Here is a 72089-nt window from a genome sequence, read left to right as displayed (position 1 = left end):
GATCCTGAGAAATCCTGAAAAAAATGAATTCATATTTGGATGAGACACATTTCAGTAAGGGAAGAAATAATATATTAAGCTCAGTGTGAGGCCATCATGAGATTATACATATCATTTTATAATATTTGCAAATCATTAACATAATACTGAAAGTCATTTTCTAATCCTAAACAAACACATGCAAATGTTTAACCCATGAGATTACCCAAGAATATGGGTGATTACCCGCCCATACAAGTAGCACCCTTCTGCTCTGATACATTTAGCAACCTGAAGGTCACAATTTAAGCATACCAGAGCACTCACCTTACTCAGTATGCCCTCAAGTGTTAAATTGATCTTGTACTCACGCATTCAACAATAGTTTACCGGCAAAGGCACTAAGGATATGGAATTCTACCCACTCATACAAGTAGGTTCCCTCTGCCCTAGTACGTTATGCGGCTACTCCAACATCTGTAACTACTAGTACACTCGCCTTACTCAGCAAGCCCTCAGGCGGAAGGTACGTCTCGCTTAATCGTAACATGTTCTATGTACATACATACTTCTAATATCATAATACATCATTATTTTCTGTCATTATACATTCATGCACATTCATTCCTGTTCATAACTTAACTTTGCATTTCGTTTCACTTTAAGTGACTCTTTCCCATTTACATCATTTACCTTTGTCATTTCATTTCATTGTCATTTCATCGTCATTTTATTGCATAACATTTCATTTCACTACTTCGTACGACAGCTGGTCTTTAGTCATCATCAGTTAGTCTACGTAGAAATGTGCTAGATCTGCTAACACAGTTCCTTTTAGCTGTCATCAGTTAGTCTACACAGAAGTGTACTAGATCTGCTAATATGGCTGTCTTTCAGCTGTCTTACATTTACATGGTTGCATTTAACATACACAAGCAACATTGTCCATATCATATTTTATTTTCATTGCTTTACTTACTTAGTTTGCATCTCATACTTTAACATATATTTGCACAAAATCTCATGCCAGACAATTTAGCAATAAAATTCACACACTGCCTGTAAAATAAGTCAACCAACATTTAATATTTATATACTAAAAATACCTTTCATGTCTTAGATAAATATTTTGAAAATATTTTTCCACTTTCATCAGTTCATTTTCATACATACATATCTAATAAACAGCCCTAAACTCGAAAAAAAATATAACTTAGACAGTTGGCATTTTACCCATACTGAAACATATACACGTACATATAACACAATTTATTTTTCATTTAATTCATAAAAATTCTGATTTAATATATATTTTTCCCCTTACCTGGTTTCTTGAACTACGCCAACAGGGACTCCGAAAAATATCTGCAGCGCTCACCTGGACCCTGAATCAAAAATTCCTAACTCCAATAAATTATTCCTGAATAAAATATTATTTAAATATTTTCTAGGGCTATAATTTCTAAATAAATAAATACACCCTTAAATTTAGCCAAATTGTCAAATTTCCTAAATCTCATTCTCGCTTTGGAGTAGGGTCTAGAAAACCCCAATTGAAAAATTACCTACGTCAAAATGACTACAACGACGATTAGGACCTCGTGGTGGTGCCTAATCGTCGATTCAACAGCAGATTTAAAGCAAAATTGAGAAATTAGGGAAAATATACCTTTCCCCAAGAATAGGGTCTAAGTCGTTCCCACGACAAATCTGTCCCAATAGAAATGTCGGTAGCGGAGTTACGAATGCAACGGCACGTTCGGTTTTCTGATCTGCCATAAACTCGTCAAGAAATAAAGGAAGAAAGAGAGGCGGAGACGGAGGAGTGGCGACAGAGAGTGAAGGAGATTAAGAGAGAGCTTTCTGATGAGACGCGCACTGAATTCAGGTTCAAGAAGCTTTCTCAGCTTCTTTATCTTCTTCTTCTTCTTTTTTTTTACTTTACTTACTTTAAGATAACTTTTATATATATAAATATATATATATTATACTTTAACTTTTATATATACATATATTAAACTTACATATATATATATATATATATATATATCTTTATTCGGTTTTTTTTTAGTCTTTTTGTTTATTTATTTATTTAATTTAATAAGGTTTAATTAATTCATTAATTAATTAATAAATACTTTTTTTTTCATACTATTTCTTTTTTCTTGTTTATTTAATACATTAATTGAATAATATTTAATTAATTGATTGATTAATAATTTTAATTAATTAATTTTTTTTTAATAATTTTTTTTTTCGGGTCATTACATCTCTACAGGCTTAACTCCTCTACAGTGGCTTTATCCACTAGTTTTGAGAAGTCTTGTATGTGCAAAACTGCCACATAATCATGGATCCTCTGATTAAAACCTTCTCGCATTTTGATATTCATGTGGAACCATGAAAGGAGCGAAGCGAGAAAGCTCCATGAACCTAATAGCGTACTACTGAACGGTGAAGTGCCCCTAAGTCAGGTTGAAAAAATCCTCTGCCTTCGCATTCCTAGTGGTGGTGGGGAAATACCGGTCCTAGAAAACCTCCTTTAAATGTCCCCAGGTCATCATCGCGGGTACTGCTCGCTGCTCTTCCAACAGCTTCACCGTTTTCCACATTGCTCGGTCTCTCCTGTCAGCTTGAAGGTGGCGAAGAGAACCTTCTATTCCTTAGTGCAATTTAGGACTATTAGTATCTTCTCCATATCCTACACCCATGTCTCGACCATGATTGGGTCAGTGCCACATGAAAAAACAGAGGGTTTCAGGCGGGTGAATTGATCGATTGAACAACCCTGGTTCATAGGTGGGTAGCTCGATCCCTTGAGGTCCTGCCTCATCTCTTCCCTAACCTGTCGAGTTATACCTCGCAGCAGTCTGGCGGTTTCAATCTCATCTCCGCTAGAAGCCCCCAACTCATTCTCTTCCCCAGCATCCGCGCCTTTACCTCTGGGATCCATCCTGAAGATAAGACAGAGGCAAGTTTAAAACTCCACATCTTAACATAACTGTCACAGTTACAAAACAAGAAACCGGATTAATATTCAAATTCTCAATTAAACATTCAACGCCCAATTAACCACAATTCATCAAATTGCAATACTTAAATTATCAGAATTCCCTTTGAGAGGTTTATCCCCAAAAATCAACCATCCTTACCTTCAGTTTCTACTTCCAAGTTCTTATCTCTCTTCTAGGAAATATCAACTTCAATGGATTTACCGTGGTTTTCTGAAATTGTCAACTGATTCAGAAAATTACAGAAGTTCATCAAGGGATTTTGCCTCCAGGCTACGAAACAAAACTCAAATTCCTATCAATACCTTAACCTATCCATTTATACCCTCATCCTAACTCAAACCTATATTCTGGTATTAATCCACCTTAAAGTCTGCAGAATCTATAACCTAAAGCTCTAATACCACTTTGTCACACCTTGAACCCGCTAGGTGGGGCTCGGGGTGTGATGAGACCATTCACTTGTCTCTGATACCATTCACGCAGCGAAAATAATTAAAAATTCTCTAATAAAATAACAGAGTACTATATATACAAACAACCCAAAATGGAGTATAGCAAATTCTCCATATTACATCACCAGAGAAATATAAAAACATAAATTGTACATACAACTGTTCTTCCCGCCACTCAAAATTACCAAAAACTAACCCTGCCCTCGGAGCCTTCTAAGCTCGATCACAAGAAGGACCTGAAAAGATAATAATCCAATGGGATGAGACACTTCTCAGTAAGGATGAAATAAATTATAACGGTGTGCGGCAAATGAGTTTCAATATATATAAAATATAGTCGTTTCTTAATCCATCAGAATAGAGAATACACATGCATATCCATGCACACATACATAAATATTTACCGGCGAAAGTTCCCAAAGATAGGGATGATTACACGCTCATACATGTAACTTCTCTTTGCTCTGATACCGTTTGTCACGCCCCGAACCTAGAAATGGGACGCAGGGGTGAAAATGCAATCTAACTTGTCCCTGTATCATACAAACAATCCAAAGATACAGTACAAGGATGAGGGTCCGACCCCGTGGGGTTCCCAGGCATCCTATACACATCCAAATACAACAGAATATATGTAGTGGAAGAAAGGTCATTCTATACAAGCATGGTACCATACTAGAGTCTATACAAGAGTAGAAACAAGGTTCCATCAAAAACGTACAAATGGGTACCCAACACATCTCAAAATGGCAACCCACAAAACACAAGTCCTAACATTTACTCAAGCGCTACACGCAGTACACCGACCACTACGCTCCTAACCCAAGGACACTAGTTCCGGTTACTCGAAGGACCTGTAAAAATGTACGTACAGTAGGGGTGAGATACATCTCAGTAAGGCAAATATAGGTTACACTAGTGTGTGGCATTTGAGTGTTATCATGACAGCAAATATGTACACAGTTAAAAGATTAGTGTTTTCACAATGTAGTTCCAGTACAATACACGCACACACACGCATACGCACGCCCATGATCTACCCGGTGTCGTCACACCCCTCAGCCCGAAGCCGGTCCACGATATCCGATGTTAGCCCGTAGCCAACCCACGATACATGGTGCCACCAACACATGGCTAGTCCCAGACTACCATGGTATCGTACCGGCACTAACTAGTGGATCCACACCCTTCGGTGATCAACCGGTATAGGCTCATGCCCTTGGATATAGAGTCAAACACTCTTGTCTACATGGCAGGTGATAAACACATGCCCTCAGATATAGAGTCAAACACTCTTTTGTACCTGGAACAAATTGGAACCCAGTTCCTACTGCATTTCAACCAAAATACAAACATGCATGCTCATATAACCAAACAAACTACACCCATTCGGTAATCTAAAATCACGGTTTTCCAAACACATATAGTTTAAAACAAGTCAAGGCACGACCATCCTTATATCACAGTATAAATCATCATATACACACAATTTTCAAAAAAACCAAGGATGCAGCCCGTCGCCCCCTTTTCCCAAAATTGTAATCATGAAAAATTCATAGTTTTATCCATTAGATCCCCCTAAATGAGTAACCAAAATGCACACAAGCCCGTGGACCACAGTTCCACCGAGTCCGATTTCGAAAATAACTAATATAAACTGTATTCCCTTACCTTTCCCCCAAACGACAGATCCCGAACTCTAAGGCTCCTAAACAGCGAACTGAGTTCTCAAAACCTACAAATCACAGTACAAAATATACTCACAACTTCGTCCTCTACCAAACCACCGATCAAAAAAGAAAACCGAGCCTTACTTCGATTTTAGGCCGAAACCCAAAAATCTCCGAAACGGGATTCTGATCCATAGGTTTTGTAGAGAATCCTTCCACGATCCTCGTGGTAACTTCGGATTTACGATCCTTGAGACGATCGGTGAAGAAATCTAGAAAAAGGAAGTGTAGGATGAGTTGTAGAGAGAGAGAGAGAGAGAGAGAGAGAGAGAATTTAGTTTTCTTAGCTTGGAAGTAAAGAGAAAGGAAATTTATAGCCCTTTGGCTCGGTCATCCTCGTCGACGAAATTGTGTCCTCGTCGACGAGGTCATATAGACAGCTTGTCAATGAAACGGTGATGTGACAACCCAAATAAAGGAGAATTATCAGAGGCCTCATCGACGAACACCGGGGATTCGTCGACGAGGGCATAAGAGGGCCTCGTCGATAAAGCCCAGATTCATCGACGAGGAAATACCGAGAGAGGTTTTTTAGCCGAGTGAATTTCATCGACGAGGAGTGGGTTTCCTCGATGAAATTATTGAAGGACTCGTTGACGAGATGACGTGGCTCGTCAACAAACCCAGTCCTATAAATACTAAAAATCCAGATTTTAACTTCCAAACTAAGAAACCTCTCATCCTCTCTTTCCTCCCTTCGGTTCTCTCTCTCTTCGATTTTGGGCCGAATTTACGCTGGTTTGACAATTTAAAGTCACTACAATGCTCCTAGAGAAGTTCTCTCCATATCTGCTGGAGCGGATCGTCAGTAGAGCTGAGTTGAAAATCATCCCTGAGTTGAGGTAAGGCTTTTTATGCCGAATTTGGTCTTGCGGTAGTTATAGAAAATGATATACACGTGAAAATATTGAAGTTTAATACTGAGAGTTTTCATTTTTAGGGTATTGATTAGGAAATCCTATGGGTGTGAGACCAGAGTTTATAGGGGCTTTTCTCAGAAGCCAGGTAAGGAAATAAATTAAAGCAGTTATTTTCATGTAAATTATTATTATTTATGAGAAAAGTTATTTTCTGGAAAGCATGTATTATATCTGTAGATTACAAAGGAAATGTACGTTTGAGAAAAATACTGCTACTATGTTAAAATGTATATATATGTATGAGATGCCAGAAATTATAATTTTTAGAATGCAATGTATGGTTTTATACAGTAAATGTGTGGCATGAATATTATTTTACATGGAAGAATATCATGATATAACAATGATACAAATGAAATATGTTTTGAGAAACTATGAAAGAATACAGTACCTTATGATGTTGAAAATACAAGATAAATTGATTATTTTCAAAATGATATACATATATGAAATTATTTCGGCGCGAGGCCGTATTTATGAAACAATCGGCACGAGGCCGTATTTATGAAATGTTCGACACGATGTCATATTTATGAAATTATGAAAGATGCTATATTATCATGTATTATATGTTATCAAAACCCAGATATTAGTTTAGTTCAATTCAGGAGCACAGTACCGTAGCTTATAGATCAGATGTTTATAATCAGATTAGTGCTAACCACCCCACAAGGGGGTGGGAGATGGATAGTCAAAGTGGCTTTCAATAGAGTGTGGACGTCAACCTGACAGTCCGGACCAAGGTGTGGCGAGCTCATCGTACTTACAGACATTTTTGACTCGACAGTGGTCGACCAGCCATTATCAGGTCCCACCTTCGAGCTGCACAACCCATCATGGGGGGTAATACATGACATTAGTTACTTATCATCCTGGGTATGTTTTTAGTATTATCAGTTATAACATATGTTTTATGTACGATATGACTTATTAGCAAATATGAAAGCATGTGATTATTCAGTACAATATGATGAACGTTTACAGAAATATGAAATGTACTGTATATGTATAATTGCCTTAAATGCTCATGTTGCCACACAACTGTATTTAGTTTATTTTTCCTTACTGAGAAGTGTCTCACCCCCAAACATTAAATGATTTTCAGGAAACCCAGAGAGACCGGCGGGTCAAGGCTGTCGTTGAGTGAGTTGAGCTTCCCTACTAGAAGGGTAAGCATTGATCTAGGATCAGGAGATTTTTGTTGTATGATCCTAGGATTATTTTGATATTTTGCAGGTTGTATATGAATACAGTATTTTGGTGATGTAGTAAACTCTGGTATTATGTATATTACGGTTTTGAGAATGTGATTTATATTTACTGCTGCGTAGGTTTCCGTTGTGAATGACAGGTGTCCCCGTCACCCACGGGTTCGGGTTGACTTTTCTATTTGTTATGTTTCATTTTATATTAAGTTAAGTAGGTCATTACAGTTTGGTATCCGAGCCTAAGATGCTAGGTTCTGTAGGCTCTAGAATGCAGCAGTAATAATACCAGAGTATAAGATAAGGGAATTTAAGGTCTGGTTTTGTAGTCTAGATGCAAGACTTCCGTGGTGGTTTGTGTGATTTTCCTGGGGTGACGATTTCATGAAATTCATGGTAAACTATCGTCGGGTTGGATATCTAGGTTGCAGAATTGAACCTTGAATTGAGATCAGGAAAGATGAATTAATTAGGAGAAAATATTATATGAGTTGGATGATATGTATAGAGAAGAGGGTTTTGAGTTAAGTTACTTGTTTTTCAGGATGGACCTTGGTAGCAATAGTGCCCACGCTAGTGGGAGTGGGGTTGTTGGACCCTCGGGCGCTATGGGTAGTGATTTAGATGCTGTCTTACGCAGCGTGGCACAGCAGGTTATGGCAGAAATTGCCAGGAGTTCGAAGGAACAGGGTGGTCCATCGGCAGGCCACTGTAGCTCGATCGAGAAGTTTATTAAGATGAGTCCTCCGGCTTTCTCAAGAGGAACAGATCCTGCAATCGCTGAAAACTAGGTGCAGGAGATAGAGAAAGTATTTGCAGTGCTGTAGTATTCGAAAGAGTAGAGGGTACTATTTGCCACATATAAAATGACTAGAGAGGCCGAGAGATGGTGGTCGGAGGTGAGATTATTATAGCAGCAGAGGACAGTACCTGTGGAGATGACATGGGAGCGGTTTAAAGAAATATTCTTTGATAGGTATTTTCCAGCCTCGTCCAAGGAGGCTAAGATTGAGGAGTTCCTGAATCTGAAGCAGGGACAGCTGTCAGTGCAGCAATACGCGGTGAGGTTTATTGAGTTATCCCGCTTTGCCCCATACATCATTCTAGATAAGGTGAAGAAAGTACGACAGTTTGAAAGAGGCCTAAGGAGAGAGATATACAAGCAGGTGTCGATTTTGAAGTTGCAGGATTTTGCCGAGCTGGTTGATAGGGCCACTATAGCAAAGATTGGTGAGCAATTGGAGGCCGAGGAGCAGAGACAGAAGAAGAGGTTCATCCCTTCTGGTTCTCAGCAGGGGGTTGGATGTGGTTCATGGAAGAGAGGTGGCTACTATAGAGATCGGAGGCAAGAGACCGGGAATCGCAATTTTCAGGGTGTACAGCCACCTCCAGTTTGCCCAACCTGTGGGAAGAGGCACCTCGGGGAGTGTCGTGTCGGGCGAGGTGTTTGCTATCCATGTGGGGAGCCAGGGCATGTGATGAGGGATTGTCAGGCTCAGATTGGTGCTGCTCCTGCTCCTAGACCTGCTCGAAGAGGCTACCAGGCACTACGTGGAGGCCAACAGAGGAATATGGCCCCAACCAGGGTTTTCGCTTTGACGTCGGGCGATGCTGAGGCGGCCAGCAACGTGGTGACAGGTACGGTTAATATGTTTTATTTAAAGTTACTTCACTTTTTGATTCTGGTGCCACATACTCGTTTGTGTCCTTGGGGTGTGTTAAATTATGTGGGGCAGAAATGCAATCATTAGATGTTGAACTGTTAGTTACACCAATTGGGTCAGCAATGAGATGTAGTAGGATACTCCGTGGTTGTCCAGTTGATGTTCAGGGGAAGATTTTATTTGCTGATTTGGTGGTGCTAGATATGCACGGGTTTGACATCATCTTCGGCATGGATTGGCTAGCAGCTAATTCTGCTATTATAGATTGTCGTGCAAGGGAAGTGATATTCAGACCTCCACGGAAACTAGAATTCATATTTACAGGGTCACGAGTGCAATCTTTACCTCAGATGATCTCAGCTATCTAGGCGAGGAAACTGCTCTAAAGTGGCTGTCTGGGATTCGTGGATTTTGTGAAGGAAATGTCCGAAAATGAATTGAAGCTGATCAATACACCTGTGGTGAAGGAATTTATAGATGTGTTCCCAGATGAATTACCAAGTTTGCCGCCTGATTATGAGGTAGATTTCCCTATTGATCTACTTCCAGTTACAACACCGATTTCTAAAGCACCGTACCGAATGACTTTAGCAGAGTTGGGAGAATTGAAAGATCAGTTGCAAGATTTACTTGATAAAGGCTTCATACGACCTAGTGTATCTCCGTGGGGAGCTCCAGTACTATTCGTGAAGAAGAAGGACGGGTCTATGAGGATGTGTATAGATTACAGAGAGATTAATAAAGTGACTATCAAGAACAAGTATCCTCTACCCCGTATCAATGATTTATTTGACCAGCTCTAGGGTACACGAGTATACTCTAAGATCGATCTCAGATCAGGTTACCATCAGGTAAAGGTGAGAGCAGAAGATGTATCGAAAACGTCTTTCAGGACCAGGTATGGGCATTACGAGTTTCTTGTTATGTCGTTTGGATTGACGAATGCTCCTACGATATTTATGGACTTAATGAATCTGATCTTCCATCCATTTTTAGATCAGTTTGTGGTTGTCTTTATTGATGATGTATTGGTCTATTTGAGGAGCTTTGAGGAGCATGAGATACATTTAAGGCAAGTTTTGCAGATGCTTAAGGAGAAGAAGTTGTATGCAAAATTCAGTAAATGTGACTTTTGGCTCGAGAAAGTTGTGTTTTTGGGGCATGTTATCTCAGGAGACGGAATTTCTGTAGATCCCAGTAAAATTGAGGCGGTAGTGAATTGGGCTAGACTGAGAAACATCTAGGAAATCAGGAGTTTCTTGGGGTTAGCTGGTTATTACCATCATTTCATTGAGGGATTTTCAGCTTTATCAGGGCCTCTGACACGACTGACTAGGAAGAATTCCAGATTTGAATGGAATGACAGCTATGAGCAGAGTTTTCAGGAAATGAAGCAGAGGTTAGTCATAGCGCCAATATTAGTCATCCCGTCAGAGGGTGAGGGCTATACTATCTACAGTGATGCGTCCTTGAAAGGACTTGGCTGTGTATTGATGCAGTATGGCAGGGTGGTGGCGTATGCGTCCAGACAGTTGAAAGAATATGAAAAGAACTACTCTACCCATGATCTTCAATTGGCTGCAGTGGTACACGCATTAAAAATTTGGAGGCATTACCTATATAGCGAGCAGTGCGAGATTTTCTCTGACCACAAGAGCTTAAAGTCTTTCTTCACCCAGAAGGAGTTAAACATGAGACAGAGAAGGTGGTTAGAGTTAATTAAATATTTTGATTGTACTATCAGTTACCACCTAGGGAAAGCAAATGTGGCAGCTGATGCACTGAGCAGGAAATCTGGGTAATTAGCATTGAGGGCTATGGAGATCTAGCATTCGATCATGATGGATCTAGAGAGACTCGGCATTGAATTGATAGAGAGTAATGCTCCAGTATATATCGCCAGCCTTATGGTACAGCCTACTCTGCAAGAAAGAATTAAAGCCACCCAGAAAGAAGACCTAGAATTAGTAAAGGGATGGATAAAGTGCAGAGTGGTCGGGCGGAGGAATTTTGCATTTCAGATGACGGAGCTTTACGGTTCCGTTCTAGATTAAGTGTTCCTACTGATGCTGACATTAGAAGGACTATTTTAGAGAAGGCTCACAGATCCTTGTATTCGGTTCATCCCTGTAGTATGAAAATGTACAAGGATCTGCGAGAGTTCTACTGGTGGAGTGGCATGAAGAAGGAAATTTCTGAGTATGTAGCTCGGTGTTTGATGTGCCAGTAGGTAAAAGTTGAGCACCAAAGGCCAGTGGGTCAGTTGCAGCTGCTATTTATTCCAGAGTGGAAGTGGGATCATATATCTATGGATTTTGTCTCAGGGCTGCCGTCGACATCCCATGGCCAGAATGCAATTTGGGTGATAGTAGAATGGTTGACTAAGTCTGCCCATTTTCTCCCTATCAAGATCAAATATTCCCTCAACCGTTTAGCGAAGATTTAAATTCAGGAGATAATTCGTTCCCATGGAGTGTCAGATTGAGACCCACGTTTCACGTCACGATTCTGGAAGAGCTTATAGGAGGCTCTGGGGTCTCAGTTATCGTTTAACATGGCATTCCATCCTCAGTCAGATGGGCAAACTGAGACGACAATACTGATACTAGAAGATATGCCCCGAGTATGTGTTTTAGACTTTGGGGGTAGCTGGACTCAGTTCATCTCACTGGTGGAGTTCGCGTATAGTAATAGTTACCAGTCCAGTATTGGCATAGCACCATTTGAGGCCTTGTACGATAGGAGATGTCGATATCCTTTGTATTTGGACGAGATAGATGAGCGGCGAGTTGTGGGACCAGAGCTGGTACAGCAGGCGTACAATAAGGTTCGGCTTATCAGGGAAAGAATCAGTGCAGCTCAGAACTGACAGAAGAGTTATGCAGACAATCGTCGTAGGAATTTGGAGTTTGATGTGGGTGATCACGTATTTTTGAAGATAGCTCCGTTAAAAAGAGTTATGAGATTTGGTAGGAAAGGTAAACTTAGCCCTAGGTTTATCGGTCCATTTGAGATTTTAGAGAAAGTGGGGCCAATGGCCCACAAGCTAGCTTTGCCACCTACACTATCCAGAATACACGATGTATTTCTTGTATCTATGTTGAGGAAATACATCCCAGATCCTTCTCATATTATTAGTTATGGTGAGTTAGAATTCGGTGATTCGCTAGTTTATGAGGAGGTACCAGTGCAGATTCTAGACAGAAAGGAATAGGAATTACGTAGTAAGAAGATTCCTCTGGTAAAAGTCTTATTGAGGAATCATGCGATAGAAGAGGCTTCTTGGGAGCTCGAGGAACAGATCAGACAGAAATATCCACAACTATTCCAAGAAGTTTAAATGTAATTAGAAATGTGAGTAAATATGTAATATTTCTTTTGCAGGTACATGTAATTTTCTAGTAGAAAGTGGTATTTTAGTTTTGGGGGATATTTTTCTTTTGTATATGTATTCTCCTAGGACGTGAAATGTAACCACGGTATTCCTCTGTCATAAGTAAAGGTAAGTAATAAAATAAGTAGACCATTTTGCTTAATAAGGGATGATGAATTATATGAATAGTAAATTTCAATGACGAAATTTTATAAGGAGGGAAGAATGTGACAACCCGAATAAAAATGATATTTAAAATAATAAAGAGAAAGGAGAATTATCAGAGGCCTCGTCGACGAACACAGGGGATACGTCGACGAGGGCATAAGAGGGCCTCATCGACGAAGCCCAAATTCGTCGACAAGGAAATACTGAGAGAGGTTTTTGAGCCGACTGAATTTCGTCGATGAGGAGTGGGTTTTGTCGATGAAATTATTGAAGGACTCGTCGACGAGATGACGTGGCTCTTCAACGAACCCAGTCCTATAAATACTAAAAATCTAGATTTTAACTTCCAAACTAAGAAACCTCTCATCCTCTCTCTCCTCCCTTCGGTTCTCCCTCTCTCTCTCTCTTCAATTTCGGGCTAGATTTACACTGGTTCGACAATCTGAAGTCACTACAACGCTCCTGGAGAAGTTCTCTTCATATCTGCCGGAGCGGATCGTTAGTAGAGCTGAGTTGAAAATCTTCCCTGAGTTGAAGTAAGGCTTTTTATGACGAATTTGGTCTTGCGGTAGTTATAGGAAATGATATACATGTGAAAATACTAAAATTTAAAACTGTGAGTTTTCATTTTCAGAGTATTGATTAGGAAATCCTACGGGTATGAGACCAGAGTTTATAGGGGCTTTTCTCTGTAGCCAGGTAAGGGAATAAACTAAAGCAGTTATTTTCATGTAAATTATTATTATTTATGAGAAAAGTTATTTTCTGGAAAGCATGTATTATATCTGTAGATTATGAAGGAAATGTATGTTTGAGAAAAATACTGCTACTATGTTGAAATGTATATATATGTATGAGATGCCAGAAATTATGATTTTTAGAATGCAATGTATGGTTTTATACAACAAATGTGTGGTATGAATATTATTTTACATGGAAGAATATCATGATATAACAATGATACGAATGGAATATGTTTTGAGAAACTATGAAAGAATACAGTACCTTATAATGTTGAAAATACATGATAAATTGATTATTTTCATAATGATATACATATATGAAATGATTTCGGCGTGAGGTCATATTTATGTATGATTTCGGCAGCGAGACCGTATTTATGAAACAATCGGCACGAGGCCGTATTTATGAAATTATGAAAGATGTTATAGTATCATGTATTATATGTTATCAGAACCCGGATGTTAGTTTAATTCAGTTCAGGAGCACGATACCGTAGCTTATAGATCAGATGTTTATGATTAGATTAGTGCTAACCACCCCACGAGGGGGTGGGAGATGAATAGTCGATGTGGCTTTCAATAGAGTGTGGACGTCCACCTGGAAGTCCAGACCAGGGTGTGGTGGGCCCATCGTACTTACAGACATTTTTGACTCGGCAGTGGTCGGCCAGCCATTGTCGGGTCCCGCCTTTGGGCTGCACAACCCTTCATAGGGGGTAATATATGACATTAGTTAGCTATTCATCTTGGGTATGTTTTCAATATTATCAGTTATAAAATATTTTTTATGTACGATATGATTTTTTAGCAAATATGAAAGCATGTGATGATTTAGTACGATATGATAAACGTTTACAGAAATATGAAATGTACTGTATATGTATAATTGCCTTAAATGTTCATGTTGCCGCATAGTTGTACTTAGTTTATTTTCCCTTACTGAGAAGCGTCTCACCCCCGAACATTAAATGATTTTCAAGAAACCCAGAGAGATCGGCGGGTCAACGCCGCCGTTGAGTGAGTTGAACTTCCCTACTAGAAGGGTAAGCGTTGATCTAGGATCAGGAGATTTTGTTGTATAATCCAAGGGTTATTTTGATATTTTGGAGGTTGTATATGAATACAGTATTTTGGTGATGTAGTAAACTCTGGTATTATGTATATTACGATTTTGAGAATGTGTTTTATATTTACTGCTGCGTAGGTTTCCATTGTGAATGACAGGTGTCCCCGTCACCCACAAGTTCGGGTTGACTTTTCTATTTGTTATGTTTCATTTTATATTAAGTTAAGCAGTTCGTTATAGGTGACCTCATCGACGAGTCTGAGATTCCCGGGTTTTTGAAATCTCTCGGTTTTTCCTCGTCGACGAGCCTCTGAACTTTGTCAACAAGAAATACAAGGCTTTCGTCGACGAACTCTGGCTTCGTCGATGAGGCTGATTCAAATTCCAATTTTACCCCTCTCTTAATTATTTAAACCCATATATCACAGTTTGGGTTCTTACACCGTTTGTAACCTTACCCGATTAAATTCGGGTGCAGCCACAACTGATACTTATGAGGGCACTCACCTTATTCAGTAAGCTCTCGGGCGGAGAGTTTCATTTTGTCCTAATTATTTAAGCATTTACATAAGCTCACATACATTCAACACTAACATATCCCAGAATCTGCATATACAATGCCACAATGCATCCACACAGGATACCACACATCCACATAGGATACTACACACTTCATTCACACCCACACAAGGTCCATATCCACATATGATTCACAACCACTCAGGTTACCATTCCACACACACAATCCTGTTCATATTAAATAGGTAAAACGAATTCCTCATTCCATTGCCAACATTTTACCCCATTTATATAAATGACCATATAACGACCTCCTCATGCCACTGCCAACGTTATATGGTAATTTGTATCAGGTACGATATAACGACCTCCTCATACCACTGTCAATGCTATATCGTAATTTGCATGAACCACATTACACATCCAATGCATTTACAACATTATTAACCACCAGACAGTATTTACAATCAAATAAAATCCACAACCAGACAGTATTGTCAATTAAGTAGTATCCACAAACAAGCAGTATTCACAAATAAACTGTTTCCATAAGTAAACAGTATTCTCAACTGAACAGTATTCATAACCATTTAATTGTAAAGGGTTATTCTTATGCCACACAGTTTTTCCCCAATTATAAATTATATTCAAAACCATCATTTTTCAAATGCCTAAATCATTCATAAAATCATACTATAAATATACGACTTTTATACTCGAGATTAATCGGTTCAAAATTAATAAAAATTGGTATAACTTACTCCCCTTACCTGTTTTTCTGAAAACGACCTGAAACAAACGAAAAAATCAAAACCACCCTAGCCGCTCAAATCTGCCGAGGATTGACGACCTACGCACCAGAAAGAGGAAGAATGGATCGTGGAGCACGCAGGAGCTACCAAGAGGCTTAAAGTAGAGAGAGAGAGAGAGAGAGAGAGATGAGAGAGATTCGGAGCTGAGATAGAGAGAGAGAATGAATTTTCTAAAAAAAAATGAACTAAGATCTTTTTATAAGTAGGTTGTTCCCACAGAAAACCATCGACAATTTTCTGGCCACCCTGAAACCATCGATGAAAAACCTAAGTTAGAGAATCCTAAGAGCCATTCTGGAGGAAACCATCAACGATTTTGTCCTATCCTTCACCGTTTTTTTATTTTTCCTCTCCTTTATTTATTTTTCTTTTATTTTATTTATTTTTATTTTATTTTCTGGATTTGGATTACTACATATATATATATATATATATATATAATATTAGGGATGAAAATGACGAATTATTTGTCATCCACCATGAATTATTCGATTCTAAACCATCATAAATTCACTACTTAATTGAATTGGACATAAATTGTAATATTCTTACATGATAATCTGTTTAATTTCTTATGAATTATTCAATCTAATATGATTTACGAAGTTTATGCTTGGATATTACTACTCATAATGAGCTTGTCATGGGACACAAGCTCGTGACGTTGAATATTTTTCCTTTTTATCCTAAACCTAGCTAGAGTAAGATGTACTTAAAACAAGGTAGATTTGATTTAGTCATATTTTTTATTTTATTTTTTGATCATATAAAACAGTAAATTACATTGTCGTGACGTCCCGGAGCACGGGTGCCCCGAGGTGGCAAAATAAAAAATGTTGTTTAAATTTTTGGGAAAAATGGTGTAATGGATGGAGTCGCCACTAACCTTTTAGTGTGGTTAGAACACTAGATTACTACCCAACTAAGGGTAGATTCGATTTGCTTTACCAAAGTTGGGGTCGGGAGTTCGGTTACGCGAGGGGAAGGTACGAGCACCCCCTACCCGCCCGTTCTTACGAACAGTACCTAATTAATTTGAAATTATCCCTAATTTAATTTAATAGATCTTTAAAATTACTCCCTTTTAGTAAATTTTTGAAATACGCACAAAAATGTATATAATATATATTCCCTCAGAACTGGGGTATGTGAAGCTCGAAACCTTATGCCTCTTTTGAAATCATAGGGATAAAATTGAAAATACTTAATAAAAAATATAATAATACTAAAATAATAACAAGCTAATACAAATACTAAAAATAACACAATCAAATATACATATACTTCAAAATAGAATAATAATAATGATGATAGTAACTAACAATAGTAATAATAATAATAATAATAATAATAATAATAATAATAATAATAATAATAATAATAATAATAATAATAATAGTAATGTGACGAGTTGCTTAATTTCCATATTTTTTTTATAATATAATAAAACCAATATCACAAAACTCAGCAGATCATAATCGACCTGAACCCGTGGGTACTAAGGACATAACAGTAATATAATGCAGAAACATAAGCAGCAGGAAACATAAAATCATCATATCATAAATACAAAACCAACCATCACAATACCAGAGTTACTACATTCAGTGTATTTAAGTATATACATCTCAAAAAAAAGACCTAGGGACATTTCCCACAAAAATCGAACCATCCCCACCAAAACTTACCCTTTAGAGAGGGCAGATCAATAGTACTATATCAGCGGAGCTTTACCCGCCTCCTATCAGGGGCTCCTGAAATGTTTATGAAATTCGGGGTGAGACACCTTTCAGTAAAGGAAATAAACTAACACTAGTGTGTGGCAACATGAGTATTTCCATGTTCTATATAAAATCATACATAAACATATCAGTATAATTGTCTATATCATATCTGGGAAACATATATACTCATTCAAAAGCAGAACATAAAGGATTGTCATAAACATAATTCATCTCATATAATATAATACAAAACCAACCTGGTAGGGTAGCTGGCTATTGTCATGTATTACCCCCACATGACTAGGTTGTGTGGCCCGAAGGCGGGAGCTGACAATGTTTGGCCGATCACTGCCAAATCAAAAGTACAGTCTATAAGTCTGATGGGTCTACCAGACCTGGTCCGTACACCAGGGGCGCTCACACTTCATAAAACCACATCGACCATCCAACCTCATGTCACTCCGTACAACAACGTTAACACAAATAGCGGTACAGTGCAAGTGCTAGCCTAAACCAAGCCAACCAGGTTCTAATAGCATATAACATATAATGAAACTGTGATACATGGATATTTCATACTATTAATTGTCAAATTAATATCATTATGCTGTTTTGCATATAAACATATATCATGAAAATCATCGGCCCGTATGCTGGTATTTCACATTTTACCATAGCTCGGCCCATGCGCCGACAAATCATATCCATAGCTCAGCCCGTACGCTGGCAAATTATATCCATAACTCGGTCTGTACGCCGGCAAATCATATACATAACACTACCCGTATGCTAGCAAAACATATTAATAGTTCGGCCCGTACGCCGACAAAAATATCCATAACTCGGCCTGTACACCGGCAAACATATAAAAATCTTGGCCCGTACGCCAGTTTTTCATCATAAAAATTCATATCTTTATCATATTTCTAGAAAACAGCATGTCATTATAATTTTTACTCATGCCACATGAACTAGGTTTTTCGTATATTTAACATACCATCATTTTCAGAAGTATTTCCAAAATATAAACCATATATATATATATATATATATATATATATATATATATTCCTGAAATTAGATGCTGTAATAACATACATACATTTTCATAAAATAACTAGCTTAGTTTATCCTCTTACCTGATTTCTGAGAAACCCCTAAAATAAACAGTCTCACACCCGTAGGGTTTCTCGTTCAACACCCTGAAAACGACATTTCCTATAACTAAATTCTAGTATTTCTACGTGTACTACATTTTCTACAACTGTCAAATAGTCAAATACTGAGTAGAAAGTCTTACCCTGAATCTGGGATGGATTTCGAACTAACCCCACCAACGATCTGCTCCGACAGACTTGTAGAGAACTTTTCCAGGAACGTCATGGTGGCTTCCAATCGTCGATCCAACAAGAATCCAACACGAGATTGTAGAGAGAAGGTAGGAGGGGCGTAGAGGAGAGAGAGAGAGAGAGAGAAAGGTGATTTGCATAGGTTTTCAGCTAAAAATGAATTTTATCCCTACTTATACACTGGCCCTCGTCGACGAGGTCATGAAGAAGACTCGTCGACGAATTCTCTCCTCATCGACGAAATTCAAAATTCCCCAAACCCCTGCTCGGTATTTTCTCATCAACGAAACATACCCTCGTCGACGAGCCCAATTCAAACTTTGTCGATGAGGCCTGCTGCCTCTTTCTATTCCTTTCAAATTTCTATTTTCTCCCTCCCTGTTATTATTTAAAATACCATAATTTCTCCCAGGTCACTACAAGTAATAATATTAATAGTAATAATAACAATTATTATTCATAATGGCAATAAAGATAGTATACATGTTTTAACAATATAATAGTTACCTTTAATGTGAACATGCAATTAAGGATATGCACACCACACACATTGGTAAACCATTAACTAAAGAAACAAATCAAACTTGGGGTTAAAATATGGAAACCAATGAGAGGGCAAGAAAGTAGTGAAGTAATGGAAACAAGTTATTTCTAAAAATAATGTATACTTATTCAGTATGGTCACCAAAATTAGTACACATCCCTAAACATATAATGTGACAACCCGAATAATAATGCGATTTAAATAATAAAGAGGAAGGGAAATGGAAACAGTAACAGAAGGAGGAAGTCAACTTCGTCGATGGCATTGCACTTTGGAAAGAATAACCGAGGGAAATTATCAAGCCTCGTCGACGAACATAGGGGATTCGTTGACAAGGGTATAAGAGGACCTTGTCGATGAAGACAAAATTCGTCGACGAGAAGATACCGAGAGAGGATTTTGGGGAAGTTTGAAATTCGTCGACGAAGGTGTAGGTTCGTCGATGAACTTTCTACAGGACTCGTCGATGAGGTGATGTGTCTCGTCGACAAATCCAGTCCTATAAATATCAAAAACCTGAATTTAAACTTCAAAATTAAGAAATCTCTCACTCTCTCTCTCTCTCCCTTCGGCTCCCTCTCCTTCTCTCTTCGATTTCAAGCCGGATTTCCACCAGTTCGACGATCTGAAGTCACTACGACGCTCTTGGAGAAGTTCTCTCCATATCTGCCAGAGCGGATCATCAGTGTAGCTAAGTTGAAATTCGTCCCTGAGTTGAGGTAAGGTTTTTATATCGAATTTGGTCCTGTTATAGTTATAGGAAATGATATTCGCATGAAAATACTGAAGTTAAGTACTGGGAGTTTTCATTTTCAGGGTACTGATCTGGAATTCTTACGGGTGTGAGTCTAGAATTTATAGGGGCTTTTCTCAGTAGTCAAGTAAGGGAATAAACTAAAGCAGTTATTTTCCATGTAAATTATTTTTATGTATGAGTAAATTTATTTTCAGGGAAGCATGTATTATATATGTATATTACAAAGGAAATGCACATTTGGGAAAATACTGCTATTATGTTGAAATGTATATATATGTATGAGATGCCAAAAATTATGATTTTAAAATACAATGTATGACTTTATACAGCAAATGTGTGGCGTGAATATTACTTTATGTGAAATGTATTACGATATGACTTTGTTACGAATGAAGCATGTTTTCAGGTTTATGAAATGTTGCAGTACAAATGATGTTGAAAATACATGATAATTGATCTATTTTCAGAATGATATTTATGAAATGATTTCGGCGCAAGGCCGTATAAGTATTTAAGAAATGTTCGGCGCGAGGCCGTATTTATGAAATGTTCAGCGCGAGGCCGTATTTATGGAATAATTTCGACGCGAGGCCGTATTTATGAAATGATTTTCGGCGCAAGGCCGTATTTATAAAATGATAAAAAATGCTATAATATCATGTATTATATGTTATCAGAACCCGAATGTTAGTTTAGTTCAGTTTCAGGAGTTTGGTACCGTAGCTTATATATCAGATATCGATGATCAGATTGGTGCTAACCACCCCACGAGGGGGTGGGAGATGGATAGTCGATGTGGCTTTCAGTAGAGTGTGGACGTCCACCTGGCAATCTGGACCAGGGTGTGGCAGGCCCATCGTACTTACAGACATTTTTGACTCGGCAGTGGTAGGCCAGCCATTGTCGGGTCCCGCCTTTGGGTTGCACAACCCGTCATGGGAGGTAATACATGACATCAGCTAACTATTCATCCTGGGTATGTTTTCAGTATTATCAGTTATAATAGATGTTTTATGTACGATATGATTTATTAGCAAATATGAAAGTATATGATTATTCAGTACGATATTATGAACGTTTATAGAAATATGAAATGTACTGTATATGTATAATTGCCTTAAATGTTCATGTTGTCACACAACTGTATTTAGTTTATTTTCCCTTACTGAAAAGTGTCTCACCCCTGAACCTAATAAATTTTTCAGGAGACCTTGAGAGACTGGCGAGTCGTGGCTGCCGTTGAGCTTGTTGAGCTTCCCTACTAGAAGGATAAGCGTTGATCTAGGATCAAGGGATTTTTTTGTATGATCCTAGGGTTATTTTGATGTTTTGGAGATTATATTCAAATATTGTATTTTGGGAATGTAGTAGACTCTGATATTATGTAATTCATGGTTTTATGGATATAAATTATTTTTACTACCGCTTAGGTTTCCGCTGTTTTATGTCAGGCTATCCCCGCTACCCACGGGTTCGGGTTGATGTTATTATTATTTATGTTTATTATGTGATAAGTTAAGTAAGACGTTACATATAAACGTTAAACATTAGACATTAAACATATGTCGTAATAACAAATACCCTAAATAAATATAACCATGAGTATGAATAATACTTACTCAACATCTACTGTTAAATATTGTATCCTAATATATATTTATTATTCAACATGCATAGTAAGTATCCTAAAAATAAAAACCTAAATAAATATTATTACTGAAAGAAGAAAAAAAAAACCTGCAATAAAAAAAACAAATTGATGTCAGATACGTATATATTTATATATATATAGCACCTAAATAAATATTATTCTAAAAAAAGAAAAAGAAAACTCTGGCAATGAATTGACGTTATATATATATAATATTGAATAAATATTATTATAAAAAGAAATAAAATCCTGCAATAAAAAAAAAATTGAGGTTAGGTGTATACATGATACTTGAATATACATTATTACAAAAGAAGAGAGAAAAAAAAAATCCTGCAATAGAAAAAAATTAAACTTAGATACATACATACATACATATATATATATATATATATAAACTCAACCATTGCAAAACACATCTAGTGAAAAAAAAATTTAAAATTTTGAAACTCAAATAAAATAAAGATGAATAAATATGTATACATACATATATATATATATATATATATATATATATATATACACATATATGATATACCCCAAATATATCACTTACCATAAATCCAAAGGAGACTAAAGCCCAGCATTGATGAGGGCAATTACCACCTAAGTCAACTGCTCAGGCAGAGCAATTGACGCCACCTCCATGATGACTAGAGCAATCTACGCCAACGTTATAACAACCGGAGCGATTCACGTTTGCGCCATAATTCGCTAATAAATGGCACATCACCCTTGGGTCAAACTCCATCACTATAAATGGGGATTCAGAGAAGAGGCTAAGGTATCTCATTCTAAACTCTACTTTACTGTTGCATAAAAAACCTCTCAAGTCAATCCCTGACTTAGGCATCAGAGCGATCCCCCGGAGTACACCCCGTGTCTCGAAGCCTTCCTTATTTATCTCTTTTCAGGTGGTCGTGATCAGGGATCGTGAAGGTCGTTCAATTTTTGGCTGCAATAGTTGGCGCCGTTTGTGGGAACTTCTTGAGAGGTTTTCTCTTTCAATCCTTGATCATGACTACATCAGATAATTGAAGGTCGATGCATTGGCTCAATTAAGATCGTCCGAAATACCACTGTTTGACACCTAGACGTAGTCAATGCCGTTCGATCCATCGCCAATTGGGACCCTACCCAGTGCAAACTCTTCATTCGCGGAATTGGATGGGACACTACCATCAAGAACCTCCACAATCTCTTCTCCACCTATGGTGACCTCGAAGAAGCCATCGCGATCCTTGGCAAGGTCACCAGGAAAAGTAAAGGGTACGGGTTTATTACGTTCAAGCACGTCAATGATGCTTTACTCGCATTGAAAAAGCCAAGTAATAAAATTGACGGATGAATAACCGGGACCCAACTTGCGATATTGGGAAATTCCGGATCTAATATGAATCCGACTACAATTGATGTTTCTATGCACAAGATTTATGTAGCCAACGTGCTTATTCTCAAGGTATGATTTTTTCTCCATCATACAATAATAATTCTAAAAAAAAAAACAAATAGATGTCATAGTTTCAACCCTTGAAAAGCTCCATCTTAATGGCTAATAATAATTAATAGGATGTTCAAGTTATTTAATTATTTGAACAATGACCTATGCACCAAATGCATAGTGGGGTCATGATAGCTGCACTGCAAGTCAAATAAACAAAGCCAAACTTAGAAATTCCAATGGGTTGGCCGAATGCACCATGGGTTTGGCAATAATGACTTTTGCACATTTATGTGCTTTGAATAGTGCTCTGAATAGTGAATTTGAAATTGCTATTGGGAATTTGAGTTGAAATTACAACGCACATTGAAATTGCACAATTGTAGCAACTATAATCGACAAAACCTCAAACAGAAAAATCAAGCTCCTTAGTGACATTCTGTCGAGCACCTGGAGCCCAATCAGCTGAACAATCCACACCATAATCAAAACAAACAGTAACAAAATCACTGTCGTCAATGATAGACATCTCGCAGATCTCAATCTCAAACTTCAATCTACCACTGCACTCACAACCCCATCCAACATAGGACTCACGAATCAACTGGGATACAATCGAATAATCTGAGTTTATAGACCCCACATATGACACAGGCAACACAAAAATAGTCTGCGAAATCTATAACATTGCACGCTTACTTGCAGTTCCCTTTGCCATAAATGATCGAACACTTAGTGCATACACATCCAAACCCTTTGAAACAAATCCATCCCGAACCGATTAAGAATCCTAACTAATATTGAAAATACCAGAACTCACATATTTAATCCCAATGAAATCAAAACTGCAAGAACCTGTCGAATTGAACAACCATCCCAGCATCATAAATTATCAAAATGTTACTGAAGATATAACCCAAAAAATGAGCACAGCTCATTAGGTAAGGAAGAATCGGCCCAACTGACGAGCAACGCTCGTGAGACCAGATGACTGCCCAAAAAATGAGCACAGCACAAAGAAAAATCGGCCCAACTGATGAGCAACGCTCGTAAGGCCAGAAGACTGCCCAAAAAATGAGCACGACTCATTAGGCAAGGAAGAATCAGCCCAACTGACGAGCAACGCTCGTGAGGCTAGAAGACTGCCCAAAAAATGAGCACATCTCATTAGGCAAAAAAGAATCGGCCCAACTGACGAGCAATGCTCGTGAGGCTAGAAGACTGCCCAAAAAATGAGCATAGCTCATTAGGCAAAGAAAAATCAGCCCAACTAATGAACAACGCTCATGAGGCCAGAAGACTGCTCAAAAAATGAGCACGACTCATTAGGCAAGGAAGAATCGGCCCAACTGACGAGCAACACTCGTGAGGCCAGAAGACTGCCCAAAAAATGAGCACGACTCATTAGGCAAGGAAGAATCGGCCCAACTGACGAGCAACGCTTGTGAGGCCAGAAGACTGCCCAAAAAATGAGCATATCTCATTAGGCAAAGAAGAATCGGCCCAACTGACCAGCAACGCTCGTGAGGCCAGAAGACTGCCCAAAAAATGAGCACAACTCATTAGGCAAAGAAGAATCGGCCCAACTGATGAGCAACGCTCGTGAGGCCCAGAAACGACCCAAAATATGAGCACAACTCATTAGGGCAGAAACGACATAAAAAAAGAGCCCGACTCATGAAGCCACAAGCAGCCCAAAATGCCTCAAGAAGAGCTGCTTGACAAAAAAATACAACTTTCGAACATTGGAAGTCAGCTTCAAAAATTTGAAACTGAAGGAGGGACAACTGATATACCCCAAATATATCACTTACCATAAATCCAAAGGAGACTAGAGCCCAACATTGATGAGGGCAATTACCACCTAAGTCAAATGCTCAGGAAGAGCAATTGACGCCAGCTCCATGATGACTAGAGCAATCTACGCCAAAGTTATAACAACTTGAGCGATTCACGCTTGCGCCATAATTCGCTAATAAATGGCACATCACCCTTAGGTCAAACTCCATTACTATAAATGGGAATTCAGAGAAAAGGCTAAGGTATCTCATTCTAAACTCTACTTTACTGTTGCATAAAAAACCTCTCAAGTCAATCCCTGACTTAGGCATCGGAGCGATCCCCCGGAGTACACCCCGAGTCCTCCAAGCCTTGCTTATTTATCTCTTTTCAGGTGGTCGTGATCAGGGATCGTGAAGGTCGTTCAATTTTTGGCTACAACAATATATATTATCCATACACCTATGCAAGCTCTGTGTGTGTGTGTTGGGGGGGGGTGCATATGGAGAGGAGTTTACCAGGGAACTCACGACAGAGGGGCGTTGGCGAACGCGGCTGGAAGAGGTTGATGATCGGAGTAGGATGCCGGCATAGCAGTAGCTGTGTGCGAGGCAGCAGGGCCGATGATACCAGAACGGTGGTCGGATCTGTGAGAATGAGAGATGATGACGCTGGAGTTTGGCTTTCGTGGAGGTTGTTGGAGACGACGCTGCTATGTTGTTGCTGAGGTCGGCCGAGAGTTGCAGTGGGTTGGTCGGTGGCTGGCCATGGACGTCTTGGCTGGGAGTGTTCGGTGTTGCCAGCTGGTTGTCTCAGGTGGAGTTGGTTCAGAGTGGAGGACTGAGGGAGAAAGCAGGGGGAAGGAAAGGGAGACTGAGAGAGGAGGGAGCAGGGAAGAGAGCGAGGTCGTCGGGACTGGGTGCGCGTGAGAGAAAAGGAGAGAAGAGAACTAGGTTTTCTCTTCTTCTTTTTTTCTTTTTTGTTCTGCCCCGGCTGTTCTCCAGGACTTGTGCCCCCTTAGCCTTCTTATAAGCTTTTTAAAACCCTAACATAATAATAATAATAATAATAATAATAATAATAATAATAATAATAGAAGTAATGATAATGATAATAATAATAATATTTATAGTAAATATAATAATGACACTAACAATAATAATAATAATAATAATAATAGTAAAATAATAATAATAAAGTAATAATAATATTTAAAAATAATGAAAATAATAATACTAATAATAAAAAATAATAATAATAATAATGATAATAATAAAAATTTTGTTATATATATATATATATATATTTTTTGGATTACGCATCGGGTTTCCACGTGCCCGTTTTACGATCCACGTGACTAATCCTGTACCCCTTGAAGCCGACCCCACAACTTTAAAGGAAGGTAAATTTTAGGAATCCAATGGCAGAAACGAATTCGGGAGGATTTGAACATCTGACTTCGTGAGAGACACTCCCGCTTTGGTTTACATTTTTAATTAATAATAATAAAAAAGATACATAATACATTGTTTTTCAAAAGAAAAACCAAAGCGGCAATGCCATGAAAGCTAGCGCAAGTGAGTTCGCGAGTCGAATCGGCCGAGCTCTCATCTCTGCTTCAGCCCCCTCAGCGCCGACCCGGACATGGACCCCTTCTCTGGAGCAGACCCTCCACCGACTCGGCTGTCGGGACTCGCTCACGCCGCCGCTCGCTGCCAGAGTCATCGATCCCTTCCTCCTCCACCACCCCTCCCTCGCTCTGGGCTTCTTCAACTGGGCTTCTCAGCAGCCTGGCTTCGCCCACACTTCTCTCACCTACCAATCCGTCCTCAAGTCTCTCTCCCTCTCTCGCCAATTCAATGCCCTCGACACCCTCCTCAAGCGCACCAAATCCCAGAAACTCGTTCTCGAAGCTTCGGTATATCGCTCTGTAATTGCGTCTTTGATTGTGGGTAAGAGAACCCACAACGCTTTTTTGGTTTTTAGTGAAGTTAGCTCACTTGGCAAAGATATTGGGACGGGTACGTGTAGTTCTTTGTTAGCCGCTCTTGCTGCTGGTGGGTATCTTGATTGCGCCCAAAAGGTGTTCGACGAAATTACCGTGAGAGGTGTGGGTTTGAGCACTCTTGGGTTTGGTGTTTATGTGTGGAATTTCTGTAAAACCGCTGAGTTGAGTAAGACTTTGAGTTTGGTGGATGAGGTTAGGAAATGGGAATGTGGGATCAATGGCTCAATTGTTGCGATTTTGATCGTTCACGGTCTTTGTCAGGCTTCGAGGTTGCCAGAGGCTTTCTGGGCATTGGATGAGCTGAGAACTAGGGGTTTCAAGCCTGATTTTATGGCATATAGAGTTGTTGCGGAAGCTTTTCGATTGACAGGGAGCATAAGTGATGTGGAGAAAACTTTAAAGAAGAAGAGAAAGATGGGGGTGGCTCCAAGGGCAAATGATTATCGAGAGTTTATCTTTGAGTTGATTTCAGAGAAACGGGTGTGTGAAGCAAGAGAATTGGGCGAAGTGATTGTGAGTGGTAATTTCCCAATTGAGGATGATGTTCTCAATGCTTTGGTGGGATCCGTGTCGGCCATTGATCCTAGTTTTGCAATGATTTTTTTCAACTTCATGATTGGAAAAGAGAAATTACCAACTCTTCTTACTGTGATCAATTTGAGTAGGAACCTTTGCAAGCATGATAAAACAGATGAATTGCTGGATGTTTTTCGAATTTTATCTTCCAAAGACTATTTCGCGGACTTGGAGAGCTACAATGTTATGGTTTCTTTCTTGTGCAAATCTGGGAGAGTGAAAGAAGCTTATGGTGTTCTTCAAGAGATGAAGAAGAAAGGATTTGGTCCGGATGTCTCATCTTACAATTCTCTGATGGAAGCATGTTGTAGAGAGGATCTATTGCGGCCTGCAAAAAGGCTGTGGGATGAGATGTTCGCAAGTGGGTGCAGTGGAGATTTGAAGACTTACAACATCCTTATTCGGAAGTTATCAGAGGTAGGACAAGTCGAAGAGGCTTGGCAGCTCTTTCACCACATGTTGGAGAAAGGGATAGTACCGGATGGTACAACTTACACATCTCTCCTTGAGGGTCTTTGCCAAGAAAGAAAATTTGAAGCTGCTATTGAAGTCTACAATAAGTCTATTGAACAAGATGTAATGCTTGCACGAACCATATTGAGTACATTCATTCTTCACGTCTGCAGGGAAGGTACATACAAATTTGACTACGTAACATAGTTTTGCTAGGTTTGCCAGTTTTTCTCCCTTAGCTTTTCTGGAATTGGGGGTTTTGGCTGCTTCCTACTGATTTTATGCCCTTTCATATGCTTCTCAAATTATTAGAAGCAATCTGAAGTTCTAAACATTTAAAGTCTACATGCTCAATGCAGGTCATTTCCTAGATGCTTCTAAGCTGCTCCGTGGGCTCCCATGTGATATAGGAGATTCAGATTCTCATGTGATTTTGCTCAAGTGTTTAGCGGATGCTAGAGAGATCCCCATCGCTATTGAACACATAAAATGGGTTGGAAATACCTCACCGTCAATGTTGGAAGCAATATCTACTGAACTTTTGGCATCACTTTCCTCTTCTCCGAGACCAGAGCTAATCCAACAGTTGCTTCAAGCAATGCAGGAAAAATGTCTAGTTTTCAATAATGATACGTGGAAGTATTTGTGTCACAGATCATTAACTGGTTGTTAAGGTGGCCTTAGGGGCTGTAATTCAGGAAAATATAAAGGCTGTGTTCTAGCTGTATGGACAACCAGGTGAATTCTTATGCTTCATGGTATGATAATTAGGGTTGCCATATACCATATGCACGTTTACCAGGGGACATTGTTCTCCATCACTATTGAATTGGACATCGCACTGTTTATTGGTGACTTGTTTTTGCAATATATGAAGATACATAAGAAACATTTTTATCTGGTATTTATCTCTAGGCTCTAGCCTTGCAAACTCATAATTCCAAAGGTTGTACCATATCTATTAAAAAATGTTTACGATGGTTTTGCTTATGAAATTCTACAAGGGCAGTTATGTATTTGTGATGATCTGCTCTTTCTGATACCATGCTATATTTGTACCTGAAGCTGTTGAGAACTTTTTTCTGAATACATCATTGGGAATTTCTTTTAGATACTGTACTATATCTGTACCTAAAGTTCCAAATTGGCAATCTCAACCACTACATCACGGTTTCATCTAACAGCTTATTTGTAAGGAAAACATGAGGTTGTTGCAAGACCTTTCAGAGGTAAATTGATATTTTCAAAGCAGTATATAGTAGCACAGTAGAACTTTGTGCCACTTCTTGCTATATGCTGATTACACAGTGGATGCTGCGATGCAGGAAGGGAAAAGAGGGTTATGCAGCACAGGCCTAAATTGGATGTGGCGGACAACATAATGGAGGATGGGCTCCCAAACCACCCATACCAACAAAATGAAAAGAGGGTTATGCAGCACAGGCTAGTAGGCCTCCCAGTGGACCAATGAAACAGAAATGATACTGAAATAGTTTGCATCGAGTTGCTCTTTGGAATGCTCACACTATGTAAATATCAAATATTAATCTAGGAGCTCTTTTCATCCTCAAGGTACTAACTACTGAATGTGAAGATTTTGCCGAACATTTCTTTTTTGGGAGTTATACTAGGTTTAAAGCTCTTTCTTTTCTTAGTATATGGTAAGTGGAAATATGATCCTTCTTCTTGAGCTGGGTTCAATGAGAATATTGCCATGGATGATCAAAACTCTCTGTCGCTCTTGCTACCCCCACCCCCCCACCCCCCACCCCATTGTTTTCCCTACATTTGGTTTGCACAATTCTTTAACCATTAATGCATGGTATCTGCTGCCACCTCCTAAGTGGCATCCGCCAGGCTAAACAGTAATCCATTCCTTGGGGAAAGAACCCCAACCATTCTGAATGGTATATGTTTTTGTAACGAAGAAAATGATGAAATAACCTGGAAATTCAACTCAAATTGATACATTATGGTCTAACGACTCTAATATTTTTGCAGTGAGGTGGCTTCTTCTGGATCTAACAAATCAAATTGGAAATTTTGTTTCATTTGGAGAGGGGTGGCAACTGGCAACACTCAAAGTTGAGAATTTCTGTTGGCGCATTGACAGCTACTGGTCCTTGGGTGAAACTTCATTGATGGGGAGTGCAGTGGGCGACTTCTGGGTGCATACAAGAAGCACTGACCAGGTGGTTTCAGATCAACAATACGATAAAGTCAGAAGTTGCATGGGGTTCTCTCTCTCTCTCATCTTCTTCTTGCTATTTTTTGGTCTCTGAGGAAATTCTTCAAAGCCCTCATGGGCTGCATGGGAACAAAGTGCCAGGCCCCAATGGTTTCACTTTGGTTTTCTATTGAGAAAACTAGGACCTCCTCAAGCAACGGATTGTCAGGATTTTTGCTGATTTTCATAGAATAGCCAGATTAGTTGGGAGCATTAATTCAACATTTGTTGCCCTAACTCCTAAGAAAGCAAGGATTTCCCTTGGTGGTATCTATAAAAATCTTACGCAAGGACCTCACCAGAAGACTCAAGAAAGTAATTCAAAAATTGGCCAGCGCCAACAAACCTTCATGGCAAGTAGATAGATTGTGGATGCAGCCCTTACTGCATATAAAGTTGTGGATACCTACTCCAAGGCAAGGAAACAAGGGGGTGTTTGCAAGCTTGAAATGGAAAATCTCGTGAGAAAAAGTAACGTTTAGGCATTCACGACCTGACAATGTAATGGCATTAAATGGTCTATAGTAACGTGTAGTAGTCCATGATGGCGGTTATGGTACCATAACTGGCTTAGAAGCCGTCGACATCATTACATTATGGCTGCAGAAGCTCGCTATGCACCAATTTTTTATGAGAATGACTTACCAAGAGGCAATAGCACCCTCTCAAATCGCCTAGTTTACCATACATCCATACCCCACGTTGCCAAAAAAATTGGATTTCAAATAGCATCTTGTCAACTGGAGGTGGTTAGCCAACCTTTTCAAAGTGGAGGCTTGGGACCAAAGCCCCTCTCTACTTTCACTATAGCCAACCATAACAATTGAGCCTCCAAAGAAGTTAAGAGGATCCTACAGTGATGGAGTTTAGAGGTTCATCCAAAGAAGTTGGGAATATTTTTTTCTTCGTAATTAAATTCAACATTTGTGTTTCTTTTAATGGCATGACATTTGGTGTCATCCCATAGTGTCTTCTTCTATGTTCAGCTTGGTTTGTGACGAAGATGCTCTAGTTAGAAATCACTTCCATTCAAAAGATGGTATTTCCAGTTGCATTCCCTCAGCAAGGAATGCCCATGGTTGGGATATTAATTACCTTGTGGACTTCGTTAGCGTCCTATACAAAGTTCTCATTCAAAATTGTTGAAGCTTGATATATATTGTTTGCCTACAACATAATAGCTTTAAGTTTTTAGGTAAAGTGGTAATCTAACATGGTACAAGAGCTTATTACCAGGATATCATGGTTCTAGTCTCCTTGCCCACGTTTATTGTGTGGTGTATAAAAAATTATTTTGCTCCCTATCATGAGTGTTATTTGTTGTGTATTTATTTCTGTACATGCTGTTGAGCTATATTTTTTACTGCAGTAAAAGAGTTTGATGAAGTCAGGAGCTTAGTGTTTGGGGTTGGAATATTTCTCGTGGTGAAAGTTAGTTTGTGGGCTACAAAGAGAATCTTGTAGAAGTTTGGGGTGAAAGGGAATGAAAGTGAATTCTACATAGTCAGGTGAACTAAGGGGTTTATTATGCTTTGTTGTGATATGGATGGGATAAATACGAAGCACAGCAGAATAAATACAACAAGTAAATGAAACACAACCAGAAAATGATAAACAACGAGAACAACAACAAAATTTACGTGGTTCGGCAAAGCCTACATCCACGGAAGCAATGACACAAAAATTTCACTAAGGAAATCTCAACGTACACAATACACTTCTCAAAATGATTACTCACTCTCAATACATGCCTAGAATGACATATATAATAGTCTCTGAGAGGTTTCCCTCCAATTACCTAACCACCCCAATGTTCAAATTTAAAATTCAAAAAACTGCTCACAACTCAGGCGCACTCATCGACGAGTACAAGGATTTGTCGACGATTCAGAGAAGGACACTCGCCAACGAGAATAGGGCATTCGTCAACGAACTCATTTTCTACTCGCGGTATCTCCAAAACTTTGAGATTTTTTTGCTCTCGGGATTTACTCGTCAACGAGCACAAGGCACTCGTTGATGAGCACCGGGCACTCGTCGACGAGTCCCCACTGTGTTGTCCCTTTATGCTTTTCTTCCTTTATTTATGAAATTCAAAGTATAAAAGTCACACCATAAACAACAATCTCCACCTTGGCAATTATACGCCCCTTAGGAGAATCTCGAAAAACATATCTAACTGCTCCACCTTGAACTTGAATTGGCCGATTAGGTTTGTCTCCCTTCTATTAATTGGAGACATGAAGTAAGTCCAAGCAATGCTTGAACTTCTCAGAAGTAACTGATTTCGTTAGAATATCCGCTACATTTTTATACGTGTGAACTTTCTCCAACATAAGCTCACCCGAAGCAATCAATTCTCAAACCCTATGAAACCTCATATCCATGTGCTTGGTTATAGCATGATATATCTGAGTCTTCGCCAAGTAAATAACACTCTAACTATCACGATGCAGCACCACTCCATCTTGCTGAAATCCTAACTCTCTTACTAAACCGGTAAGCCATAAGGCTTCCTTTGCAACTTCAATAACTGTCATATATTTTGCGTCAATCGTGGATAATGCTACCAGAGACTATATCATGGATCTCCAACATACTGGTCCTCCTACAAGGGTAAATACATATCCCGTTGTAAACCTTCTGTCATCCATATCTTCAGCATAATCAGCATTTGTAGAGACCCAAAAAATTTAATTAATGAAAGTAATAAAAGAAAATAAATGAAAGAGAATGAAAAGGAAAGGGGGGATCAGCAAGGGTTCGTCGACGAACCAATGGTCTTCGTCAACGAATGTCCCTCTAGGTCTTGTCGACGAAGTTCATATGTCTCATTGACCAGAAGATATTGAGAATCAGGGAATTCAGGTTCGTCGACTAACCAGCCTCCTCATTGTCGAAGAGCCTTCGTGGGCTCGTCGACGAATCACTTTAACTCGTCGATGAAGCCTGGCCTATAAATAGGTTTTTCGTCATTTTCCAGCAAAAATTTCTATGTCCTCTCGTTCTCTCTCTCTACCCTACGATTTTCACACACACACACACTCTCTCTCTCTCTCTCTCTCTTCAATTTTGGCTTCGTTATAGTTCGGATTAATGATCAGGAGCCACCACGAGGTTCGTGGGAAGATTCTCTGCAACTTAACTGGAACAAATTGTTAGTTTAAAGTTCTTGGGCACCATCCCAAAATCAGAGTAAGTGAGGTATTTTAGAGTTTTATGGGTTATTTGAAGTATTCGGAACCTAGGAAATCTTAAATGAGAATTGTTCTAGGAATTAAGTTGATTAATTTGGAGAAATGTGAATTTCAGGGTTTTGAACTTCGAACGTCGTGGAGCATAGGATATAGGGTGTTAGTGGACCTCTCAGTAAGTCAGGTAAAGGGAATAAATTATAGCAATATTTTAGAAATTATGGGTTGAATAAATATATGAAAATGGTGATATGATATTTTAACTGTATATATTATGATATGAATAACAGACGAAACTGTGTGGCATATGAGTTATACAGAGAACATGTTTGAAACTGGGTTGTGTGAACTGCATGGTGAATTATGAGAATATAAGACAAACAAATATTGAAATGTTTTGTGCAGAAAAGAATGTAAGAGAAACCCAGTGATGTTTATATACTGAACTGTAATGATAAGAGAATTGTTTTATTGAGAAACAATGAAAAGTGATATATCGAAGGGTATTTTCTGAGAAATGATGAAATATGTAACATGGGTATGCTTACTGGAAAAATTAGTGGAACATGATATATATATATATATATATATATATATATATATATATATATATATATATATATAGAAATGATTTCTATGATATATGTGGCAGGATAAAATTACGATATGTTTTATACTGAGAAATTTTGAAATACGTGAAATGAGAACCTATTGTGAATATTGAAATGTGAATATTGTAATGTGAATACTGCAATGTGAATATTGAAATGAGAATATGAAAATGTGAATGTTAGAATGTGAATATTGCAATGCAAATAATGCAATGTGAATACTGAATTGTGAATAGTGAAATGTGAATGTGGAAATGGGAATACTGAAATGTGAATGTGTAAATGTGAACCATGATATATGGATTGTGACAAAAAGCACGGTACCGATGCTAGCGGATGATAAGAGCAACCACACGGTCTCGTTGAGAGTGTGGTGTGATAGTCGAATGAGCCAGTGACAAGGGTAGTTTTGCCCCCTGGAGTTCGAACTAGGGATAAGCAGGTCATTCGTACTACAAACGAGTATATGGATTGTTTATTTTGATTTAATCGAGTAGGCCAACCGCGGTTTAGATCCAGCATTTGGGTTGCACAACCTTGACCATGTGGGGAAGCATGGCGTGGAGAATATCCTCAGGACAGCCATGAGTTACAAATGTGCATGTATTGGTTATTGAGGACACTCATGTGCTAAATGATGAAATGGAAATGAGAAAAGAAAGAGTGTGAGTTTAATAACATAAATAGAAAAGGCAAAGTAAAACTCTCCGTTTGAGGGTTTACTGAGTAAGGTGAGTGCCCTGATAAGTATCAGTTGTAGTCGTACCCGAATTAATCGGGTAAGGTTACAAACGATTTCAGAGCATATTGGAGCTACATGTATGGGGCGTGTAATATCCCTTATCATCGGGAACTTTTGCTGATAAATATGAGTTGCATGTGAATGAGTTAGAAAATGGAATTAAAACTTATAAAAGCTTGTGTTTTATATCTATATGATTATGAGTATAAATGGTATATTTTTCTTAGATGGTATTATCACTAAAATAAGAATATTATGATATAACGAAACTCTTACTGCCACACACTGTAAATAATTTATTCTGTCTTATTAAGATGTGTCTCACCCAAATATCTAAATATTTCAGGGAACCATGACAGATCAGGAAAATAAAGTTCCGAAATAGAGGGGAGCCTACATCCTGATAGACAAGGTAAGTGTTGTTTATATAAGTTTGACTGATTACCTGGTACCCGTTTTGGGTCGGGTTATGCTGATACGGTATCAGAGATTCTAACGTGACCAATGTTTGGGTATTATTGATTAATATTTATTATTTATTGAAAAAAAATTATATGAAAATCAGGGCGTCACAGCATTTACAAATCCCATAATTGAAGGACAACCCTGTTACTTGTCGAATAAGATGTCATATGCCGATGTACCCCATAAGTATCGGAGTATCTATTTGACAACTTCCCAATGCTGTCTTCTTGGATTAGAGAGAAACTTACTTATCACGCTCACCGCATAAGCCAAATCTGATTTCGTACACACCATGACATACATTAAACTCCCTACAGCACTAGCATAGGGTGTAACGACCCGAAAATCTATACCATTTTTCTTTTTTACTTTATTAAATATTGAAACTTAATTTACTCTGATACACTTGGATTATCTACTGTAACATCTCAAACCCCAAATGAGCACTGAGGAAATCCTATTCATTTTTCACAGCTACACAGCAGAAAACATAATACTGTACATCCATATTTACAATATTAGAATTCAATAATTCCCAAAAATATACATATAAAAAACACATCTCCTAGTAAAAATCCACCAAAAACCTTGAAAACTACCCAAAAACACATCTCCCTAAAAACACTTACCTCACAACCAGGGCAGTGCAACAGTCCCTCTATCGGCGAGCCTAATCTAGTCATCTAGCTGGATTACCTGAAAAATGTTAAATTACTAGGATGAGACAATGCTCAATAAAAGGAAATATGCTATTAATAGTGTGTGGCGACTGAGTTCCATAAATATTATATTGATAATTATCTGAAACTGTAAAAGTTGGAAAAAAATTATATAGTACAACTTGCATCTATCATAGTTTAACCTATAACTGTAATATCTGAGTTTTCTACTTTTCTAGTATCATAATATATCTACCGATATTCTGTAAATTTGTATACATATACATAATTGTGATATTTTCCCTAAAAAACTGTACGTCATGATTTAACCCCTCATGACAGGATAATGTAGTCGTAGGCGGGACTTAACTGTGGTTGGCCTACTAAGATAAGTCAACTATAACTCTACCATTCCTCAGTCTGGCAATCTGCAATCCCTCCAAGGCACGATACTGGTATCTACCTCGTCAAACCGGTCACCTCAACCCAGTCTCCTAGGGAGCCTGCAATCTCTCCAAGCATGGTTGACGGAATCCTCCACACTATCTCAGATGTGTGGTTGCACTCTGATCTGTAATAGCAATGGTACCGTGCTTTTCTAATATCTGAACTGATTCATCAGGGTCTGATACTTTATAATACTATTTTCTATATATACATCTTACTGTTTCATCATAATTTCAAAATAACCATAACACCAAAAACTGTTATGAAAATACTTTAATATTTAAACTGTAATAGTTATGATAACTGATATATAATATCTGAACTGTATAAACTGTAATATCATAGTGTTATGGCTTTCAAATTTTCGGAATCATGGTAATCTGTAAATGCTATAAAATATCTGTCTGTAAAATATATTTTTCTGTATAATATTTGTTAGCCCTGTCAGTTACATTATCTTGGCTTATATGTTTTGATGATATTAACCTAATTGTTGTTTCTAGTATTTTCCATCTTTGCAGATCTTATCTAGTATAGGTACATAGTGTCAGATACACAGAGGTACCAAATCAGAAGCAAAGATCGGACCTAGTAGACATCAAATAGAAAAGATCGGAAGGACACTGACTCAGAAGCACCAAAGCACATCTCGGAGTTTTTATTGCGTATAAATTAATTGTAATAAGGGTTGTGTGAGTGAGTGCGTATTATAACTCTTGCAGTATGTGTCTTGCATGATTTTCAGAGTAAGAGTTGAGTCATTGCATAAGCATACTAGGACACATGAGTTTATAGGATTGCACTAAAGACATAAACACAAACTCACCTTTCATGGCTTTCTAAGTTAAAATAAGAGTTTGTCAAATGAATCCTAAAACTCAAATATGTTTTCAAAAGGACAAGTTTTTAACATCTTAGTTTTAAGAACATTTTTATATTTAGTCCCGATTGTATTAAAACAAGTTTAATGTCCTAAAGGTTCAAAAAAAGTCAAGTATTTTTACAAAAGGACATACTAAGCATATAAGATATCAAAATGGGTTTTCAAACGTGTTTTATTAATTAAAATATCTTATATTCAAAAGTAAACTCATTTGGACAAATTTTAATCTTCATTAGACTTAATATATTTCATATAATTTTGTCCAAAAATGTTTTGAGTCATTAAAATACTTTTTGACAAGGAAAAACAAAGTAATCGTCACTGCCGTAGTGCAGTCTTGAATCCTGAACACTTTACGGTATTTTGGGCATAACTTTTTCTAAAAAAGTCCAAATGGGACGATCTTGGTGTCCCTGGAAAGTTAAGACAAAATACCACAACTTTCATTTTGGTGACTTTTTTTTATTCAGGGACCTCGTCGACGAATTCAACGGGCAGAAGCGCTCCAACGGGCGGAAAACAGTTTGTTTGCCAAATAAAATATTTTTTCTTCCCCCCAACAGCTAGTTAACGGCTCCTAAGGTTCTTGGGCTATAAATACAAGCTTTTAGACTTGTATTAATATGGTTTTGAGCATTGTTGATCATATTTGTGAAAAATATCATTTTATCCAAAACTTAAGCACTTTGCACTTTGCATTTTAGTTATTCTTCACAAGCGCTCAATCCTCTCTTGCTCACTTATCTTGTAAGATTCATTCCTTGAGAGAATAGAGTGAGAATTTGGTTGTGTTTCATATTGGCTCATTTAAGGAACATTAAATTGTATATCCAATCTCTTGTAAGGTTCTTTGTGAACCATTGTTGTAAGGTTCTTTGTGAACCGAAGCGAAGGCTCTTGGTGAGCGCGGTAGGGGTTTGTTCCCAAGTATAAGGATTTGTTCTCGAGTTGTAAGGCTTCTCCGCCGGTGAAGGAGTATCTTTAGTGGATTGTGGAATCCTTGGCTTGGTGCTAAGGCGTGGACGTAAGCTTGGTGCCGAATCACCTAAAAATACCGATGTTGTTCTTTCGCTCCCTTACACTCTTTATTTTATATCTTGTGCATGATTTATATTTATATTGTGATATGATTTCTTGCCAAGAGTTTTTATTTTGTATAAAAATACGTATTCCGCAAAAAGAGTCTATTCACCCCCCCCCCCTTCTAGACTATATACTCCGGGCTGAGACTCCCAATAATATCTATCTGTAAAATATATCTGACTATATATACACTGTAGTTCATAATTTTGTAAAATCTAATAAACATATTTCTTACATAAATACTGTAAATCATAGTAATATGAAAATTATAGGATTTCTATACTGATCTGATTATGTCTTATGTCACACAACTAAATAAATAAAGATTCCATATTCTGAAAACTGTATCTTCTAATATACAAATAATTTGCGTACTTTATAATAATTTAGAAAACATATAATTTACTGATAAACATTCTTAAATTCCTAACATAGCATATTTCCCTTACCTATTTGACTGGGAGGCTTGCCTCCAATTCAACTCTCACGCCCTTGGCGTACCAATCTCAAAATCCTATAATTTCATATATACAAATTCCCCAGTTAAACACTGAATTTTCTAGAAAATCATCATACTCACATTTCCTAAATTTGCCTTTTCGTAATTTCCTAAACTATAATATACTTGGGTTCCTGGAAAAATAACCGTTGAGATCCTCAACTCATGCCTACAGGGTCTTAAAAACACCCTAACCCTGAAATAATAACACCCTAATTTTACTCCACAAAACACTAGTATATTCTCATACAACACAAAATCTAGGTTCAGATAAACCTGGTAATACTGAAAATACTAAAATAATCTACTTACCCTGAAATTGGGATGGTACCCAAATTTCTCAAATCAACATTCTACTCCAGTTAGGTTGTAAAGAATCTTCCTAGGATCACCATGGTAGCTTTTGATCGTCGAACCGGGGAGAAACGGAGCTGGAAATCTAGAGAGAAGTGAGAGAAACTGAAATCTAGAAAGAGAGAGAAAAGGAGAGAAGCTGATTTTTCTATCAAAAATCTGATTTTTGTGCTTTTATAGATGGCTAACCACGTGGCTTCGTTGACGAGCCATGTCACCTCGTCTACGAGGCCAAGAAGGGAGTTCGTCAACGAATTCATAACTTTCATCGACGAACTTCAAGCCCTGAAATCGCCGCTCTTCGTATAATTTCGTCAACGAGACACATGTCCTCGTTGACATGTCTAAGAAGGCTGTTCGTCGACGAGACTCTGCTAAGGTCCCATTTGAAAATTATTTTCCTCTCATTTCCTTATTATTTAATTTTTATAATTATTTGAGTTACTACATTCTCTCCTCCATATAAAATTTCGTCCTCGAAATTTGTTATTCCTATTGAACGTCATCCTTTAAGGAAAATGGGTTACTTATTTTATTAATTACCCTCACTTATAGCGGAGGTATACTGTGGTTACATAAGCAGTCCTGGGAGATTAAAAAAATACTCATAAAAGAAAATTCTCCCAAAATCAAAACACTATCTTATCCTATAATCTAAAATATAATTATACATTCATCACTCTATACTGAATAAAATAAAACAGCAACTATCTGAACAATACTAACTATTATTGTATCCCACTAAACAGGTGTGGGTATTTTTGTCTGATCTTTTCCTCAAGTTCCCACGAAACTTCCTCTATGGCATAATTCCTCCACTGGACTTTCACTAACTGAATTTTCTTGGTGTGCATTAACTGTTCATTTCTGTTTAACATCTGCACTGGTGTCTCCTCATATGCCAGTAAATCTCTAAGCTCTATCTCTGCATAACTGATCACATGGGAAGGGTCTGGGATATATTTCCTTAACATAGAGACATGAAATACGTCGTGTATTCTGGACAATGTTGGTGGTAAAGCTAGCTTATAGGCTACTGGACCCACTCTCTTTAATATCTCGAATGGGCTAATGAACCTAGAGCTCAACTTATCCTTCTTCCCAAATCTTACAGCTCCCTTCAATGGTGCTATTTTTAAAAATACTTGACCTTCAACATCAAACTTCAATTCCCGACAGCGCGTATCAATGTAACTTTTTTACCAACTCTGGGCTGCACTGATTCTATCTTTAATAGTTGGATTTTATCGTATGCCTGTTGCACCAATTCTGGTCCCAGAACTCGCCTCTCGCCCATTTCATCCTAGTACAAAGGTGAATGACACCTCCTACCATACAACGTCTCGTAAGATGTCATGTCGATGCTGGCCTGATAGCTGTTATTGTAGGCAAACTCGACTAGCGGCATATACTAGGTCCAACTACCCCCAAAATTCAACGTATGCTCGCAGCATATCCTCCAATATCTGGATCGTTCTCTCTATTTACCCATCAGTCTGAGGATGATATGTCGTGTTGAATGATAACTGAGACCCCAAAGCCTTCTGCAAGCTCCTCCAAAATCGTGATGTAAAACGTGGGTTACGGTCTAAAATTATGGATACTGGCACTCTATGGGGTCGAACTATCTCCTGAATGTAGATCTCTACCAGTCTGTACAAAGGGCAGCTAACTTTAATAGGTAGAAAGTGAGATGTTTTTGTCAATCGGTCAACAATCACCCAGATAGCATTCTGACCATGCAGTGCTGGCGGTAACCCAATGACAAAATCCATGGATATGTGATCCCACTTCCACTCAAAGATGTGGAGTGGCTGTAATTGTACTACCGGCCTCTAGTGCTCAGTCTTTATCTATTGGCACATCAAACACTGTAACACGAATTCAACTATCTCTCTCTTCATTCCACTCCACTATAAAATCTCTCGATGATCCTGTGGAAAATTTTGTGGCAGCAAGGATGATGGCTAGAGCAAGAAGAACTGCTAGGGGTGTTGGCTGCCAGAAGTGGCTGCTGCTACTGTGAAGACGGAGGCTGCTAGAGGTGTCGCAGGGCGATGATGACGGCGAGTGGAGTGGGGCGACGGCGACGGAGACGACAATGAAGATGGCGTGCTGGGGTTGCGGAGATTCAAAGAAACGGTGATGGTGAGGCTTGGGTGCGTCGACTTTGTGTGCATGAGGGGAGAGGGAAGAAGATTATGGTGTGAGAGTTTTTTTGGTGGCTTCCCCCAACGGTGGTGGATATTGAGTGGAGAGTGAGAGAATGGAGAGAGTGCCCGGAGAAGCTGGGACTTCCAGAGGTTGGTGCTACGCAATTTTTGGCTAGCCGGAGATGGGCAAAGTGGAGCAGGGATGCCAGAACTGCTACCGCTGCTGCTAGGCGTCAGGGGCGTGAAGAAGAGGTTGGTGCTGCTCGTGGGAGGGTCGTCGGAGTCATGAACGGAGCAAGGGGCTGTTGTGAGTTGTTGTGTGTGCGAAAGAGAGGGGAAGAAGAGATTGGGAGAGAGAGGTGGGAGAGGAAGCTCGGGGAGGTAGGGGAGTTGAGATGAGAGGGAGGCAGATAGGGAGAGATGAGGGAAAAGATTAGGGTTTTTTTTTTTTTTAGGCCTCCGCCCAATGTGTGTGTGTGTGTGTGTGTGTGTGTGTGTGTGTGTGTTCCCTGTGAGCCTTTTTATAGTAACCCCTTTATTATATTTGGTTCGGGTAAAAATAAGGTGTCTACAGCACCATATGAAGCATTGTATGGTAGGAGGGGCCGATCACCGTTATATTGGGATGAAATTGGTTAAAAGCAGGTTTTGGGGTCAGAGATGATTCAGTAGACTTCAGAGAAGATCAGACTCATCCAAGACCAAATCAAAACAGTTCAAAGTCAATAGAAAAGTTATGCAAACACTCACTGACGAGAGCTAGAGTTTGGTATGGAAGATTATATATTCTTGAAAGTTGCACCAATGAAAGGAGTTATGAGGTTTGGGAAAAAAGGTAAGTTGGGCCCTAGGTATATTGGACCATTTGAGATCTTGGAAAGAGTGGGTCCAGTTGCCTATAGGTTAGCATTATCTCCGGTGCTATCTAAGATCCATGACGTATTCCATGTATCAATGTTGAGGAAATGCGTCCTAAATCCTTCACATGTACTCAATTATGAGGCACTGAAGCTTAGAGATACCCTATCATACGAAGAAGTGTCAGTGCAGATTCTAGATTGGAAGGAACAGGAACTGCGCACTAAAAAGATCTCGTTAGTAAAAGTACTCTGACGTAACCATGCAGTTAAGGAGGTTTCATGGGAGCTAGAGGATAAAATGTGCTAGAGATACCCACACTTGTTTGATGGGGCACAATATTAATCATATAAGTATGATGGTTCAGGTAAAATTTTCGGTTATTGTAGTTTATATAGTTAGTTGTGTAGTTATTATGTTTCTGTTTTGGTTAAGTTTTGAGAAGTTTTGGAGGAGTTTTAATTTGACTATTTGTAGTCTCCCAAGACTCGTATATGTAACCACGGTATTCTTCCGCCATAAGTGAGGGTTATCAATCAAATTGGGACGGGGCTGCTATGTGGGTGGCCACCAACTCTTCCTAGAGTCGGGTAAATAATTCAGTAATTCCCAACGAAGATTGTAATAAGTAACGGTTAGCAAATTTCGAAGATGAAATTTTTATAAAGATAGGAGAATGTAGTGATTCCAAAAATTTTTTAATTAATTAATTAATTAATTATTAATTAAATAATATAATATTATATTATATTATATTATAATATTATATATATATATATATAAATGAAATTTACTTTACTGAAGACAGAGATCCCCTCCCCTCCTGTGTGTTGTGCAGCCATCTCTCTCTCTCTCTCTCTCTCTCTCTCTCTCTCTCTTCGATTTCTCACCGTCGGTAAGTCGGATTGAAAAACGAACACCACCATGGGGTTCTAGGATCGATCTTCATCAATTTAACCGGAGTGGATTTTAAGTTTGGGCTTCCTAAGCACCACTCTAAGGCTAGGGTAAGGATAATGAAATTATATCATTTAATTATTTTTAAAGTTTAATAAATTATTGGGAGTGTGTAGGCCTAGGAAATGTGAATATGGTTATTGTTCTGGGGTTGAATTGACTAAACTAGGATTTATGAATATAAGGTTTTGTGCGAACGCCACACGCATCGTGTTAGGTTCCTCGCGGGTATATTTTCAGTAATCAGGTAAGTGGAATAAATTATGTCAAACATTTTGGGAATTGGTTGATTAATTTAAAGCATGAGAAAATGATAATGTTGTGAAGGATTTGCTAACGTATTCGGTATTTGAAAATACTGGTTTTGGAATATCATATATTTTCATGAGCAATTACTAATTTATGAAATATTATTTAAAATTTGTGTGGCATGAGTATTGGTTTTGTTACCGTATATTTAACATATGGAAATATTTTATGATGAGATGTAATTTATACTGACAGACACTATGAAATAAAAGAATATGATTTATACTGGCTTAGGAGAAATGTGATGTATACAAACATGATATTCTTGATACTGAGAAATGCAATATATACAAACAAGATATTTTTAATGTTGAGATTACTATGGAAATTGTGGAAATGAGAACCCTGATGGACTAGTGATATATTTGAGAATACGGTACCGTTGCTAGGAAATGAGTCAGTGCAACCACACTACTTGATAAGAGTGTTGGTATTGGAAGTCGATTGGGCTTGCGGAGAAATGTTGACCGCCCCTGGGTCCGGATCAGGTTGCAATAGGCCAATCGTACTACAGACGAGGTATGTTTTGACTTAGCCTGATAGGCCAACCATGACTAAGTCCCGCTTTCGAGCCACACAACTCAGTCATGTGGGGTGATTACATGATGATGATATATGGATGTCCATTCAGGTTGGTTCCTCATTACAAACATTATGGAACTACGTTTACAGTCATGTTGGGTTTCAAACCCAAGAAAACGTACTAAGCGCGTACGTATTTTTGAGAAAAATATATGGTTGCAAATGTGTATATATATGGGTACATATTTCAGGATTATTCAGCTATATTATTTATTAAATAAACGTGTTTTGATTCATTTAAACTCATGTTGTCACACACTGACAATAATTTATTCCATCTTATTGGGAGGTGTCTCACTCCTTAATATTTTAACATTTCAGGAAATCCAAAGAAACGAGCTTAGAGAGCTCCGAACAGGATTAGTAGTTGGGTTGGAAGATAGTGCTGGTGAGACACTATTAAGTATATATATATGGATTTGCTTAGTAGTACCTTGGGTTGTAATATTACCTGGCTTTTGGGAAGACATGTATATATGTATGATATGATGGTTCTAGAACTCTGGTATTATATTCGGGGTTATGTATATGTTTCCGCTGCATGTTTTATTTAAGTTATGGTATTAGAGGAATATGAAAAGGAAAAAAATATATATGGTAGAAATTTCGGGGCATTGCAAATCTGATTCCTCTGATTATGACCAAGATCTTAGTAATTCTCCATAGATATTTACTTCCTTTGCATAGTTGTTCCATATTTGTAATTGATATTATGTCTATAAATACATATCTCCTCACAGCATATTGCTTGAGGCATTTCCTTTACAAGGGGCTTTTATTAATACCCATCCACCTCTCGATAAGTAGGCATGAGATTCGAACCTATGAACAACAACACAGATTCTCCATCCATTTGTCAAATTAGTTATTATGCAAATAAAACTAATGCTGATAAAACATCAAATAAAATGTTGTTGCTAATATCTAAGTTATTAATGCTTCAAAACATTTAAAAAAAAAAAATAAATAACAACAACTCAGTGCACAAAGCTCGTGTGTATGCGGTCTGAGGAAAGGGTGGACTATTATGGGTCTATAGTAATCTTTATTTTCAATTTTAAAAAAATTGTTAAGAAAAGAAAAAACACAATTTGAGTTTAGAATCTCAAATTTCAATCTCAAGGACATCTTGTTCTTGTCAATTTTGACAAAATTTTCCTTTGGTCTCAAGATTTCAATAAATTGCAGATTGTTTGTGCAAATTTTGTAAGATGTAAATTGACTACCTTTTCGGTTTTGAGGGCTATGAAAACCGAAAATTTTAAGGAAAATTTCAATAACTCAATGAAAATTTAACACCATGAATTGGAATTCATCTGACAAAACATCTTCAGCTGGAGATGGTAACTTCAACTCAGTTCTCTCTGAATGATCCTATGGCCTGTGCACAAAGAGTATGCATGCATGTGTGTTAACTAATTTGTATGATGTACAAATATTTAACTACAATCCTTTAATCTACACTGATCTGATCAAATTCATGATTCCCCTTCTTGATGCATAATCATTAGACAGACCTATGAATTTGAAGATCTCCTTGTTCCTCCTCTCTCCTGCCTTGCTCCTCTATGTTCCCTATCTGCTGCTTTCCATAGCCTTCTTCCACCACATTGGTGTGCTGTTGCACCACCAAGACTGAGGTGTTGCCCTGAAAATCTGCCGAGGCCAGAACTTCTCCAAGTACTCCCAACGCTGAGAGCTCGTTCTGATCCATAACCCCTCGCATGAGCCGCGACGTTGGATCGTGGCGTCTCCCAACAAGGAGGAGCTCATAATTGTCTTCCATGGATCGGATCGCGGCAACGGTCCCTGAAGCATCCATCACCACCTCCTCCATGTACATTACACGGTAATTCCCAACCATGCTAAGCCTAAACTCACCCACTACTTCATTGTCTAGCCTCCTCTCCCTTGTGTCAGCATTGTTAATGTTCCCATTCTCAAGCAGCCTCACCATTGTTAGGTTGATGTTTGGGTGTCCTGCCATTCGAGCCCCTAAGGCGAGTGCCTCCCGGTCATCGGCCCCTCCGAAGAAGATAACTGCCACGCGATACGAGGACCAAGTGGCAAGCATCGGCCTCGAGGTGTTTACCAGCCCTCGGTCGACAAGGATGGCGACTGAGCAAGGTGCAGTGTTAAGAACATTGTTGTTCACAGTTTTGATGCAGTTGCTGAATGAGCCCGTGGCGCCATTGGCATTCAATCTCTTGTGGAAAGGGATTATGATGAGAGAAGTCCTGCGATCGAGCGCAATTCGGCATGTGTCATCGTGCATGCTTGCGTGGGTGGAGATTGCGGTATAAGGGTGAACCGAGATGAGGCCGTTGCTGGTTTGTTCATAGTACCTGAAGGCATTGACAATGTGCTCTGAGGGTCTGCACTTGGAGCCAGGCCTTGTGGACATCTTGTAGGGGATAAGAATGGGGTTGGGGCGGCCGACAAGCTTGACGAGGTGGAGGAGGTAGATGACAATGGGGCTTCTCTTGGTGGGATTGCAGGCTTCGATGAGGTTGATGGTGGCCGGGACGCCGTCTTCGTCGTGTATGCAGACGAGTACTCTGAGTTCAGAGTCAAGCCTTGAGTTCATCACGGTTCGCCTTTGGTACACAGTGTACCTCCTGGAAGGATCATACAGGCGTTTTATAATGGGTGTGATGGCTCCAGTTACAAGCACCATGGAGGTGCACATTACATAAAATGCTTCATTGTCTATTGCCTGCACTTGGTTAGAAGCTAAGTTAAGTTCTCAGATTAGTTTTGAGGTAATATATATTGATCGGTATCGAAATTTCCACTTTCGTACTTTTGAAGCCACGAATTTTAGTCGAAATCGAAATTTAAGACTCTGAATGGTAAATGTATGTATGCGACTGTACCTTTACTTTCTTCATCATTTTAAACAAACCGAGCTCAAGAACACCCTGCGCGTTCATGACAAGACCAATTGCAACTGCATCCCTCAATGGCATATTGCAGAAAAGAGCAGGCAAAAATGCTCCCATGAACTTGCCAGTGCAGCTAATGAGAATGACAAACTGCACGATCAAGAAATTCTTGAGCTCGACGGCGAACACATTGATCACCAATCCAGCCTTGACGAAGAACAGTGGCATGAACATCCAGGAGATCATGAGATCAAGCTTCTCCACCAAGGCTGAACCAATCGGCGGCCCTGGCGGGATGGCCATCCCAAGAACAAGAGGACCAAAGAAGATGTTCAGACCGGTGGCGTGGCTGAGAAAACCAGCCACCAGCACACCAACAAGCAGGGCATAGATTTGCTCCTCGCTCAACGGCTCACCCGGCGGATTCCGCCCTATCATCCATACCACTACAGGTCGAACTACCAAGAAGATGACCACCGCAAGCGCAATGCCGGTAAAGATGGTTTGGAAAATTCTGAACTTGCTGTGAGATTGTTGGGTCATGAGCACTGTGATGGTTATGACTGAGAAGCTGAGCACGCCACTGACCATGGAGGAAGTGAGTGCCATTCTCCCAAACTCGGAGTTTATGATCTTGAGCCCAGCAAGGTAGTGCGCAATCACCGGGAAGGCGAGAACGGATTCTACTTGGGCTACGGTGGGAAGCGAGGCGGCCACCTTTGGGTCCATGCTGATAAATTGCAGGAGGAGGAAGGCCAAAGAAATGCTCAGTAGCAAGGGAATTGCCACTGCAAACATCCCAATGGAGAATGTTTTCTTGTCCACCTTCTTCAATATCCATGGATCCATTTGGACTCCAATCAGGAAGAAGTAAAACATGTACCCGAAGGCAGAAATCGCATCGAGGACTACGAGACCTCTCGCCGGGAAAAGGATCTTCCTGAATTCGTCGCTCCGACTTAGAAACGATGGACCTAGGATTATACCACCCTGGCAATCAAGGTCATGAGCATCAGCCATTAATTGCAGTTAATCAACATACGGTGGCACTGGTATTTTCATAGTTCTTCTAGTTCCTGGTTTTTTCTTGAATTGTTGTTTTATTGGGGATTTGTTCATTCTTGTAGCAATCAACGAGAAAGTTTTGGAACTGAAATTCATAAACGAATGAGAATGTAAGGTGTGGGATGTGTTGGGCTTACTAATATTTGGGAAACCATGATGGGTTGGCCAAGGGGCTTGAGAAGAGCAGAAGTGATGAGGATGACAGCAGAGGCAATAGAGAGCTGCAGCAGCAGAAGAGGAGCAGAGTAATGCAGGGGATTGTAGCCGAAGAAGATGCCTCGTGAATGGATCCTTCCAACAGAGAGACAGATGGTGGTTAAGTTCCTGATTGAGGATGGTGACGAGGAGGTAGATTGGCCACCAAACAAAGATATGTCTTCCGGTTCCACTATTACAGAACCCATGATCGATTCCTCCAGCCTACTTTTTTTTTTTTTTTTTTTGCCCTGCAATGCCTCCAACCCAGAAACTGCAGAAAGGGATTCGACCCCAAAGAAAGAAGGGCTACCCAAACCAGACCCTTCCTCACACAAACCAGAGAGAGAGAGAGAGAGAGCCGTTGGATGAAGCCAAAAAAAAATTGCTACCCAGAGCAGATCTCTCTCTCTCTCTCTCTCTCTCTCTCTCTCTCAAACAGAGGGGCAAGTGGGTGGTGCCAAAAGAAATTGCTACCCAGAGCAGATCTCTATATCTCTCTCACACAGAGGGCAAATGGGTGGTGCTCTGTCTCTTTCTGAGGAGGGGGAGTCGCAGATGGGTGGTGAAGAGCAAAGCTCATGCATGCAAATGGGCAAAAACTGAACCAAGGAAGCTTTCCCGTTAAAAGTGGTCAGCTGCGCCAATATAAACCATTGAAAAAAAAAACACCTTGAATTTTTGCCGAGGTGAGTGTAAGTCCTCTTAACATTTCATTACTCTGTTCTTAGATTTTTAATATACGCATTATTAGATTATCAAAATGGCATCCATTTGAGGAATGACAGCTCAATTTTCGTGGGCTTAGAATGATTTTCGACATTAATGTCGCAAACACTTTCATCCATTTTCATTCAGAGAGCATTCTCATCATCGAAACTGATTCCTCTGTACACATCTCAAAGTAGAGATGTTTCAAACCTAGTTATGTTAAATCATTCTCAAATTTAATTAACCAAATTATACATAAGTTCGTGTTTTTAACCCAGTACAAATGAGCCTCCTCCAAATAAGATTGAAAAATAAACCACTAGCATTGGCTCAGAGAGACCTAATGGGTATTCATACAATAAATTAAAAAATTGGGCCTGCATTGTTTGTAGCAATCCTCAACTAGGTTGAAACTCTAAGGAAGCTCGTTGGAAGGAGTGTTCGTAGAGGTTCCCTTTAAATACCAAGCATAATAGTGGTATACGAAAGAATATCTGATACAATTTCGTGCAGGGTCAGAGAGAAGGATCAAGAAAAGGTAATATACTTTTATTAATTAATTTTCCTTTCCCCTTTGTCACTCTAGTATCAGATTTGAGTCCAGTAAAGATTCGCGAAAAATTGGTATCAGAGACTGTGTCCTAATATCAGTGTTTCTCAGGAGGAGAAATATGGTATTATGATCAGTAAAAGAGATAGAGAACAAGGGTCACTTTTTTTATCAGGAGACTTCAATAAGATCTAATATAAGATTTTATGAGAACTTAATAGCAGAGGTATGGAGAGAAAAATATTACAAACTATCTTCTTCTAAAGCCAATTTTGAATCAGATCCTATTGTGATAGACCTAAAAATAGTTAAGAATGGTCTAAAATCACAACTAATAGAGATTGAAAGACAGATTGGTCTTTATCAATCTAGAATTAGGCAGTGTGAGTGGTAGTTAGAACAACTCCACGGGACTCTAGGATCACAATCAGACGGCCAAGATCTCGTTAATCTTCAAAGATGAAGGAAAATCAATCTATCACGAATAAAATTAGAGAAATAATGAAAAGTTACGAGGAAAAAATACAATCTCTCAGTAAGGGAGAAGAACCTCAATCGTCTCTAGTCAAAAGCATTATATCAGGAAGATATGTGGCTAAAGACTATGAAGATGCACAAGAACAGAAGGTTCAGAGTGCTCTCGGAGACATTGAGGAAACAAAAGTTTTGTCAGACATAACAGAACATATCCAAAATGCTCAGGAAGAGTTGGATAAACTTCTACATCGTGAAAAATGGACAGAGAATGAAGTCTCAGAGATTCAAAAGAGAATCAATAAAAGGCTTAATGAGGTAGAAGATCTCAAGGCTAAGAAACTAGCTAGTGCCGAAAAAATTCTTGCAAGAACCAGTAAGGGATCTGGAAGGGTTGGATCTGCAAGAGCAGGACCATCAAGTTATCGTGAAACAGTGTAAGTGAGTTTTCCAGAAGTTTCATCTTGGGATGTAAAACCAGTATGGCAGCCCCTAAGAATGGAACCACAACTGTGGGAGTGAAAGAAGTTATCTTTCAAGGAAATGCTCCAAACCACGGCAAAACAGCAGAAGTCTGTTTTAAATTATCCAGGCAGAATTCAAGAGGAATTCAAGCCAAGGAAAAGTGTTCTAGAGGGAGTACCCCGAAATGGAACAATCCTTAGGTTCAATTGCGAAAAGGATCCCCCAATTTCAATTGATTATTGGGCTATGGATATTAGATATCATATCCTTAGCAGAGGATCGAATCTTGGCCAATGGAGCAAGCATATAAATTTGCAGTAGCCACACTAAGAGGAAATGATGGAGATTTTTGGGAGATACTTCAAAGGAACTCAAATGTGAGTACCATTATCATAAACACCATCAAAACTTCAGATGAAGTAATTGTTATCATAGCAGATTTCCTCAAACAAAATTTTGTAGGATATTCATTAGTTGATAGAGGTGACGAGCTAGTTGAAAAATCCAGAATGGCTCTCACAAAGATTCGGATCTGTGACATGTGTTACTTTGAAGAGTATCTTTGTGAATTTCAATATTGGTATTATAAGCTCGGGCCACAAAATCAAGCATACGCGAAAGAAGTCTTCATCAACAAATTACCCGATAGTTGGCCAGAAGTAGTTAAACAAGTTGTTAAGCAGAGACTTGAGAGAGATACAGAAGTATCAGATACTCTCGGAGTTAGAGCTGAAATAGTAAGACAAATGATAAGACTTTACTATTGCAACGGCATATGTTTCAGGATGTGAGAAATATGCCTTATATGAATCCAGATTGTTGTCCCAAGACAAGTGGGGTAGCAGGGAGATATGGCTGTAACCAAAGACCAACTAGATACTCAGAACGAGTAGAAACTAGTTGTGCTAGAGGAGTTTGCCATAAGAAGATTAAATCATCCAAAGTCAAAGGAAAGACTTGGAAGAAATTTGGAAAAAGGAAGAGCTCTAGAAAAGGGCAGAAAAAACCCAGAGAAAAGATATCTTAGACCCAATAGGGTTAGAGAAGATGTCAATGAATCGTTCAAGAAGAAATATAGATGATATCCTAAGTGTCCGCAAGGAAAATCTCTAGAGAATTGTGACTGTTGTTGGTTTTATGTCAAGAAGGGTCATAAAGTTAATAATTGTCTAGAAGCTGAGAAGAGGAAGGGTAGCCTCAAAAGTATCTTGATGGAGAACTCTTCAGAATTTTTTTATGAACCAATTTGGGGAGAGGAGATAGACTCAAATGATGAGAGCATATATTCTATTTTCTCAGAATATTCCGAATCTGGAGATAAAGAAGAAGAAGATTCAGAAGATGAATCTCCTTTTAATCTTAAGTTAAGTCAGTTAAGACTAGCTATGATGAGAGTAGTAGATAAAGCACCAGAACTAGTGTCTCTAGTCGGAGAAGAAGAAGATCTAGTGCAAGCTGCATAAACTGAAATTCCTTCAGAAAGTAGGGATTGTCAGGAATGGAGGATGCCTCAAGCCAGTTGGGCTAAAGCATATCAAATCTCATGGATACCTTACAAAGAGACAGTAAAGGTAATCGAAAAGGAGGTAACGGCAAAAGTGTCCAGTACGGATGCAGGGACATTTATAGTTCCATTACTCACCACACAAGAAGTTCAAAGAGTAATGTATAAGAAGGCAAGATATGTCCACTATGGAATTATCCAGGTTGGGATAAATCAATTGGTAAGAAAAGGGCAAGATCTTCCTATCCTTATTACAGTTATGGACGAAAGTATCGGTAATTTTGGTAGGTCCTTACTAGAGGGAGCAAAGGCTAACTTACATTCAAGAGCATCCTGGATAAAAGTAATACCAGATTTACATGTTGATCTTCAAGATAAAAGTGTGGAGAAAACTCTTTAGACTAGAGTTAACATACAAGACTGGCAGAATATGTTAAAATGTAGCCCAGATAGGAGGTGCATCAAACTCATTACCAGATTATATTTGAAGTTCTATAACACAGGGAAACCAACCCTCAGAAGGGGAGTTAGTAGATTTACTCAATTCTTTGAGACAAATGAAACTGACTCAGTCAAAGGATTATAACCAGAAGTCGCAAATCCAAGAACACTAAGTTGGCCATAGATTTGGGTAACCCCAAGAACATAAAAGAGATTGAAAAATCTTTTGCTAGAGTCAATACGACAAGAGGCAAATAAATTAATTATAACCTCTAGGTGATTATACTCATAGTAAAGCAAGTGTATTTAGAGAGGAAGATATTAATTCAAAAACTAGGTCAGAAGGATCTCGACCATCTAAATTAAGACCTTCAAGTAGTAAAAGGGTAGTTGGTCATAGAAGCATAAGAATCTCTATCTATGCAAATGAAGAAGAAGACCAATCTCATATAGCATATATGGGAACATCCATTTTAAGTGCCAAAATCGAAGAATGGGCAACACTGGTAAACATTTATATCAGTAAGGTGGAATGTACAACTCTTATCGATACTGGATGTACGTCATCTTGCGCAAGAATTAGATTTCTAGAAGTGACTTGGGAATCAGAGAATCTTCAGGTTATAATTGGTAACAGTGCATTACTCCAAATAGGAGAAGTTGCCAAAAATGTGAAGATAAGAATGAATGGCAAAGATTATGAGGAGCAAATTCTTTGCTTAATTCCAGAATTACCAGATGATTTTATTTTGGGAAATAAATTCCTTAGGAAATATCAACCATTTACGATATTTTTAGAAGGAATAATCCTAGATAACCATTTCATCCCGAAGTCCTCAGGTACTATTATAAAGAATTATATGATAGTCGAGGAAGGAAGATCTGATTATTAGGAGAAACTTGATAATTGGAAGGAACTGATATCAGGAAGTATCATAAAGGTAAATCAGTCAGATGAAGAAAGTAATCTTAAAAAAATCAAGAAGATGCTTTCAGAAACTGGTCGGAGAATCCGCAGGCATTATGGCAGAAAGTCATGTCAGAAGCTGATATTGTGCTTAAAATTCCCTATACAATTATCAGAAGTAAAGGGATTAGTTATCCAAATGAAATGATAAAGGAATTTGAGAAGCAAATTCCAGAATTATTAAATTTGAGACTCATTAGGCACAGTACAAGTGAGCACAGGAGTGCTGCATTCATGGTAACAAATCATACCGAGCAAGTACGTGGAAAAGCCAGGATGGTTATTGATTATAGAGATCTGAATAGAGAAACAAGAGATGATGGGCATAATTTACCTAATCAGTAGTCTCTTAGAAATAAAATAAGAAGGGAGAAACCATCAGTTTATTCCAAATTCGATCTCAAATCAGGATATTGGTAGATAAAGGTCAAAGAAAGATCAGTAGCTCTTACAACCTTCACTACACCGATTGGGCTTTTTGAATGGTTAGTTTTGCCATTTGGATTAAAGAATGCCCCAAGAATTTTCCATAGAATGATGGATAAGGCTTTTGAAGGAATGACTGGATTTGTTGCAATTTACATTGATGATGTTCTAGTATTTAGTAAAAATATTAAGGACCACTTAGAACATTTGAGACAGGTGGCACAAGTGTTCAGAAAAGAAGGAATGGTTCTTTCCAAAAGAAAAACCATATGGATGCAATCTCAAATTGAATTTTTAGGTATAAAAATTCGAGGAAGTGAAGAGGAACTTCAGCCACATATAGAAGAAAGGTTATGTGAATTTCCTAATGAATTCAAATACAGAAGGCAGTGTCAAATCTTTCTAAAAGTATTGAATTACATTAGAAAATTTATTAAAAATTTGGCAGAAAATGCAGCACCAATTCAGAAAAAGGTTCTAGTAAAGAATCCTTGGAATTGGACTTTAAAGGATATTGAAGTAGTAAAAGCCTTAGAGAAAGAAACTCAGAATTTGCCAAAGTTAGAATATCCAGACGGCACAGAATTAGATATAATTCTAGAACCGATGCTTCTGATATAACATGAGAATGTGTTTTAAAAATCAGAAAGATTTATAAAGCAGAACACCTCAGTAGATATTGGAGTGGATGTTTTAATGGAGCAAAACTTAATTAACCAGTTCATGAAAAGGAGTTGTTGTCAGTCTTTAAAGGAATTAGAGCTAATGAACTTTTCTTGGGTAAACCATTCATCGTTAGAACAGATAGTTTTTATGTAAAGCACTTCATGGGAATTAAGTTAAAACGATGCATTCAAGCAAGATTTGTTAGATGGAGAAATGAGTTACAATATTACTCCTTTAATGTAGAACATATTAAGGGAAGAGATAATATTATTGCTGATAGTCTAACTAGATATTTGAATTCTTGCAGATCTAATGGCAAGCAATAGCAGCCATTTCAAATGTCCAATTTGTCAGGAAAGGCATAAGGTGGCAGATTGTCCAGTTGCTAGATTTGTTGACAAACAAAGACAGATAACTTTCAACTCTAGAAATGGAGAATGAAGTAGCAAAGAAAGAAGAAGCGTTTCTCAGAAGAGAGAACGTCCAGTTCCAATTCCGAAACAAAGCCAAATGAAGAAGGGAAGCTCATCTAGGAAAGATGAAAATCCCAGTCACAAGAGCCATATTCAGTGTTTCATTTGCAGTCAATATGGACATTACAGCACCCAGTGTGTCCAAAATCCTAGAACCAGGAGGGTAAAAGGAGAAGGCATACAGAAAAATGACTCAGTTGCCATCAACAAGAATGTTTCAGGATCCAGTAAGGATAAAGGAACAGTCGAAGTTGATTTGGTTATTGAAGATTTTCTGGAAAGGACTCCAGAAATCTCAAAGGAAAAAAGAAATTTGCTAGAAGGGATAATTAATAATCCAGCAATTCCAACAAATACATCTTTTTTAGTTGGTCTAAAAGAAATGGTCGAAATATTGGAAGAATTTAAAGTCATTATTTCAGAAAACTTCATAACTATGAACAGGGAAAGTACAACAGAATTCATTCACCAACAGATGAAGCTTAAAGTAGAAATGGATATCCAACTTAAGAAATACAACTTCACTACCAGAGCGATAGTGAGTATTTCGGAGTATCCTGAATTAAAACAATTTTGGATGAGGAGCAGATTGTGTATTCCGAAATTACACATTCCCAGAAATATTAACCCTAAATTGTTAATTGCAGTACAAAAGGCCTTAAGGACAGGAGAAGTCCAGTTTTTTGGATTCAGCAAAATGGGACAAGCTTTTGATTTCCTTCCATCAATGGTAAAACATGTGTTAAATTTCACTAATCCGAGACAGTTATGGTGGATTGGATACATTGAACCAATTGAGTTGAAATCAAAAAAAGTTTTGTTTTGAAATCTTTTTCTAAAAGATTGGAAGGACGAAGCAGTCTCAGATTTTCATGAAGAAGAACCAAACTGGGAGGATTTCCATAAACATAGGAAAATCTATGAATTGGTTTAAAATTTGTGGGGAATTTATCTTCTTGAAACAATGATGGCTTTGGATTGTATATTCTTCGCAGATCATGAAACTTTGATTGCTATTAAAGGAAAGTTCCTCCAGAAATTTGAAGAAGCAAATTTAGCAGAATTTGCAATTGAAGCAAAAAGAATAATTAATCAAATTAAAAATTGTGAGCATCATCTTCCTTCAATCCAGGCCATGAAAAGTGATCTTTAAATTGTACTTGCAGAGTTTGCAAGAATAGAGCACGATGAAGAAATCATTGGAACTTTGAAAGATCTCTGAAGGAGGACGAGATCTTTGTCAGATGTATGATTCAGATGATAGTCCAGGTGTCATCATATCCTAGGCCAGACTGAGCGGACTACTTAGAAGGGTCATATCAGACATTTGTCCAGAACCATATCATATCTCAGGCCTCGCCGAAAGGGCAATTCGTCGAGTCATATCAATTACTTTTGTATTTGTATTTTATGCTTTAGTCAAAAGTTACTTTATTAAAAGTTGTCGACATTTTGTTTTGTTTTGAAAAGGTGAGTAACAAAGCATGTGTTGTCCCCTCCTTTATTTAAAGTAGCTTTTACTTTATGTCGATATTGATTTGGCATCTACTTTTGAGAAAGCAAATTGTGCTTATTTATTAGTAGTGCTTGCCTATATAAAGGAGCTCCGACTCTTGTGTTCGAGGAGGGAAAAAGTCTATTTAGTTCCAAAACTCTCTCTCTTTCAGTCTTTCTTTCTATTCCAAACATTATTGTGTGAAAGTTAAAGCTCTAAAGAAGCCCAAGGAAGCTCATCGAAAGGAGCGTTCGTAGAGATTCCATTTAGACATCAAGCATAATAGTGAAATACAAAAGACTACTTGATATAACTTCATGCAGGATCGACGAGAAAGATCAAGAAAAAGTAATACACTTTTATTAATTAATTTTCCTTTTCTCTTTGTCACTCTAGTCTCCAATAAGAATTTGCGAGAACATATATATATAAACACCTCTTATTTTTTATTTGTAATCAACAATTAAAGGGCAGCCACCCCCTATCTTAAAATTCTTAATATTCATATTATAATGTTTGAAATATACTTACATATATATATATATATATATATATATATATATATAATATTCTAATAATATTAGAAAACAAAAAAAAACTTCTCATAAAATATTGTTATATAGTGTCTGAGAGCGTAAGTTTAGAAGCATAAATTTGAATATACAAAATTTTTTAAAATATGAATATATTTTTACTCTATTTATCAAAATCCATGTATATCCAAATGCTGGGTATAGAAAAAGAATTATTTTCCACAACTAAAACATACCATTAATGGCCCAAACATATCATTCCGATAAGCCATTTTATTGATCAGCTTCTTTCCTTCAAAATACATTTTTTGGGTAGACTTCCCAACCCTGGAATTAGCGTGTTTACACGATCATTTACCTCAACAGCTCTATACAAATCAAACATCTTCGATGGCTGCAGCAATGGGGAAAACTGGATATTTGAAGAATACAACACAGGAAGGATTTTACAACAGAAACTGTACATCTACTTCTACCGGGAGTGACAAGAAAGAAATTTACAGTTGAGAGATTGTACAACAGAGGGGGGCTAATCTTCAAGGCGCTGAATCTCACCCATCATGATTCTGTTACTGGAGACCTTGAAACCAAGGAGAGCAGGATCGATCTGCCTTCCCTTCTTCCCCTTCTTTTTCCCGCCTCCTCGCCCAGCTTGCCCGCCGCTGTCCGATTCCAATGCAGCCCCACTAGCTGCATCAGCCTCCAGAAGAACTGGTTTCTTGAGCATGTCAATAAACGAAGTCTCTGACACAGAAGCATCACTGCAAGAAGAAGCGCGTCGGAAATGAACATCCTTCCTGCTGGATGCTGCTTGAGTTTCAGGAATCCAGGTTGCCGCAGGATTTCCCCCAAACTCTTGCCTGCCTTCTGAAAATCAAAGCCCGCGATAGATTTAGTTAAACAAGAACAATCAAGGAGCTTACTTAGGCGCCCAACACCATAACCCAACTATTAGAGCCCAATCAATGAGGCCAAGCATTACTCATAAACCAAAAAGCAACATAGTTCGTTACAACAAACAGAATAAGGTAGAAAAGGAATGAATCGAATATTTGAATGGGAAGTCTGGCCAAATCAAGTAATATATTTGATTCCATTCCCTTGGTTTCCATTTCGTTTCTACATACCAAATGTGCACCAAGAAAAATCAAAAGGTTAAATGCAACAGAAATTATTTTAAAAAATCTTATTCATTATTAAGTTGTTCATTATTAAGGGTCTTTTTCGTATTATTACTATTTTCTATTTTCTATTTCTATTTCTATTTCTATTTCTCTATAGTGAATAAACAAATTATAAAATATGTTTGTTTACGTTGTCAATTTTTTATTTCTATTGTTAGTTATCAACTGTTCGGAAAAAAAAAAAATTAAAAACCAAATTTTATGATTTTCAGTTGTTTCGACAACTAGTTATCAAAATTTTAATATCAATAAATAGTTCTTTTGGATTAAATCATTCATTTTCTACATTTTTAAATTAAAATTAAAAGTAAATGATCATATTAAATATAATTAAAATAAATATATACATAAATTTCAAACAATAATAATAAAACCAATTACAATATAATTTTACTATTTTTCAGTCATCAATGTCATGCCCAATAAAATTTTCATTGTAAAGTAAATTTTGAAAGTATAGCGTTAAATAAAATAACTATGACAATTTTTATTTTTATTATAGTTTTTTTTTTTTTTTTTAAGTGTTACTTTGCAATTTTTTTTAATCATATTTCTTATAATATTATTCGATTTAAAGACAAAAATGAGCATTTTTCAATTAAATTATTAATTTATTTTAGTTTTGTAAATATTAACCAAATAAGTTTGCTAATTTCTGGTTTTTAGTTCCTGTTTCTAATTTTTTATTTTCGTTTCTGATTTTCGATTCAGTAATTTTTGACCGCGTTATCAAACAGCCCCTAAACTATTGATTTTTTTCATTTTCCTTGACAACCAAAGAAGAAAAGTAATTTCTAGATATTTTTCTCTTTTCTTCATTTTTCCTAGCTCCAAATGGAGCCTAAATGACTAACAGTACAAGCATAGAAAATAATAGGTAAAAATTCAAACATCCAACAGCTTTTTTTTTAGGGGGGGGGGGGGGGGAGAACAATTTCATCATTTCAAGTAGTTTGAATATCAAGCAAAAACACAGACAGCTTTAAAGGAGTTTAGAGGTTACCATCAAATGTTGCAAGGCTTATTGAACTTTTCTGCTTGACAATCGGAGCGGAAGGTGCCTGTTCTGACAAAACATCCTGGGAAGATAGAACTCGTGAGACCGGAGGGCGTTTGAGCAAAGATTTATCAGGCACTTTAGATGAGATCATGGACAGCCTGTCAGGGAAAGAAGATAGGATTGACATAAGAACTCAAGGGCTTCCCTCAGTCCAACAAAGAAAAGCCACACCACATTCAAAGAAAGCAATAGTGACCAAATAGATACTTTACATTTCAGCAATGGGGGAAACCATAATATAATCATGACAGAACCATTTAACTGCTATTTGTTGAATTAAGAGCAGATTACATTTTTTAATTCCATGTGTAAATTGCAAAATGCACTGGATTGGTTCACTTTCCAATGGTAAACTGTTTTAAACACAAATCTTGTCAGTTATTTCAAGTAACATTGAAGAACGTATCAAAAAGTTAGTTTTATGAGAGATCCCCAAATCACTTTTGAAGTTTATAATGAAGATGTTTAGGCTAATCACGATGCCACAACAGAATCAAAAAGATGAAATCCTAAACCTGTGCTCCTAAAAAACCTTAAGAAAAAAAATTACAGCTCAATTATGAAGGATCAAAAATTTATACATTCACCTCACCTCGTACGCAGAATGCAGCACATTTTCACATGAAAAATCAGAACTGACGACAGCATAAGTAAAATGAATGAGGTAATAAACATTTCAATATGTGAGCACCCTGGGCAGTAAAGAACTACATCATTAAAAGATCCATCACATGTAGTTCTTTAAAAGATTCATGTCACATTAAAGAATCAATATGATGTACATGAAACAATTCTCAATGCATGGAATATTAAGGGAAGCAATGATTCAAGTACAAGGCTCTAAAGTAGCAAAAGAGTAACTAGGAATAAACATGGATCAAATTTATGGAACGAAGGCATCTGGACTTATTTAAAATGAGTAATTGGGTGCCCAGGCAATCTTTTAAGCTAATACAGTTCTTCGTGGGTGCATGCTTTTTTTTTTAACTCTTTTTTTGGGAATCCTCATCCTTTCATGCCAGACACATGCCAAACCTAAAAAAAAATTGAACAGGCCTGTTTAACAAAGTTCAATATAAAAAGTAAACTCTTCCATGCAGCAGGATTTTCTTTTGAAAAATGGCGCCTTCAATCCACAAGGCTCCCTGCTTTGCAAGTGTAGGGAGAGGATTATCACAATATACATAGCATTACCCCTGCTTTATACACAGAGGTTGTTTCCTTGAACTTGAGAACCCATGACCAACCAGTCACAAAGGAGGAACCTTACTGTTGATCCAAGGCTCGCACTCACCACCATCATCCCATAAAAAGTGAACTCTTTCATGCAGCAGGATTTTCTTTTGAAAAATGGCACCTTCAATCCACCTTTCACCAGTCTCCCCACATGAAAACCAAACCACAACCGAACCCCTACCACCACTCCCCACAAAGGGCCATCCCCGAGCGACAAGGCTCTGCACTTTGCAAGTGTAGGTGGAGGATTATCACAATATACATAGCCTTACCCCTGCTTTATACAGAGTAGCCTTACCCATGTTTTATACAGAGAGACTGTTTCCTTGAACTTGAACCCATGACCAACCAGTCACAACGGAGTAACCTCACTGTTGATCCAAGGCTCACCCTCACCACCCCCATCCCCCCCCCCCAACCCAAAAACAAAAAGAAAGGGAAAAAAAAATACATGACAATATCGATTGATAGATTTCTATGATTGATAAAATTTCATAAGTGACTGCTGAAATCAATCTTGCATTGCAATACAATCACAAGAAACTTTACCTATCATCATAAATTTCTTCTGTCGATACTCTGTCTAATCCCATGTCATAACTGTATAAGCTGGCATTACTACCTGCACCATTTCCCAAGATATTAACACTCATATAAATGCAATAAAATCATGCCTTTCAGAGAAAAAGCAAAAAATAAAATCAAATAACAAGGTACCAACCAGTATTGCCCAAAGACGAATTCCTATTATGGGCATTAACATGCAGGTCCCCACACTCCACAGCAGCCTCTGGTCTGCCAGCCAAGTCTTCTGCAATCCCTGATATTGACCTACTCATAGGATTCTTGCTCTCAGACCCATGCTTCTTCCCCTTCTTTCCCTCTGAGAAGCTTTTATCCCCAGATGACATCCTAATCAAGCTAGAATCCAGATAGCTTGCCTGAGAATTATCATTTGCAATTGACACAAAAGGCTCATCTTCCATTAATGGTCCAGATTTAGATCTATGGGCAAATCTTTCACTGCTTTCTAATTTGTTAAATTGTTCGTTTACACCAGCATTAATCAAGCGATCTTGCAACAAGCTGCTTGAAGTAAAATTTTGGGGGCCTTCAGTAAAGGAGTTGTTTAAATCAACTTGCTGATCTGAAGAACAATTCAAAGGACGATCTAATGAGGTCGACTCAGGAAATAACCAATATGGTTCCCGCCTTTCATAAGATGAAGCAGGAAGGCGATGGTCGATGTCAGAATACTGTGCAGATTGAAGACCCAGTTTTTCGTGAAGCAAGTCTCTTAGAACTCGCTTTGAATTTTCCTCATCATCTCTGCTTGATGCCCAAAATTTTGATTCAACAGAAGGCACAGAAACTTTCAACTCCTTCTTCCGTTGCTCAACACCAAGATGCAGTTGTTCCATCTGAGCTCCTAACCAACTATTTCCCAAATGGCCATTGTTTCGATAGCTGCCACTCTCTAGTGCATCTGACAGAGGAGACTGGAAGTGGTCCAAAATTTGAGAGTTCCGAGAGGGGGGACCAGGACCCAATTTATCAGTGGAGTGCATATAAGGATGCCGTTCCTGAATGTCCAGGTGTTGCAAACGAGCATTCGAATTGTCCAACTTCATCCCAGGAAAACCAGCAGGAACAGGCTCATAAAATCCTCGCTGCTGTTGTTCCTGTAAAGCAAGATTCCAGTCATGAAGGTTCATTTGCTGCTGATAGGGAACCCTAGGCTGCTGCGGGTAAAAGTCTAAAGCATTAAACCCTGCTGACTGGGCCTGGTGATGACCAATGGGAGTCCTGCCAAACTGGCTGGTTTCATCAACTGACCAAACCCCACCAATACCCCTCTCTCCGTCCATTCCCATTTGCTGTCTCAATGCCATTGGCAACTGCTGAGCTGGCAACTGTTCTTGCTGGTAACGAAGTTGCTGCTCTGACGGAAGGGTATTCCCCTGCTTTGCCCGAGTTATAAGATCTACAATATCATTTTGCCGTCCTCGGTGCATCATCTGGCCAATTTGAGCTTGGATGAGCTGCTCTAGAGATGGATCAAGATGCCTTGAAGGATGGGAATTTTGCTGCAGTCCATTAAGTAGCTGCTTCCTTAATAAGACCTGATCAAGCAAGTTGTCCCCGGTAGGATCCATCTTTGACAACCCAAAAGCAGGTTCAGACACCTGCTGATGCAGCAACTGCTCAAGAAGAAACTGTTGTTGCTGCTGCTGTTGTTGTTGCTGTTGCTGCTGCTGCTGCTGCTGCTGCTGCTGCAATTTCATTTGCTGGTGACGAATTTGCTGCTGCAACTGACGCTGCTGTTGAAACTCTATCTGCTGTTGCTGTTGGAACTGAAGTTCCAAAATATGCTCCAAATCTGGGACTGGACGATGGAGTGATTGCTGGACAACAGCGTTCTTGTTTTCAGAAAGAGCATAACCTGGATATTGCTCTACACCTAATCCACCATAATGTGAAGTGGGATTAGGAGACAAATGGCTCTGCAGTTGAAACTGTTCATTTTGCAATTTTTGTGAGATCAGATGCTCTCTCAGGTCAAAACCATTATATTCTTGCTCCATACGAGACAAACGTTGAGCATCAATTGCAGCTGGGTGTAAGTTGGAATTTGAAAGTATATTCCTTCTATAATCGTCAGACCAAGTCTCTGCAACAAAAGGTTGATCAGCCAAAGCACTAAATGAGCTGTGACCAGCAAAAGCAGCATCTCTTTCAAGTAGGGGGTCCATTGAATGGCCTGGATCACCAATACTTGAAGGCACACTAGATGACTGAGTGTGTCTCAAATTATTGCCTCTGAGCTCAGACATCAACAAGCCAAAAGGATGCAATTCATTATCCTTACGGGCAGGCATGTTAGTTTCAGTAAATTCATTTGCAGAAGGGTGACTAGTGGAACTGAAAAATGAATCATCGAAGTTAGCAGCAGGTCTATTTACAGGATTACTCCTACTACTACCAGGCCTTCCAGGAAAGACAATTTCTGCATCAGATAATAAGAAAAGCAATTAGATTGGTATCATAAAAAATTTGATTGGTAGTGTCTACGTGCTATGTATCTACAAATGTAAATTATTAAAAATATCAACTCGAGGTATCAAAATAACATACCCTCATCTTGTACAACAAAATTTTGTACAGCTTGGTCCTCAGAATATGGGAGTTTAGTTTGAGATTCATGTTTAGGTACTGCAGGCAGACCACCACCACAGGCAGTAGAATCCCACTGCTGATCATTTCTGAGAGCCAACCCCTTAAACTCAACAACAGAAGCAGAAGTAGGTATACTCTCTTCCAGGCTGCCACCAAAAGAAACAGAAGATTCAAAATTTGTATTTGGATTGGTGCTGGAGGCAGATTCAGCTTTGATTTTCAAATGTGGCATAACTTCGCCAAGTTCTTGAAAAGGTGATCCCTCAGGTGCATCAGACAAACGAACTGGCAAATCAGTACTGAAAAAGCCTTGCTCAAACCATGAAATGATGTCAATCCCCAGAAATGGCCCCTGAATTGCCCCTTGAGGATCACGATAAAACAAACTCAACTCCTCAGGCAGGCTAACCCTACCAAGTAGATATGATTCATCTTTGAAAAGATGATCATTACTTGGAGCTTGATTTAGAGATTGAAAATCAAAAAGAGAACTTGAATCATCTGGAAGCTGAGTAAAAGAAGTGGCTAATTTGATTCCTTCTGATTTAAGGACGTTTGGAAAAGCAGAATCCAATTCCTGATCTTCAAATGTTTTCACTTCAGCAACATTATTGATTGAACCACCAACCTCTCTGGCACTTTTGAAATCATAACTCTTGGCAATACCTGGTATCAGACCCTCAGTTGCCACCACACCAACTGGTGGTGTTAATCTATGTTCACCTTCTTTGTAGGTACCAGTTACTGAGAAAAAAGTTCACAAGAAATAAATATATGACGAATGGAGATTGTAAAATATTACTATTTTAAAATCAGTAAAACAACAATGATCCAAGGTTGCATACAACTTACCCTCAACCATACCCATAGGTGAATTAGAAGTATCCAATCCCTCAGAACCTGGACCTTGACAAGCACCATTTACAGAAGCCTTCCCAAATGATTCAAAAGTTTCTTCATAATTCATTGAAGAACTCTTCTGGGAATTCTGCTTCCGCTCATTTAACGACACATCACTGACACCTGCAGAAATTACAAACTCCAAATCAGAAGCCAAAATGCTATAAATTGATCATACAAAATCCAAAAATCTACACCTCAATTACCTGTTGCATTTTCACCTAATCCCCCACTTCTGCTCTTAAATGAATTGTGGATGACTTCGCTGTTAGTGATTTTCCCCTTCCATATATCTCCAAGGACAGCCTGCAAGCATCACACCATTCAATAGAAACGTAAAAATGACCAAATCATATCACAAGCCACTAACAAAAGTAATTCCACACCCACCTCCCCGCCCACCCCCCCCCCCCTCTTTCCCCTTCTCTCTCCTCCCCTACACCCATACACAAAGCAAACACAAACACATATGAAAGAGATTGCACATATTTGGTACCTCTTCTTCAGCACCAGGTGCAGCAAAAGCCAATGGCTCAACAAAGGCCACTTGTGTTATTGGAGATAATTGTTCCATCCCATCAGGCACTGTATCAAAGACCGGAAGGATTTTTTGCTTACGGTAAATGTCAAGAAGTTTTCCCCTTGGATAGCAATATGTATCAGCGGAGAAGCCATATTTCCCAAATAAATTATCATTCTTATCTATAGCAACAGAACCAATAGGGCTTGCAGAGGAAGGCCTGCCAATTTGTAGGCTTCCATTGATATTTGACCTTCCTCGTCCAGGCGCGAATCGCACACTTGAAACTTCCACCCGTCCTCTCTCCAATCCAAAGCCTGGTGCGGCACGATATGTTGCTGATCCACTTGATTGAACTTCCATCCGATGACGTGGCCGCCATTTATCACGAGAATCAGTGTCACGCTCAGAAGTTGTGCGGTTTCCACCAACAAAAGGCTGTTTTTCAGTGTGATTATCTTCCTTCTCAACATCCGTCCTCCTCTCAGTTCTAGAATCCTTCTCTCTATCTTCAGGACCCCATCTTGACGACCACTTGTTGTCGCGCCGTGTTTCATGCGCAGAACTACGGTTACTGCTATCATGCCAGCGATCAGAAGATGCAGCTCTATTCTCAGAAATTTCCCTAGTCGAAATGGCATCAACACGACGATCTTCTTTTCTGCGATCTCTTCTACTAAGTAAACCTGTCTCCCTCTCCTCTTCACGCCAGCGGCGACCACTTTCAACTTCAGATCCAGTCCTCCTCCAGTCTTTCTTGTCCTGAGATCCATCTAAACGCCAAGCCTCTTTCTGATTGGAATCGGTGGAGCTTCCATGGGGCAACGAATTCGGTGCACGTAATTCCTGCCATTTTTTATTTCTTGTAAAAATTGCACTAAGATAGCTACAGATGACAAAGCTAAGACAAACAGACGATGCATTTGATGAAGGACAACAATTAAATAGACTCTAGTAAGCAGTTCAAGAGAAATCTATACATGCCCAACTATATTTCCTTAGTCAACATTTTAACCAAAAAATAAAAAATAAATAACACATGCAGCTTCACAACCATATGATACACTTTTAGAATAAGTCAAAAAGTAAATGAAATCCACAGCAACGGTCAATCAGAAGAAACATTTGAATTCATTATATTGAATTCTTTTTTAGAAGTTATTGTGTGTGTGAGCACGCGAGAGAGAGAGAGAGAGAGGGGGGGGGGTGTTAAGTGGTTTATGGATCAAACATGACCAATGTTAAACAAATGTAGCACAAAAAATAACAAAGAAGATAGCAACATGAGAATTTTTCCTTGCTTCAATCCAGCATTAGAAATATTCATATATGAACATTAGTAAACAAGTTAGGAAAGAAATAGACCATGTTCACAACTTCACATTCATCAAAAACTGCCTACATCATGGCTTTCATACACTATTTATAAGAAAGCCTCTAAACACACGAAATTACGCACATACCACTAAAACTACATTGCATTACAAACGTACCCCTTAAAATACACAATTATTACAAGCAATCCCCCAACATAAATAATCCAAATACAAGCAAACTGCACACACATACAAACAACTAACTAAGCACATTTGGGTTTCGGACCCAATGAACCTTTCACCCTATTCTTTGACATAGGCCTCCTAACTGGGTCAAAATGATCCACCCAAATAGCCACTTGTCCTACATCAATACCTCATTAATCATGCTTCTCAATATATTAAATTTCCTCTAAACTAAATAAAAATCTGATCAGACAAATAAAGCCACTTGTCACATGCATATCACATAAATCAATGGGCAACGATGACTAGGGGACAAGAAAAATATCTAAGCAATGATATTGAATGATTTCCTAATAAATGACTATGGCCCATACCAAGGGAGAAATGCCCGGTATTTTTTATAAAATTTGGAAACAGCCCATGCTCATCAAGATTTTAAACAAAAAAAAAAACTAAAGAATAGCTACTGCTCGTCAAGCTTTTAAACAAAAATATTTTTTTCTCTTCTCATTAAAATTCACAACTTTATCAAACCAATTCACCAAAATGTCAAAAAACCACCAAGAAAATTTACAAAAAGCAATATGATCTGGATTCCAACGCATAAAACAAGAAATATATCTTAGAACTTGCAGTAGGCTTTAGAACAAATATAAGATTTTGCACTTTGTATTTAGGAACTACAGATATAGAAACAAGGTGGCAGTAAAATTCTGTAATGTGATAAACTAAGAAAATTACAAGCACAGCATGGATAATCTAAAAATAGAACTTCAGCCAAGATGAAGTTGGCACTGAACATCTAAAAATAAATGTAAGATATCAATAAAACTTGGACTATAACAGCTTGATTTATACATGACGCATTAATGAGGCTGTGTGGCGGAATGAATATTTCCACCTTGCAAGTAACCACACAGATATAAGAAAAACCAGTGGGTTCATCATGACATCATGTCATTCTTGAACAAATATTGTACGATTATGCATTCCATGTCGAACCGAAATCTATTGCATTTAACCCAAGCAGTTGGGCTTCGTTAGTATTTATCCCAACAAATTGTAATTAGTAAAACAACCACCACTCTGCTCTTGACAGAAATTTAGGACCGCTAAACTCATAATAGAAATATATATATATATATATATATATAATGAGCAGGATATATATATATATATATATATATATATATGAAGTCGTCTTCTCTTTTCTCCTGGAATTTTCACAGTATAATTTCATCAAGTTGAGCCATAACAACAATCTCACTTAATCACACCCAAAATATGCAAAAAACATCTTGAATGGCAATTTTTTAAAGCCTATTCAGAGTCCCAGACCAATGTTTTAAAATACTCAATTCAAAGCAAGGCATATGTAAAACACCTTGCAGCTCAATCTAAAATACCAAATCCCAAAAAGGCTATAACATATTACAAGCTGAGGCTTGCGCCTTAATACAAAAAGCACATCTTCTGCACCTTTTTAGTTTAGGCTTACACATTTTGAGTGTGTGATTATCATATTATATTTGGCTAAAAAATTTAACAACCCATGTATAGGAAAGGAATATCGCAGTATGAATTGATTTCTAAAAATCTTGAACCTTAGTCTTTCCAAAATAATTGAAAGTTGTATCTTAGATCTTAAAAAAGATGTGCGCTTTATAACGTTATAGCTATCTCTTGTCATGACTCATAACATAACAAGAAAATAATTGTTAACTAAATATCAGAACACTGTTCTTGAAACTATACCCATACTGCTCCCAACTATTTGTGATATTGTGACGTGGAAAAACAAAAAACAATTAATTAAAGTACTGGCAGATCAAAAGAGTTTCAGAATTTTATACCACTGGTGGCCCAGTTACTAATGTCTTAGTCTCTGTCAGTTTCAAATTTAGCCATTGCGGAGATAGAGGTATGCTGCTATCTGTTGTTACTTGATCTGTAATTAAAAAAAAATGTAAAAAAGGATTAACAGCAGCTCTATTGTCCAGTACACATAAGCATTCAAGAAAGATAAGTATTCACGCTGTTAAATTGTAGAAGTTGCCCTATTCTACAAGCTTCAAATGCAAAAATACAATTACCTTTTGAATCATCAAGCAATCCCATGGCCACTTTATCCTCGCCATGTCCTCCCAAGGCTTCACCTAATTAGAACAAAGCCAAAACAAGTCAAAAGAAGTAAATAATCTAGTTCCCTTATAGATCACAAGATCCAGACAATTGAAAAGAAAGAGCAAAGATCCAAAAAAATATAGAGTTCATACAAAAAGGAAAAATATGCTACAACACTTCCAAGTTGCAACTGTATGACGTCAAAATACAGGCAAAATAACTAAAAAAAAAGTTTCTCAACAAATTGTAGAACCCTGTTACTATAAAAAACATCAGTTAATTCAAAACGCATTCCCTCTGTTGCATCAGCTGGCATGAACTGGGATAATAGCTTAGATCCTGAGAATCAAAGCAAATCTTACTAAATGAATTAGGACATCCTAAGAATCACTGCAAACCAGATTAGCAAGATAAGCCTCAACAAATAGTACAGCTGAACATTGACCCAAAGCATGTCAGCAACCAAATGAAAATGACAAAAATACAGTCGCAATAACCATATGCTCAAATCCAGAATTAGAGATTTGAATATGCAAAAAAACAATTACTTAAAAAAAAAAAACGCAGACCCTTTGCCCTCTAGTGCACTGACTAGATCAAACATGGATTTTTTTATATAGATGATAAAAGCAACATATTGATAGATCATTCATTGATCTCATGTTCAACCATAACATTAACGGGGCAAAATATGCAAAAAAAAAAAAAAAAAGATATCAAGAAGAACTGGATGAGTTAGGGAATTTCAAATCTCAAGTATCGGCAAACCTCCTAGTGTGTGGACCATGCAAGTATCACATAAAAATCGAAAAAGGTATCGTGGCAACAGACACGATCTCCAAAGAAAGGAATAAAAAAAAAACCCTAACAGTAAAAATTAAACATCGTAACAACAAAATTAAGCTAGCAGCCGCCCCTAAACCCTATCCAACGATCAATACAGCCAAAAACCTGAGAAAATCACAAAGAAAAACGAAAAAACAGAACGAGAAAAAAGAACATGATAAATCTCCCACCAATCACAACTACGATGGTTAAGATACCACAGATCGAGCAGATGCGACATAAATTTTATAACCACCAACCGCAAGCGAGCCACAAAATTGAAAAATTACCGATAGCAGAATGCCACGGGAAAAAATAAATTAAAATTTTAAAAATCCAATAAATACCTTTGACGGAGCACTGTTCATTCCCCGACTTCAGGGAGAGGATATCGTCCGGCAGATCGAGCTTGCTGTCGGCCATATTCTTCCAGAACAATTGCACGAATTTCACAAATAGATCGGCGCGCAAACAAAACACTCCAATTGTAACAGACCGAAACCAGAGAGGGAGAGAGAGAGAGAGAGAGAACCCGCGCTCTGAAAAACAAATGAAGCAGAAGCAGAGACGGAGGATGATGCAGAGTTGAGATCGAGAGAGAGAGAAGGAGAGGGTTTTAGGGTTTGAAGGATTGCAGTGGCTCGAAGATAGAGAGAGAGAGAGAGAGAGCAAAAGAGAGGGGGGGGGAGGAGGAGAGAGAGAGAGGCTAGGGTGGGTGAGGGTTTGGGTGTGTTGATCAGAACAGGCAGAGCGAGTGTGATTTTTAATAGCTCCGGAAATCTTTATAGGTAATGTTTTATAAAAATATATTTTATTTTTAAAAAATCAAATTTCAAAATAAATTATTTTTTTAATAAAAACGGATAATCAATTCGCTGGTGCACCCGTGGAATGAGCGACCAATCGCAGCGCGACACCTAAGGCAGTGAGAATGAAATGACATTTTCACCCCCTTGGGACTTTCTAGGTGTGCCATTAGAAATGATGGGGAGGATCAATGGGCTTATGCCCATATCATCATTAATTAGTATTTTTGTGCAATAAAAATTTTATAAGAAATTTATAATAATCAACCCATTTTTAACCACTCTTAAAAATTTACATTTTTAACATAGTGATTCGTCTCTCTGATCTAATATAAGAGAATAAGTTCGAATTTTTGAATATAGAGGATGTTCTAATTTAAATGTTAGCCATGTTACAATTTATTTATCTACTCATTTTGAGATAATTATACAAAATTATTTTGCCTAAAAAAAAGTATGTTAATAATTTATTTTATTTGATTAGTGATGAAGTATATTTTATAATACGTATTTATGATATTCAGTTTGTCGCCTCGAGTATAGTGTAGAATTCCTTTTATTGCGAAAATTTGATCACATCATTTATTACGCACGGAAAGTTTCTATTTGTTTTATATATAATTTAAATTATAATTTATTTGTAGGTCACTTCATTTAATTTCTAATTAGTTGACTGTCATTATACTAATTCTTGTTTAATCGTATGAACTTTAGGGTGGCTAGAGTCTAAAGAATAATACTAAAATATTGTTAATAAAATATATTGAATTTTTCATTTATTAATAAAAATAGAAATTGAGAATTTAGGTATACTCTAAAGAGGGGGTGAATTGGGTTTTTAATATTTCTTTGTAACTTAGGTTTGTAAATACCTTTAAGTATTACCCTTTTCAATTTAATTTCTAATAACCACACAATCAGTAACCTCACAAGTTCAATTAACAATTCTTTGTTCAATCCAAATTCAATCTATTATAAATGAATGATATTAAAGACTAGCCGTTAAATTCCAATAACAAATATTAATCTTAGAACTTCAATATTTAGAATCAAAATTGTTCTTCAACAATGATCATTGCCAATATGAAGAATAATTTCAGAGATTTGATTTTATAAAGCCTACAAGAATAATTAATTGAGCAAAATTAACTTCAGCAGTGATACAAAAAATCAGTTATTCAATTCTACTCTTAATTTGTTAAACCAACCAATATTAGGGCAAATATTAGGGATGTTGGAATCAAATATTAGGGCAAATCTTAATGATGAATCATTATACAAATTATTAACATTAGACATTCAAACTAAAGGATATAATATGGATTCAAGAAGTTCAAATCTTGAACTTATTTATCAAATTTATTACAAAGCAACAACTTCAACAATATTACCAAACTCACTTCAAACAAGTGAAAAAGGAGAAACTCTTATGTTACAAGCCAATTATAATAGAAAATCCTTTGCCTCTCATCCCAAGAAACTTCTTTGGAATGAGATTCAGGCTGGGGGAGAATGGGAATTTACAAATTTAAACGAAACAGATTACCAAATTACTCCTGAAATACAAAAAACAGTTGCCACAAAAATTATTCAAGATAATGAAGGTAATGTAAAAATTAACTTTCAACCCTTACTCACAAGAAGTCAGAGTCTAGGACAAACTTCTAGACAACCAATTGATTTAGGAAGAAAAAGTATTTCAAGTCTTTATACTTACGTTGAACCAAGTCAATCAAACCTTAAACTTAAAGGAGTTGACTTTGGACCAGAGATACCTCAAGGTTATTATCAAGAAATTCCTGAGTTAAATTCTCCAATAGAATCACAAATTTTAACAGAAGAGCAAAGAGAAAATCTTTACGAAGAAAGAAAAAATGTTATGGTTATTAATAAAAAGGAATTTATTCCAAATATGGGAAAAATTGAGAAAGATTACAATCATGAACTGAATGCAA

The 72089-nt window shown here is 38.0% G+C and overlaps 3 protein-coding genes across 8 annotated transcripts; 1 reads left to right on the top strand and 2 right to left on the bottom strand.

Annotated features, from left to right (window-relative positions):
• Positions 1–26424: 26424 nt before the first annotated feature.
• Positions 26425–37019, top strand: LOC131168655 (pentatricopeptide repeat-containing protein At5g14080). 5 transcript variants are annotated; one of them, XR_009140375.1, is made up of 7 exons: positions 26443–28105; positions 28287–28665; positions 29039–29156; positions 29253–29499; positions 29929–30163; positions 35048–35113; positions 36168–37019. XR_009140375.1 is itself a non-coding variant. In XM_058128262.1 (2 exons), the coding sequence occupies exons 1-2, from the start codon at positions 26452–26454 to the stop codon at positions 28598–28600; spliced, it is 1968 nt and encodes a 655-aa protein (XP_057984245.1). In that variant the 5' UTR covers positions 26443–26451; the 3' UTR covers positions 28601–31189. The 5 variants fall into 5 exon arrangements, 1 of the variants encoding a protein (XP_057984245.1); XR_009140374.1 differs by lacking the exons at positions 35048–35113; positions 36168–37019 and having other exon boundaries at positions 29929–31189; XR_009140377.1 differs by lacking the exons at positions 29039–29156; positions 35048–35113; positions 36168–37019 and having other exon boundaries at positions 26425–28105; positions 29929–31189.
• An 8356-nt stretch (positions 37020–45375) lies between these two features.
• On the bottom strand, positions 45376–48551 carry LOC131168284 (cation/H(+) antiporter 15-like). Its single transcript, XM_058127604.1, has 3 exons — positions 48038–48551; positions 46827–47825; positions 45376–46666 (listed from the first exon to the last, which is right to left on the bottom strand). The coding sequence occupies exons 1-3, from the start codon at positions 48302–48304 to the stop codon at positions 45458–45460; spliced, it is 2475 nt and encodes an 824-aa protein (XP_057983587.1). The 5' UTR covers positions 48305–48551; the 3' UTR covers positions 45376–45457.
• An 8491-nt stretch (positions 48552–57042) lies between these two features.
• LOC131168189 (uncharacterized) lies at positions 57043–70086 on the bottom strand. Of its 2 annotated transcripts, none has more exons than XM_058127469.1 (11): positions 69676–70086; positions 68473–68535; positions 68233–68327; positions 64854–65723; positions 64564–64663; positions 64310–64480; positions 63416–64201; positions 60998–63287; positions 60830–60898; positions 58988–59142; positions 57043–57667 (listed from the first exon to the last, which is right to left on the bottom strand). In XM_058127469.1, the coding sequence occupies exons 1-11, from the start codon at positions 69749–69751 to the stop codon at positions 57330–57332; spliced, it is 5013 nt and encodes a 1670-aa protein (XP_057983452.1). In that variant the 5' UTR covers positions 69752–70086; the 3' UTR covers positions 57043–57329. The 2 variants fall into 2 exon arrangements, with proteins under 2 accessions (XP_057983452.1, XP_057983451.1); XM_058127468.1 differs by having other exon boundaries at positions 60830–60902; positions 61002–63287; positions 69676–70074.
• Between the last annotated feature and the right edge of the window lie 2003 nt (positions 70087–72089).

The sequence above is a fragment of the Malania oleifera genome, chromosome 11 (genome assembly GCF_029873635.1).
Source record: "Malania oleifera isolate guangnan ecotype guangnan chromosome 11, ASM2987363v1, whole genome shotgun sequence".
Classification (NCBI taxonomy): domain Eukaryota; kingdom Viridiplantae; phylum Streptophyta; class Magnoliopsida; order Santalales; family Ximeniaceae; genus Malania; species Malania oleifera.
Note: the sequence above shows the minus strand (reverse complement) of the source record. Positions and strands in the feature narration are given on the sequence as shown.

What these genes read in the sequence shown, in the direction of transcription:
- LOC131168655 (XM_058128262.1), top strand. Translation starts at nt 26,452, where the DNA reads ATGAAAGCTAGCGCAAGTGAGTTCGCGAGTCGAATCGGCCGAGCTCTC. An exon ending in TCTTCACGTCTGCAGGGAAG is followed by an intron (nt 28,106 to 28,286) that starts GTACATACAAAT and finishes TGCTCAATGCAG; the next exon opens with GTCATTTCCTAGATGCTTCT.
- LOC131168284 (XM_058127604.1), bottom strand. Translation starts at nt 48,304, where the DNA reads ATGGGTTCTGTAATAGTGGAACCGGAAGACATATCTTTGTTTGGTGGC. An exon ending in TCATGGTTTCCCAAATATTA is followed by an intron (nt 47,826 to 48,037) that starts GTAAGCCCAACA and finishes CTTGATTGCCAG; the next exon opens with GGTGGTATAATCCTAGGTCC. An exon ending in AAATGATGAAGAAAGTAAAG is followed by an intron (nt 46,667 to 46,826) that starts GTACAGTCGCAT and finishes AACCAAGTGCAG; the next exon opens with GCAATAGACAATGAAGCATT.
- LOC131168189 (XM_058127469.1), bottom strand. Translation starts at nt 69,751, where the DNA reads ATGGCCGACAGCAAGCTCGATCTGCCGGACGATATCCTCTCCCTGAAG. An exon ending in TCTTTGGGCAATACTGGTTG is followed by an intron (nt 60,899 to 60,997) that starts GTACCTTGTTAT and finishes TGGTGCAGGTAG; the next exon opens with TAATGCCAGCTTATACAGTT. An exon ending in AAGCCTTGCAACATTTGATG is followed by an intron (nt 57,668 to 58,987) that starts GTAACCTCTAAA and finishes TTTGATTTTCAG; the next exon opens with AAGGCAGGCAAGAGTTTGGG.